Below are 72,089 nucleotides of genomic sequence, written 5' to 3' on the forward strand. Positions count from 1 at the left end.
AAAATGAAAGAAGCGATCCGATTGGTTGCTATGGGCAACTGCACTGCTTTTCCTCTACACAGGTTTGGATAAATCTCCCCTAATATTCGCAGTTCATTCTTGAAAACGATGCGTCTTTTAGGCGGTGCCATCTTGTCGCAAAAGATCTCGAAAGGGAAGTTTGTCACCTTTCTTTTTCAAGATGGAAAGGAATTATACCATCGGTGACGGAGAGCCGCTGGTCATCAAGATGGCCGTAGAAGAATGGAGATACCTTTTTAAAGGGGTACTCCGTCCCTAGATATCTTATCCCCTATCCAAAAGATAGGGGATAAGATGTCTGATCATGGGGGTCCGGCCGCTGGGGACCTCCACGATCTCCCCACTGCACCCGGCGTTCAGCACTGGAGGCTTGTGATGTCACGGCCACGCCCCCTCAATGCAGCCACGCCCCCTCCCATAGACTTATATTGAGGGGGTGTGGCCGTGACGTCATGAGCTTCCACCCCACATTGCCAATCGTCAGTCAAAGTTCGCTCCGTGCACCGGATGTCTGTGGTGCCGCAGCCAAGATCGCAGAAGTCCCCAGCGGCAGGACCCCCGCGATCAGACATCTTATCCCCTATCCTTTGGTGGAGTACCCCTAAACATCACGCCCCCCCCTCCCATAGATTTGCATTGAGGGGGCGTGGCCGTGACATCACGAGCGGGGCGTGACCGTCACGGTCACGCCCCACTCGTGATGTCACGGCCACGCCCTGCTCATGATGTCATGGCCACGCCCCCTCAATGCAAATCTATGGGAGGGGAATTTGCGAAATTCCTTTCTGCAAAAGAGCTTGAAAAAGAAACCACAGGTGACAAACTTTCCTTTCGAGTGCCTAGCCTCCGCCCCGCATCGCCAGGCATCCGGCACGGAGCGAAGTTGGCTCCATGCACCGGATGTCTGGGGTGCCGCAGCAGAGATCGCGGAGGGCCCCAGAGGTGGGACCCCCGCTGTCACAGATAAGATGTCAAGGGGCAGCGAATGTGAAGGCAGATGCACCCTCTTGTTCCTTTGACCAGGTGGACCAGATAGAACCTCCAAAACATCGTCAACCCTTAAAATCAACTGGTGTCGGAACGTTAAACAGATTTGTAAATTACTTCTTTTTAAAAAAAAATCTTAATCCTTCCAGTACTTCTTAGCTGCTGAAATTCTTATCTTTTTGGAACACAGAGCTCTCTGCTGACATCATGACCACAGTGCTCTCTGCTGACATCTCTGTCCATTTTAAGAACTGTCCAGACCACCATATGTTTTCTATGGGGATTTCCTTTTACTCTGGACAGTTCCTAAAATGGACAGAGATGTCAGCAGAGAGCACTGTGGTCATGATGTCAGCAGAGAGCTCTGTGTTCCAAAAAGAAAAGTATTTCCTCTGTAGTATTCAGCAGGGGTCACTTACTTAAATATGTCCAGTAGTTCCTGAGATATGTCCCCCCCCCCCCCCCCAAAAGATCCACTGCTGAATTCAGTGAATCGCACAGTAGGGGTGGGGCTTCGCAGAGGGCGTGGCTTCATCATTTCAATTTACATATTCATTGTCTGTGGCTTTACATCCTAGTGAAGTGGAGTCACTAAGCTCCGCCCTCTGCATAGCCCCACCCCCACTGGGCGATTCACTGAATTCAGCAGTGGATCTTCTGGGGAACATATCTCAGGAACTACTGGATGTATTTAAGTAAGTGACCCCTCATTGGACTCCTGTTCACCAACACTATAACAGAGTGTATAAGGTGTAGTGTGGGGGAATAGGCTGACAGTTTTCCTTTAAAGGGGTACTCCAGTGGAACACAATTTTTTTTAAATCAACTGGTGCAAGAAAGTTAAACAGATTTGTAAATTACTTCTATTAAAAAAATTAATTCTTCCAGTACTTATCAGCTGCTGTATACTACAGAGGAATTTGAGTTGTTCTTTTCTGTCTGACCACAGTGCTCTCTGCTGACACCTCTGTCCATGTCAGGAACTGTCCAGAGCAGGAGAAAATCCCCATAGCAAACTTCTCCTGTTCTGAACAGTTCCTGACATGGACAGAGGTGTCAGCAGAGAGCACTGTGGTCAGACTGGAAGAACTACACAACTATACAGCAGCTGATAAGTACTGGAAGGATTAAGATTTTTTAATAGAAGTAATTTACAAATTTGTTTAACTTTCTGGCACCAGTTGATTTGAAAATTTTCTTTTTTTTCCTACCGGAGTACACCTTTAACCCCTTAAGGACTGAGGGTTTTTCCGTTTTTGCATTTTCATTTTCTCCTCGTCACCTTCTAAAAAATCATAACTCTTTAAATTTTGCACATAAAATTCCATATTATGGCTTATTTTTTTCGCCACCAATACTACTTTGCAGTGACGTCAGTCATTTTACCCAAAAATCCACGGCGAAATGGAAAGAAAAATTGTGCGAAAAAAATTTAAGAAAAAATTAGTAATTTTGTAACTTTTGGGGGCTTCCGTTTCTACGTAGTACATTTTTTGGTAAAAATGACACCTTATCTTTATTCTGTAGGTCCATACGATTAAAATGATACCCTACTTATATAGGTTGGATATTGTCCTACTTCGGAAAAAAATCATAACTACATGCAGGAAAATTTATACGTGAAAAATTGTCCTATTCTGACCCTATTTTTTAAACCGGGTGCCAGAAAGTTAAACAGATTTGTAAATTACGTCTATTAAAAATTATTAATCCTTCCAGTATTTATTAGCGGCTTTATACTACAGAGGAAATTCTTTTCTTTTTGGATTTCTTTTCTGTCTGACCACAGTGCTCTCTGCTGACATCTCTGGCTATTTTCGGAACTGTCCAGAGCAGCGTATGTTTCCTATGGGGATTTTCTCCTGCTCTGGACAGTTCCTGACATGGACAGAGGTGTCAGAGAGCACTGTGCTCGTGGCAGAAAAGAAATCCAAAAAGAAAAGAATTTCCTCTGTACTATACAGCCACTAATAAGTACTGGAAGGATTAAGATTTTTTTTTAATAGACATAATTTGCAAATCTGTTTAACTTTCTGGCACCAGTTGATTTAAAAAAAAAATAAAATGGAAAAAAAGGTTTCCACCCTTTAAAGGCATAAGAACCGTAAAAGAGAATGCAATACAGACATAATTTTCTTATGTCTTATCACCAGATTCAGCATGTCATACACAGAGAATGTGTCATGTCACCTAGACGCAGCACAGTCACAATGTTCTTCCTATTATCAGTGACCACGTTGCCCAATGTCAGGTTACCAGGAGACAGCCAACATATCTCCTCTTGTATTGGCACTGGCCATAGCTACTTCTACCGTTGCATGCAGTGTGCTGCACACTGACAACTCCATGGGGGGGCTCCTCCCTTCTCTTTTCATATCAACTGGCCACAGAAAGTTAAACAGATTTGTAAATTACTTCTATATAAAATCCTTCCAGTACTTATTAGCTGTTGTATGCTCCAGAGGAAGTTGTGTAGTTCTTTCCAGTCTGACCACAGTGCTCTCTGCTGCCACCTCTGTCCATGTCAAGAACTGTCCAGAGTAGGAGCAAATCCCCATAGCAAACCTCTCCTGCTCTGGACAGTTCCTGACATGGACAGAGCTGTCAGCAGAGAGCACTGTGGTCAGACTAGAAAGAACTACATAAATGCAAAAAGCAACCAGCTCACCGCCTTGAAGATCTCATCTTAACACGAGGATCAGGAAAAGTCTGGGAGCAGGGAGCGGCAGTCCAAGCCGCATCTTGGTGTGAATAATGAAGAAAAGGTGCAGATGCTCCAGCTCCCAAATAGAAATAACGTTTAAAAGTCCAAAATTTTATTAATCCATATTAAAAATAGGGAACATGACTAAGAACCGCACGGTTCGAAACGCGTCGGCGTTTCAGCTTTGTTTTTAACCTCACATGGATTTTGTTGTTCCCTATTTTTAATATGGATTAATAAAATTTTGGACTTTTAAACATTATTTCTATTTGGGAGCTGGAGCACCTAGAAAGAACTACACAACTTCCTGTGGAGCATACAGCAGCTCATAAGTACTGGTAGGATTCAGATTTTTTACTTTCTGGCACCAGTTAATTTGAAATTTTTTTGTTTTCCACTGGAGTACCACTTTAAAGAACAGGCCAGCTTATTTTTAGATCTAGTGGTCAGAATGAAAGCTGCAGGATTTCAGGATTATTTTAAAATATAAATAGTAAAATGAAAAATTAGAAAAAAAAAAAAATCACCAAAAAATTCTTTAAAACTATGTTACAAACTTTAAAGGGGTACTCCACTGCTCAGCGTTTGGAACAAACTGTTCCGAATGCTGGAGCAGGCGCCGGGAGCTTGTGACGTCATAACCCTGCCTCCTCATGATGTCACACTCCGCCCCCTCAATGCAAGTCTATGGGAGGGGGCGTGACGACTGTCACGCCCCCTCCCATAGACTTGCATTGAGGGGGTGTGACATCATGAGGGGGAAGGGCTATGATGTAATCAGCTCCCGTCGCCTGCTCCAGTGTTCGGAACAGTTTGTTCCAAATGCTGAGTAGCGGAGTACCCCTTTAAATGTATGTAAGATATTCTAAGCACACACATGATACATAAGTTTATCTAGATTGCATCTGTTTTATGGATAACAGATTTTATATATATATATATATATATATATATATATATATATATATATATATATATATATATATATGTAAGTGCTCACATTTGTTCCTGTTCAATTTTTTGACAAAACAAGTGAAAAAAAAAACTACTTTGCCGAGTTGTGGTAGGTCCTTTGATGTAAAACAAGCGATGACTTGTGGGTAAAACATTTCCCACATTCTGAGCATGAAAATGGCTTCTCTCCTGTGTGGATTTTCTGATGTTCAACAAGATTTGATTTCCGTCCGAAACATTTCCCACATTCCGCACATGAATACGGCCTCTCTCCTGTGTGAATCCTCTGATGTTCAACAACATGGGATTTGTTGCGATATTGTTTCCCACATACCGAACATGAATATGGCTTCTCTCCTGTGTGAATTCTCAGATGTCTAACAAGTTTCGATTTTGCAGGAAAATGTTTCCCACATTCTGAACATGAAAAAGTCTTTTTCTCTTCTCTTCCATACTTAACACTTTTTCTGGGACTTTTATTTTGTTTAGTAGTCCGTGATGAATGAGAAGACAGGACCTGTATATAAGGATGAGATGACAGATCTTGGCTGTGAAGGGCTGAGGGTGTATCTGGGATAATGGAATGTTCTTCATATGTATCTTGTGTTATATCATGATTTTCTTCATAATATGCAGATATTGGATGTTCCTCTGATCTCCTGGTACAAGAATCTGCCAGGAATAAAACAGATTTAATTTTTTTTTTATTTTTTAAATCAAGTAATCAAAGAATTTATCAATTATTTTAATCCCTTTAAAGGGGTACCACCGTGGAAAACTTTTTTTTTTTTTTTAAATCAACTGGTGCCAGAAAGTTAAACAGATTTGTAAATTACTTCTATTCAAAAATCTTAATCCTTCCAGTACTTTTTAGGGGCTGTATACTACAGAGGAAATGCTTATCTTTTTAGATTTCTCTGATGTCATGACCACAGTGCTCTCTGCTGACCTCTGAACTGCCCAGAACAGGAGAAAATCCTCAAATCAAACATATGCTCCTCCTGACAGTACCTAAAATAGACAGCAGAGGTCAGCAGCAGAGCACTGTGGTCATGACATCAGAGAAATCTAAAAAGATAAGCATTTCCTCTGTAGTATACAGCCCCTAAAAAGTACTGGAAGGATTAAGATTTTTAAATAGAAGTAATTTACAAATCTGTTTAACTTTCTGGCACCAGTTGATTTAAAAAAAAAAAAAAAAAAAAGTTTTCCACGGTAGTACACCTTTAATGACCAAGCCCATTTTAACCTTAAAGGGGTAGTCCAGTGGTGAAAAACTTATCCCCTATCCTAAGGATAGGGGACAAGTTTGAGATCACGGGGGGTCCGACCGCTGGGGCCCCCTGCGATCTCTCTGTACGGGGCCCCGGCTCTCCGCCGAGATAGCGGGTGTCGACCCCCGCACGAGGCGGCGGCGGCCGACACGCCCCCTCAATACATCTCTATGGCAGAGCCGGAGATTGCCGAAGGCTTCGGCTCTGCCATAGAGTTGTATTGAGGGGGTGTGTCGGCCGCCGCCTCGTGCGGAGGTCGACACGCCCCCTTCCAGCGGGCTGTCGGGGCTCCGTACAGGAGATCGCAGGGGGCCCCAGCGGTCGGATCCCCCGCGATCTGCAACTTATCCCCTTATCCTTAGGATAGGGGATAAGTTGCTCACCACTGAATCACCACTGGACTACTCCTTTAAGGACCAGGCCAATTTTATTTTAGCGTTTTTTTCCTCCTCGCCTTCTAAAATCCATAACTCTCGATCTACAGACCCATATAAGGGCTTGTTTTTTGCATGAACAATTGTACTTAGAAATGAAAGCTCTCATTTTACCATAAAATGTACGGCGAACCCAAAAAAATTTTATATTAGGGAGGAAATTTGAATGAAAACCCAAATTTTGCACATTTTGGAGGGTTTTGTTTTCACACTGTACACTTTACGATAAAAATGACATTTGTTCTTTATTCTGTGGGTCAATATGATTAAAATGATACCCATGGCTAGATACTTTATATTTTTGTACCGCTTAAAAAAATCTAAAACTTTTTGTACAAAATCAGTAATATAAAATCTCCCTATTTTGACCACCTATAACTTTTTTCATTTTTCCGTATATAGGGCGGTATGAGGGCTCATTTTTTGCGCCGTCATCTGTAATTTTTATCGATACCACATTTGCATATATAAAACTTTTAGATAATTTCTTATACATTTTTTTTTTAGGAATAAAATGTGACAAAAAAAAAGCAGCATTTTTGGACTTTTTAATTTTTTACGTTTACGCCATTCACCGTACGCGATCATTAAAGGGGAACTCCGGTGGAAAGAAGTAGAAAACAAATGTTTTCAAATCAACTGGTGCCTGAAAGTTAAACAGATTTGTAAATTACTTCTATTAAAAATTCTTAATCCTTCCAGTACTTATTAGCTGCTGTATAAAACAGAGAAATGTGTGAATTTCTTTCCAGTCTGACAACAGTGCTCTCTGCTGACACCTCTGTCCGTGTCAGAACTGTCCAGATTACGGTAGAATCATATCCCCATAGAAAACCTCTCCTACTGGGCAGTTCCTGACACGGACAGAGGTGTCAGTAGAGAGCACTGTTGTCAGGCTGGAAAGAACTTCACAAATTTCTCTGTAGTATATATAAGCTGATAAGTACTAGAAGGATTAAGATTTTTAAATAAAAGTGATCTACAAACCTGTTTAACTTTCTTGCACCAGTTGATTTGAAAAAACTTTTTTTCCACCGGAACATTATATATATGTATACATTAAATATATATATTTTTTCCCCTTTAACATTATATTTTGATAGTTCGGACATTTACGCACGCAGAGATACCAAATATGTTTATTAAAAAAAGTTTTTACGCTTTTTGGGGGTAAAATGGGAAAAACGGACAATTTTCATTTTTAATGGGGGAGGTTTTTTTTTACTTTTATTTTTTTTTTTACACTTTTTATGTCCCATAGGGGACTATCTATAGCAATAATTTGATTGCTAATACTGTTCAGTGCTATGTATAGGGCATAGCACTGATCAGTATTATCGGTCATCTTCTGCTCGATCTTAGACCAGAGCAGGAGACGCCGGGAGACTGACCTCAGCAGGTGAGGGGACCTCCGTCCGCCATTACAGATGATCGGATCCCCGCGGCAGTGCTGTGGGCGATCCGATCATCTATTTTAACATGCGCATTGCCGCAGATGTTGTGATCTGTTCTGATCACGGCATCTGAGGGGTTAATGGCGGACATCCGCACGATCGCGGATGTCGGCCATTACCGGCGGGTCCCTTGCTGCTGCTAACAGCCGGAACCTGCCGTGTATGACACGAGCATACACAGGACGTAAATGTACGTCCTGGTGCGCTAAGTACCTCCGCACCAGGACGTACATTTATGTCCATGGTTGTTGAGGGGTTAAACAAATAGCGAAAGTCAATCATTAATGACAGTATAGAGAGAAGTGGTATGGAGGTGTATTACACCATGCACTTTATATCTGGGCATATAAAGATATTGGGGGAGATTTATCAAAACCTGTGCAGAGAAAAAGTTACCCAGTTGCCCATAGCAACCAATCAGATCGCTACTTTCATTTTTCAAAAGGCCTCTGCAAAATGAAAGAAGCGATCTGATTGGTTGCTATGGGCAACTGGTCAGCTTTTCCTCTGCCCAGGTTTTGATAAATCTCCCCCATTGATTTATCAAAACCAGTGTAGAGGAAATGTTCACCTATTGCCCATAGCAACCAATCACATTACTACATCCATTTTTGAGAGGACCTTTTAAATAATGAAAGAAGAAATCTGGTTGCTATGGGCAACTGCTCAACTTTTCCTATGCACAGGTTTTGATTAATCTCCCCCATCGACTGGTGACCGGTTTATGCAACTTCCTATTCTTTACTTTTTACTCCTTGTGTCTTCTTTTTCCTCGTAGATTGGGAGTAAAGTTCAGATCTTTCCCTGTAAGAATGTTCTCCTTATACTGCTCATCACTGCTCACATCTGTCTCTTCTTTCACTATTATGTTTATAGCATTAATATTGTTCAGGTCTTTCCCAGTAGAAATGTCCTCTATACATTGCTTGTCTCCCCACATATCTGTCTCTCCTCCTTCTTCTTCTTCTTTTACCATTTATGTCTGGAGAAGCAATGTTGTTTAGATCTTTAGATTGTGAGCTCTTGTGAGCAGGGCCCTGGTTAACTGCTCCACACAAGATGAAGTACAGTGACCCCTCGACCTACGATGGCCCCGCATAAACGGCCATCCGGTAGCGCAGACTGCTTCAGCTGCCATTTACGGTGCCCCGTGTGGTCCGCTGACGGTCACTTACCTGTCCTCGGGGCTCCGGCGCGTCCTCTTCGGGATCCCCTGCATCGTCGGCGCTCTCCATCGTCGTCATCACGTCGCTGCGCACGCCGTCCCGTCATCCAATAGGAGCAGCGTGCGTAACGACGTGATGGCGGCGACGGAGAGCGAGGATGCCGGGGAAGCAGAGGCCTTGCCGGAGTGTCGGGGACACCCCGGGGACGCGGCAACAGCGATGGACGGTGACATCCTGGGCAGCGGCGACGGTCCGGAGCGGCGGGACAGGTGAGTACAACTTCCTCTAACAGTGGTCTACAACCTGCGGACCTCCAGATGTTGCAAAACTACAACACCCAGCATGCTGGGTGTTGTAGTTTTGCAACATCTGGAGGTCCGCAGGTTGTAGACCACTGTCCTATACTTTACATTGCACGGATCCCTCAACATACGATGGTTTCAACAAACGATGGTCCATTTGGAACAGACTACCATCGTATGTTGAGGGGCCGCTGTACATTATTTTACTGTGAAGCTTGTATCTAGAGGGCTTGTGATTCGGTGGCTGTCAGCTGCATTCAGCAGCTGACATCCGCCACTTATAGCTGACACACAGCCATATTTCAGTATATTCAGGAGAACCTGGGAACATTCACGAGTTCTCCCCTTATTGTGTATTTGGTTTTCCTTTGATGCTTCATTTTTTTGAGCGGTATAATTTGGCTGAAAAAAAGAATGTACGGAAGAGTAAAACTTACAGATCCCAGAACTTTATAAAGTTCACTATAAAATTAATTCAATGCTGGTGACTAGAGAGAGTAGAATTTGTGGTTACTACTCACCTAGGCAGTAACCTGTAGGAATGTCCTCCTTATACTGCTCATCACCGCTCCCATCTGTCTCTTCTTCTTCCCTTATGTCTGTAGCATTAATATAGATCAGATCTTTCCCTGTAGGAATGTCCTCCTTATACTGCTCATCGCTGCTCCCATCTGTCTCTTCTTCTTCCCTTATGTCTGGAGCGTTAATATAGATCAGATCTTTCCCTGTAGGAATGTCCTCCTTATACTGCTCATCGCTGCTCCCATCTGTCTCTTCTTCTTCCCTTATGTCTGGAGCGTTAATATAGATCAGATCTTTACCTGTAGGAATGTCCTCCTTATACTGGTCATCTTCCCACACATCTGTCTCTTCTTTTACCCTTATGTCTGTAGCATAAGTAAAGTTCAGATCTCTTCCTGTAAGAATGTCCTCCTTATACTGCTCATCACTGCTCCCATCTGTCTCTTCTTCATCCCTTGTGTCTGTAGCGTTAATATAGATCAGATCTTTCCCTGTATGAATGTCCTCCTTATACTGCTCATCACTGCTCCCATCTGTCTCTTCTTTTACTATTATGTTAATAGCATTAATATTGTTCAAGTCTTTCCCAGTAAAAATATCCTCTATACATTGCTTGTCTCCCCACATATCTGTCTCTCCTCCTTCTTCTTCTTCTTCTTCTTTTACCATTATGTCTGGAGAATTAATATTGTTTAGATCTTCACCTTCGTTCATAAGCTGTAAAAGAAATATAGTAATAGTCATCAGACAGTAGGAGAAGTCACCTGGAACAAAATCATCAGTATCATAAGGACCATAACATGACAGGAGGAGTTATCTGAGCCACATAGCTGCAGGTCTCCTAGAAGATGGACATGGATATTAAATGATGAATCAAGGACAACCTTAGGACTAGAGATGAGCGAACTTACAGTAAATTCGATTCGTCACGAACTTCTCAGCTCGGCGGTTGCTGACTTTTCCTGCATAAATTAGTTCAGCTTTCCGGTGCTCCGGTGGGCTGGAAAAGGACTGTATCCACCTTTTCCAGCCCACAGGAGCACCGGAAAGCTGAACTAATTTATGCAGGATAAGTCATCAACTGCCGAGCCGAGAAGTTCGTGATGAATCGAATTTACTGTAAGTTCGCTCATCTCTACTTAGGACCCTCATACACATGTATATCCGGTTAGACAGGTCTCAGGTTGTGTCAGCGGAGGAGATCAGCCCCTGCCAGACACCTCTGGGGTTTGTCTCAGGAGGAATAAAGGATCAGATTGGTATTACCAACCTTTTGGTTCCTTATTCTAACTAGCAGTCTCCTGCTTTCTCATTCCACAAGTATAAAACGTACAGTTCTGTGCAAAAGTTTTAGGCAGGTGTGGAAAAAATGGACACAAAAAGAAGCTTTAAAAAATAAATAGAGGTGTTAATATAGTTTATTTATTTTTCTCAATAACAAAATACAAAAATACAACGTGAATGAACACAGGGGAAATCTAAATCCAATCAGCATTTGATGTGACCGCCCTTAAAGGGGTACTCCAGCGCTAAGACATCTTATCCCCTATCCAAAGGATAGGGGATAAGATGCCTGAACGCAGGGGTCCCGCCGCTGGGGAGCCCCGTGATCTTTCACGCAGCACCTTGTTACCATCAGCCCCCGGAACATATGACGTCACGCTCCGCCCCCTCAATGCAAGCCTATGGGAGGGGGCGTGGCAGCTGCCACGCCCCCTCCCATAGGCTTGCATTGAGGGGGCGGAGCGTGACGTCACACGGGAGCGGAGCCGTGACGTCACAATACTCCGGCCCCGTGATCGGCAGTCATCAGACCTGGAGCGAACACGCTCCGGGGACTGATGGTAACCCCCGCGATCAGGCATCTTATCCCCTATCCTTTTGGATAGGGGATAAGATGTCTTAGCGCCGGAGTACCCCTTTAACCTTCGCAACAGCTAACGTTCTTCTAGGTACTTCCACAGTTCCAATCTTTGTGGAGAACAAACCCCAGATCTTCTGTGGGACGAAGCCACAGATGAAAACGTCTATTTGCCATGGTATAGGTCATCTTTATTATACCTGTTCATTCACCAGGACAATAGGTCGTTATCCTTAACCCCTTAAGGACCCGGGCTTTTTCCGTTTTTTCATTTTCAATTTTTCCTCCTTAACTTTAAAAAATCATAACTCTTAAAAATTTTCACCTAAAATTATATGTAATGGCTTAATTTTTGCGTCACTAATTCTACTTTGTAATGACATTAGTCATTTTACCCAAAAATCTACGGTGAAACGGGAAAAAAAATCAATGTGCGACAAAATTGATGAAAAAACACTATTTTGTAAGTTTTGGGGGCTTCTATTTTTACGCTGTACATTTTTTGTCAAAAATGATACCTTATCTTTATTCTGTAGGTCCATACGGTTAAAATGATACCCTACTTGTATAGGTTTGAATTTGTATCACTTCCGAAAAAAATCATGAATACATGCAGGAAAATTTATACGTTTAAAATGGTCATCTTTTGACCCCTATAACTTTTTTATTTTTCTGTGTTCAGGGCGCTTTGAGGACTCATTTTTTGCGCCGTCATCTGAAGTTTTTAGCGGTACCATTTTTGTTCTGATCAGACTTTTTGATCACTTTTTATTCACTTTTTTGTGGTATAAAAAGTGATCAAAAATGCGCTATTTTGGACTTTGGAATTTTTTTGCGCGTACGCCATTGAACGAGCGGTTTAAAAAGCGGTATATTTTTATAAATCGGACATTTCCGCACGCGACGATACCACATATGTTTATTTTTATTATTATTTACATAATGTTTTTTTTATTTTTGGAAATGCCGGGTGATTTAAACTTTTATTAGGGGAAGGGATAATTGAAAGGGTTAATGATTTTTTTACACTTTTCTTATGCAACATTATAGCTCCCATAAGGGGCTATAACATTGCATTTACTGATCTTTTACACTGATTGATCCATCTCCATAGGAATGGATCAATCAGTGTTTTAGGCGATTGAATGCTCAAGCCTGGATCTCAGGCTTGAAGCATTCATTCGGCGATCGGACTGCAGGAAGGAAGGTAAGAGACCTTCCTCCTGTGCTACAGCTGTTCGGGATGCCGCGATTATACCGCGGCGATCCCGAACAGCTCCCTGAGCTAGCCGGGCACTTTTACTTTCGTTTTTAGCCGCGCGGCTCAGCTTTGAGCGCGCGGCTAAAGGGTTAATAGCGCGCGGCACAGCGATCAGTGCCGCGCGCTATTAGAGGCGGGTCCCGGCTTCACTATGACGCCGGGCCCGCCGCGATATGATGCGGGGTCACCGTGTGACCCCGCGTTATATCGCAGGACCGGGACCCATGACGTATGCATACATCATGGGTCCTTAAGAGGTTAAAAGGGTACTCCGGCGAAAAACTTTTTTTAAATTTTTTTATTTTTTTAAATCAACTGGTGGCAGAAAGTTAAACAGATTTGTAAATTACTTCTATTAAAAAATCTTAATCCTTCCTGTACTTATTAGCTTTTGAATACTACAGTGGAAATTCTTTTCTTTTTGAACACAGAGCTCTCTGCTGACATCACTCACCTGAATTGTACTCACCTGAATCATATGGATTTTTAGGTGCAAAATTGAAAGAGTTATGATTTTTTAAAGGCAAGGAGCAAAAAAACGAAAATGCAAAAACAGAAAAACCCCCGGTCCTTAAGGGGTTAATCCATATATCTGACACATTTCGGATTGGACAGAATATCAGCTGCTTTTTGTGATATACTCACCTTTTTTTTTATCAGTATGTGTACTCTGTTTACCTGTTCATGTCTAGCGATTTTATGTATGTTCTTTACATTTTTCCATTTAATAAAGATTAATACATGTATTTGATGCCATATATGGCCTCATTTTTTTGGGGTGAGAGTATTGCATAGTGGCCTATGGCGATTCATATTGGGGGAAATTTATCAAAACCTTTGCAAAGGAAAAGTTGCCCAGTTTCCCGTAGCAACCAATCAGATTGCTTCTTTCAGTTTGCAGAGGCCTTGTTAAAAATGAAAGAAGCGATCTGATTGGTTGCTATGGGCAACTGGGCAACTTTTCCTCTGGACAGGTTTTGATAAATCTCCCCCATTGTGCCCACTAGTTTGCTAACTAATTCCAGACATACTGGATGTTGTGGGGGACCAGGTCCCTGTTGGGACTTATCATCACTTCCCAGACTTCTTGTCCTTCCTTCTGATGAAGATCGTTTTTAGTGACATTTGCTATATATTTGGGGTCATTGGGGGAGATTTATCAAAACCTGTGTAAAGGAATGGTGCAGTTGCCCATAGCAACCAATCAGATTGCTTCTTTCATTTTTAGAGGCCTGTGAAAAATGAAAGAAGAGATCTGATTGGTTGCTATGGGCAACTGCACCACTCTTCATCTACACAGGTTTTGATAAATCTCCCCCATTGTGGCTTTTTTGTCATTTTTAGTGACATTTGCTATATATTTGGGGTCATTGGGGGAGATTTATCAAAACCTGTGTAAAGGAAGAGCGGTGCAGTTGCCCATAGCAACCAATCAGATCGCTTCTTTCATTTTTAGAGGCCTGTGAGAAATGAAAGAAGCAATCTGATTGGTTGCTATGGGCAACTGCACCACTCTTCCTCTGCACAGGTTTTGATAAATCTCCCCCATTGTGGCTTTTTTTTAGCAACAATTTTTCCATAAAGAACACTTCTGGCAAGACCTCGCCAAACAATAAATGGGGCTACCTGGGTGATTCTGCTTCCTGACAGTTTGGGAGAAGAGAGGTATCTGCCATATCCAAACTGTGTAGGAAGGATCTTGGTGGATCGATTGACAAATACACCCCAAAAAAACGACAGTAGGTGAGCCATTGCCTTACCCCCGTGTGCGATTTGTCTCTTTCCTCTGAAACTCTTCTCTGGATCGGGTATGTTGCCTGCTATAATTTAAAGTGTACCCGTCAGATCCAACAAAAAATTTTTTTATTTAAATATATCACTCCGTACCTAATCCTGACCATGTACATCTAATTTTTATGTGTCTAGCACCTTTATTTATTTTTTTATTACACTTTTAATTTCGCTCACTAGTCTGAATTCCTCTCAAAGGGAGGGGGCGTGGCTTCACTGTGCAGTTCTCCGCCCCCCTCCCTCAGTATGCTGTCTGCTCACATCTCCCCTAGCATTAGCAAAACTACAACTCCCAGCATGTCCTCACTGACAGTAGCGGGACACAAGCTGACAGTGGGAGGATTTTTCCTGTCAATCAAGGAAGTGTGTCCATGATGCACGGACACAGCAGGACTAGTATGAGTCCAAGCAGGCAGGGGGGAGGCAGTTGTTTGTCTGGCTTTTTCAGAATGAAATACTGAAAATTTTCTAATGAAAGCAACTGCAAAACCTATTGGTTATACATGCTTTACAACATATCACAAGTTTTTGTACCTGACAGTGCCCCTTTAAGGAATTTTTTAGATGGAAGTCACTTTGCAGCAGCAGATGGTAGATTTTATGCCGACTATTCAGTGATCCAATTATACAGGATATTCAAATACAGTGACACCCCCCCCCCCCCCATAAGCTACGATGGCCCCGACATACGATCATTTCAACATACGATGGCTCAGAGGCAGCATCAACATACGATGCTTTTGTATGTCGGGGCCATCGCATAAACGGCTATCCGGCAGCGCAGACTGCTTCAGCTGCCACCGGATAGCTGTTTACGGCTCCGCATACAATCACTTACCTGTCCTCGGGGCTCCGGCGCGTCCTCTTCGGGATCCCCTGCATCGTCGGCGCTCTCCATCATCGTCATCACGTCAAGCGCACGCCGTACCGTCATCCAATAGGAGTGGCGTGCGTAGCGACGTGATGGCAGCGACGGAGAGCGAGGATGGCGGGGAAGCAGAGGCCTTACCGGAGCGTCGGGGGACACCACGGGGACGCGGCGACAGCGATGGAAGGCGACATCCCGGGCAGCAGTGACGAGCGGTGACGGTCCGGAGCGGCGGGGACAGGTGAGTACAACTTCCTCTACCAGTGGTCTTCAACCTGCGGACCTCCAGATGTTGCAAAACTACAACTCCCAGCATGCCCGGACAGCCGTTGGCTGTCCGGGCATGCTGGGTGTTGTAGTTTTGCACCACTGTCCTATACTTTACATTGCACGGATCCCTCAACATACGATGGTTTCAACAAACGATGGTCCATTTGGAACGGATTACCATCCTATGTTAAGGAACCACTGTACAGTGCTATGCACGTAAAGTGGCAAAAGGTAAGAGAGACATCTAAACTGACTCCAGGTATGCGTTTGGGATCGCACATGACTTTGGTCCCATCTGGAGGGCTAGATCTGTCCTCCCCTTGGCAGGCAAACCAATAAAAAAATGCAGAAGCAGTCAAGGAGCTGATGGAGGCGCTGATGCTGCCAACCGAGGTAAAAGCCCACACAAATCCTGAGCAGAAGCTGCCAAGAGGCCTAGGGCACTATGACTAGTCTGTTTTTTCTGTTACAGGAGACACAAGGACTAGGAGGAAAAAGACAAGAGGATAAAGCAAGGAGCTGCCTTGTATGAGACTGGTCTGTATGAAAACAAGGATAAAGTTTCTCTACCAAGAGTCTGTACCCAATTATGGCCCAGGTTACTCATAGAGTCACCCACAATTCAAAAATGCCTATGATATCACTGGTGAATGAGCACAGGATGGCCACCAGGTATATACGCAGGCCCGCATAACCCCAAGACATAATGTAGGGTAAGTGGTACAAGTGCCTTCTAAACATACTCCTAAGCCAATTTACCCGTTTCAGCGACTGTAAATAGAAGATATTCAGCTCCCCAAGTCAGGAGAGTATGAATAAGTTTTTGGCGTGTGTGGATCGCTATTCATGTCGACCTTAGGCCTATGTGATTTGGAATGCAAAGACGACAGACGTTCTGGAGGTCATTAAAAGTGATAGAGGTACGCACCTTACTGGAGAAATCATGATGCATGTAATGGACGCACCTTACTGGAGAAATCATGGTGCATATAATGGACGCACCTTACTGGAGAAATCATGATGCACGTAATGGACGCACCTTACTGGAGAAATCATGGTGCATGTAATGGACGCACCTTACTGGAGAAATCATGATGCACGTAATGGACGCACCTTACTGGAGAAATCATGATGCACGTAATGGACGCACCTTACTGGAGTAATCATGATGCACGTAATGGAAGCACCTTACTGGAGAAATCATGATGCACGTAATGGACGCACCTTACTGGAGAAATCATGATGCACGTAATGGAAGCACCTTACTGGAGAAATCATGATGCATGTAATGGACGCACCTTACTGGAGAAATCATGATGCACGTAATGGATGCACCTTACTGGAGAAATCATGATGCATGTAATGGACGCACCTTACTGGAGAAATCATGATGCATGTAATGGACGCACCTTACTGGAGAAATCATGATGCACGTAATGGAAGCACCTTACTGGAGAAATCATGATGCACGTAATGGACGCACCTTACTGGAGAAATCATGATGCACGTAATGGACGCACCTTACTGGAGAAATCATGATGCATGTAATGGACGCACCTTACTGGAGAAATCATGATGTACATAATGGACGCACCTTACTGGAGAAATTATGATGCATGTAATGGACGCACCTTACTGGAGAAATCATGATGCACGTAATGGACGCACCTTACTGGAGAAATCATGATGCACGTAATGGACGCACCTTACTGGAGAAATCATGATGCACGTAATGGAAGCACCTTACTGGAGAAATCATGATGCATGTAATGGACGCACCTTACTGGAGAAATCATGATGCATGTAATGGACGCACCTTACTGGAGAAATCATGATGCATGTAATGGATGCACCTTACTGGAGAAATCATGATGCATGTAATGGACGCACCTTACTGGAGAAATCATGATGCACGTAATGGACGCACCTTACTGGAGAAATCATGATGCATGTAATGGACGCACCTTACTGGAGTAATCATGATGCACGTAATGGAAGCACCTTACTGGAGAAATCATGATGCATGTAATGGACGCACCTTACTGGAGAAATCATGATGCATGTAATGGACGCACCTTACTGGAGAAATCATGATGCATGTAATGGACGCACCTTACTGGAGAAATCATGATGCACGTAATGGACGCACCTTACTGGAGAAATCATGATGCATGTAATGGACGCACCTTACTGGAGAAATCATGATGCACGTAATGGACGCACCTTACTGGAGAAATCATGATGCACGTAATGGACGCACCTTACTGGAGAAATCATGATGCACGTAATGGACGCACCTTACTGGAGAAATCATGATGCACGTAATGGACGCACCTTACTGGAGAAATCATGATGCATGTAATGGACGCACCTTACTGGAGTAATCATGATGCACGTAATGGAAGCACCTTACTGGAGAAATCATGATGCATGTAATGGACGCACCTTACTGGAGAAATCATGATGCATGTAATGGACGCACCTTACTGGAGAAATCATGATGCACGTAATGGACGCACCTTACTGGAGAAATCATGATGCACGTAATGGACGCACCTTACTGGAGAAATCATGATGCATGTAATGGAAGCACCTTACTGGAGAAATCATGATGCATGTAATGGACGCACCTTACTGGAGAAATCATGATGCATGTAATGGACGCACCTTACTGGAGAAATCATGATGCATGTAATGGACGCACCTTACTGGAGAAATCATGATGCATGTAATGGACGCACTTTACTGGAGAAATCATGATGCACGTAATGGACGCACCTTACTGGAGAAATCATGATGCATGTAATGGACGCACCTTACTGGAGTAATCATGATGCACGTAATGGAAGCACCTTACTGGAGAAATCATGATGCATGTAATGGACGCACCTTACTGGAGAAATCATGATGCATGTAATGGACGCACCTTACTGGAGAAATCATGATGCATGTAATGGACGCACCTTACTGGAGAAATCATGATGCACGTAATGGACGCACCTTACTGGAGAAATCATGATGCATGTAATGGACGCACCTTACTGGAGAAATCATGATGCACGTAATGGACGCACCTTACTGGAGAAATCATGATGCATGTAATGGACGCACCTTACTGGAGAAATCATGATGCACGTAATGGACGCACCTTACTGGAGAAATCATGATGCACGTAATGGACGCACCTTACTGGAGAAATCATGATGCATGTAATGGACGCACCTTACTGGAGTAATCATGATGCACGTAATGGAAGCACCTTACTGGAGAAATCGTGATGCATGTAATGGACGCACCTTACTGGAGAAATCGTGATGCACGTAATGGACGCACCTTACTGGAGAAATCATGATGCATGTAATGGACGCACCTTACTGGAGAAATCATGATGCACGTAATGGACGCACCTTACTGGAGAAATCATGATGCATGTAATGGACGCACCTTACTGGAGAAATCATGATGCATGTAATGGACGCACCTTACTGGAGAAATCATGATGCATGTACTGGACGCACCTTACTGGAGAAATCATGATGCACGTAATGGACGCACCTTACTGGAGTAATCATGATGCACGTAATGGAAGCACCTTACTGGAGAAATCATGATGCATGTACTGGACGCACCTTACTGGAGAAATCATGATGCATGTAATGGACGCACCTTACTGGAGAAATCATGATGCATGTAATGGACGCACCTTACTGGAGAAATCATGATGCACGTAATGGACGCACCTTACTGGAGAAATCATGATGCACGTAATGGACGCACCTTACTGGAGAAATCATGATGCACGTAATGGACGCACCTTACTGGAGAAATCATGATGCATGTAATGGAAGCCCTGAGTATGCAACAAGTGTTTAACACCGCCCACAAAGTAGAGAGAAAGTGGAGAGATTAAAGGGGTACTCCTGTGGAAAACTTTTTTTTTTTTTTTTTTTAAATCAACTGGTGCCAGAAAAGTTAAACAGATTTGTAAATCACTTCTATTAAAAAAATCTTAATCCTTCCAGTACTTATTAGCTGCTGAATACTACAGAGGAAATTCTTTTCTTTTTGGTACACAGAGCTCTCTGCTGACATCACGAGCACAGTGCTCTCTGCTGACATCTCTGTCCATTTTAAGAACTGTCCAGAGCAGGAGAAAATCCCCATAGCAAACATATGCTGCTCTGGACAGTTCCTAAAATGGACAGAGATGTAAGCAGAGAGCACTGTGTTCGTGATGTCAGCGGAGAGCTCCGTGTTCCAAAAAGAAAAGAATTTCCTCTGTAGTATTCAGCAGCTAATAAGTACTGGAAGGATTAAGATTTTTTAATAGAAGTAATTTACAAATCTGTTTAACTTTCTGGCACCAGTTGATTTAAAAAAAAAAAGTTTTCCAGTTTACCCCTTTAACCTCTTAAGGACCCAGGACGTATGGGTACGTCCTGGGTCCCGATCCTGCAATATAAAGCAGGGTCAAACGGTGACCCCGCATCATATCGCGGTGGGCCCGGCGTCATAGTGAAGCTGGGACCTGCCTCTAATAGCGCGCGGCACTGATGGCGGTGCCGCACGCTATTAACCCTTTAGTTGCGCGCTCAAAGCTGAGCCACGAGGCTAAAAACTAAAGTAAAAATGCCCGGCTAGCTCAGGGAGCTGTTCAGGATCGCCACGGCATCACGAACAGCTGTAGCACAGGAGGGGGTCTTCTTACCTTCTCCTGTGCTGTCCGATCGCCGAATGAATGCTTCAAGCCTGAGATCCAGGCTTGAGCATTCAATCGCCGAAAACACTGATTGATCTATTCCTATGGAGATGCATCAATCAGTGGTAAAGATCAGTACATGCAATGTTATAGCCCCCCCTATAGGAGCTATAATACTGCATAAGAAAAGTGTAAAAAAATCATTAACCCTTTCAATGATCCCATCCCTTAATAAAAGTTTCACTCCCCCGGCATTTCAGAGAATAAAAAAAAAAATAGTGTAAATAAAAATAAACATATGTGGTATCGCCGCGTGAGAAAATTTCTGAATTATAAAAATATACCACTTTTTAAACCACACGTTCAATGGCGTACGCGCAAAAAAATTCCAAAGTCCAAAATAGCGTATTTTTGATCACTTTTTATACCACAAAAAAGTGAATAAAAAGTTATCAAAAAGTCTGATCAGAACAAAAATCATACGGCTAAAAACTTCAGATCACGGCGCAAAAAATGAGCCCTCATAGTGCCCTGAACACAGAAAAATAAAAAAGTTATAGGGGTCAGAAGAGGACCATTTTAAACATATAAATTTTCCTGCATGTATTCATGATTTTTTTCTGAAGTGATACAAAATCAAACCTATATAAGTAGGGGATCATTTTAACCGTATGGACCTACAGAATAAAGATAAGGTGCCATTTTTGCCGAAAAATGTACTGCGTAAAAACAGAAGCCCCCCAAAACTTACAAAACAGTGTTTTTTCAACAATTTTGTCGCACATTGATTTTTTTTTTTACATTTCACCGTAGATTTTTGGGTAAAATGCCTGATGTCATTACAAAGTAGAATTAGTGACGCAAAAAATAAGCCATCATATAGAATTTTAGGTGAAAATTTTAAAGAGTTATGATTTTTTTAAATTAAGGAGGAAAAATTGAAAATGAAAAAACGGAAAAAGCCCGGGTCCTTAAGGGGTTAAAATGCTACTTTGTAAAACAGGATGCTCAAGCAGAAGAATTCAGAGAACCATAACTGAGACAGGGAAAACATGAATAGAGTACCTAGTCAATTACTTTATACTCTGTCCATAGAAAAACTAAGTTGACGCTAAATGAGGCGCTTTTAGTCTGTTCACCAAAAAGTATGTGGCAAGCATACAGCAGCAGCTAACTGAGAGTCATAGATATAGAAATACAATATATTTGGTTTTAATGATTGTTTCTTTAAAGGGGTTATCCAGGAAAAACTTTTTCTTTATATATATATATATATATATATATATATATATATATATATATCTACTGGCTCCAGAAAGTTAAACAGATTTGTAAATTACTTCTATTAAAAAATCTTAATCCTTTCAGTACTTATGAGCTTCTGAAGTTAAGGTTGTTCTTTTCTGTCTAAATCCTCTCTGATGACACCTGTCTCTGGAAACGCCCAGTTTAGAAGAGGTTTGCTAAGGGGATTTTCTTCTAAACTGGGCGTTTCCCGAGACAGGTGTCATCAGAGAGCACTTAGACAGAAAAGAACAACCTTAACTTCAGATGCTCATAAGTACTGAAAGGATTACGATTTTTTAATAGAAGTAATTTACAAATCTGTTTAACTTTCTGGAGCCCAAAAAAAAAAAAAAAAAAGATTTCTTCCTGGAAAACCCCTTTAACCTTAATGGGGTACTCCGCTGCTCAGCGTTTGGAACAAACTGTTGCAAACGCTGAAGCTGACAGATCATGACGTCATAGCCCCGCCCCCTCGATGCAAGTCTGTGGGAGGGGGCGTAATGGCTGTCACGCCCCCTCCCATGGACTTGCATTGAGGGGGGTGGGGCGTGATGTCATGAGGGGGCGGGGCTATGACGTCACAAGCTCTCGGCGCCGGCTCCAGTGTTCGGAACAGTTTGTTCCAAACGCTGAGCAGCGAAGTGCCCCATTAAGGTTAAAGGGGTATTCCAGGAAGAAATCTTTTTATTTTTGGCTCCAGAAAGTTAAACAGATTTGTAAATTATATCTATTAAAACATCTTAATCCTTTCAATAATTATCAGCTGCTGAAGTTGAGTTGTTCTTTTCTGTCTGGCAACAGTGCTCTCTGCTGACATCTCTGCTTGTCTCAGGAACTGCACAAAGTAGAAGAGGTTTGCTATGGGGATTTTCTTCTAAAATGGGCGGTTCCCGAGACACGTGTCATCAGAGAGGACTTAGACAGAAAAGAACAACTCAACTTCAGCAGCTCATAAGTACTGTAAGGATTGAGATTTTTTTTTTTTTTTTAGAAGTCATTTACAAATCTGTTTAACTTTCTGAAGCCAATTGATATATGTAAAAACGTTTTTTTCCCTGGAAAACCCCTTTAATGATGTTCCTAATTCTTCTAAGTGCTACTATTGCAGATGTTGCTCCTGGTGGAGATGCTAAATGATTTACCGGAAGAGGACTGGGACGGTAAATTCATAAACACATCATCTTCCTATGGCACTAAGCTTGGCAAGACTATAAAAGAGTTTGGCTGTTCCTCGCCCAGTGTTAGGCCTCCTACACCACTGTTTAGGTGTAAGTAAATGCCTGTATTTCAACTTGCATATATAAATGATGATCTTTACCTCCTGTTTGGAGTAATTGGTTAATCATACACCTCTCTCTAATCCTACAAAATCCACGACTTTGTGAACGTGTACCTAGGAAAATGCAATCGCACCAAATATGGATTTGATTCATATTTCTTTTTTGTTCATTCACTTTGCATTTCATTAAAGATAAACTATTAAAATTTGTATTTTTTAAAGCTTTTTTACCCTGCCGCATTTTTTCCACACCTGCCTAAAACGTTTGCACAACACTGTAGAATATTGTAGAATAAAACAAGACTGAACACTTCACAGCCCTTCTACAGATCATAGGGAATATCTCCATCTACCTGATCCTGATCCTGTGGAAGAAGAGGACGGGGACACCTCTCTGGTGCTGTTCTCTTACTGGATCTGACTGTAGGGAACACATACAGAGACTGAATTCATTCTTTACATACAAATAATGAGAGGACGTGTGTATATAGTCATGTCTATTACCTGCTGATGTGAGGGGCTGCTGATCCTCCATCATGACCTGATCCTTGTACTGATCCTTGTGTCCTTCTACATACTCCCACTCCTCCATGGAGAAATAGACCGCCACGTCCTGACACCTTATAGGAACCTGACACATAATGATACAGTCATCACCCCGACCCCTCCAGTGGTGTTACTGTATAATGTCCCAGCATTCCCAGCAGTGTCACCTCTCCAGTCATCACCAGACCCCTCCATTACTGTATAATGTCCCAGCATTCCCAGCAGTGTCACCTCTCCAGTCATCACCAGACCCCTCCATTACTGTATAATGTCCCAGCATTCCCAGCAGTGTCACCTCTCCAGTCATCACCAGACCCCTCCATTACTGTATAATGTCCCAGCATTCCCAGCAGTGTCCCCTCTCCAGTCATCACCAGACCCCTCCATTACTGTATAATGTCCCAGCAGTGTCACCTCTCCAGTCGTCACCAGAACCCTCCATTACTGTATAATGTCCCAGCAGTGTCACCTCTCCAGTCATCACCAGACCCCTCCATTACTGTATAATGTCCCAGCAGTGTCACCTCTCCAGTCATCACCAGACCCCTCCATTACTGTATAATGTCCCAGCAGTGTCACCTCTCCAGTCATCACCAGACCCCTCCATTACTGTATAATGTCCCAGCATTCCCAGCAGTGTCACCTCTCCAGTCATCACCAGACCCCTCCATTACTGTATAATGTCCCAGCAGTGTCACCTCTCCAGTCATCACCAGACCCCTCCATTACTGTATAATGTCCCAGCAGTGTCACCTCTCCAGTCATCACCAGACCCCTCCATTACTGTATAATGTCCCAGCAGTGTCACCTCTCCAGTCATCACCAGACCCCTCCATTACTGTATAATGTCCCAGCATTCCCAGCAGTGTCACCTCTCCAGTCATCACCAGACCCCTCCATTACTGTATAATGTCCCAGCAGTGTCACCTCTCCAGTCATCACCAGACCCCTCCATTACTGTATAATGTCCCAGCAGTGTCACCTCTCCAGTCATCACCAGACCCCTTCATTACTGTATAATGTCCCAGCAGTGTCACCTCTCCAGTCATCACCAGACCCCTCCATTACTGTATAATGTCCCAGCAGTGTCACCTCTCCAGTCATCACCAGACTCCTCCATTACTGTATAATGTCCCAGCATTCCCAGCAGTGTCACCTCTCCAGTCATCCCCAGACCCCTCCATTACTGTATAATGTCCCAGCATTGTCACCTCTCCAGTCATCACCAGACCCCTCCATTACTGTATAATGTTCCAGCAGGGTCACCTCTCCAGTCATCACCAGACCCCTCCATTACTGTATAATGTCCCAGCAGTGTCACCTCTCCAGTCATCACCAGACCCCTCCATTACTGTATAATGTCACAGCATTCCCAGCAGGGTCACCTCTCCAGTCATCACCAGACCCCCCCATTACTGTATAATGTCCCAGCAGTGTCACCTCTCCAGTCATCACCAGACCCCTCCATTACTGTATATTGTCCCAGCAGTGTCACCTCTCCAGTCATCACCAGACCCCTCCATTACTGTATAATGTCCCAGCATTCCCAGCAGTGTCACCTCTCCAGTCATCACCAGACCCCTTCATTACTGTATAATGTCCCAGCATTCCCAGCAGTGTCACCTCTCCAGTCATCACCAGACCCCTCCATTACTGTATAATGTCCCAGCATTCCCAGCAGTGTCACCTCTCCAGTCATCACCAGACCCCTCCATTACCGTATAATGTCCCAGCAGTGTCACCTCTCCAGTCATCACCAGACCCCTCCATTACTGTATAATGTCCCAGCAGGGTCACCTCTCCAGTCATCACCAGACCCCTCCATTACCGTATAATGTCCCAGCAGTGTCACCTCTCCAGTCATCACCAGACCCCTCCATTACTATATAATGTCCCAGCAGTGTCACCTCTCCAGTCATCACCAGACCCCTCCATTACTATATAATGTCCCAGCAGTGTCACCTCTCCAGTCATCACCAGACCCCTCCATTACTGTATAATGTCCCAGCATTCCCAGCAGTGTCACCTCTCCAGTCATCACCAGACCCCTCCATTACTGTATAATGTCCCAGCAGTGTCACCTCTCCAGTCATCACCAGACCCCTCCATTACTGTATAATGTCCCAGCAGTGTCACCTCTCCAGTCATCACCAGACCCCTCCATTACTGTATAATGTCCCAGCAGTGTCACCTCTCTAGTCATCACCAGATCCCTCCATTACTGTATAATGTCCCAGCAGTGTCACCTCTCCAGTCATCACCAGACCCCTCCATTACTGTATAATGACCCAGCAGTGTCACCTCTCCAGTCATCACCAGACCCCTCCATTACTGTATAATGTCCCAGCATTCCCAGCAGGGTCACCTCTCCAGTCATCACCAGACCCCTCCATTACCGTATAATGTCCCAGCAGTGTCACCTCTCCAGTCATCACCAGACCCCTCCATTACCGTATAATGTCCCAGCAGTGTCACCTCTCCAGTCATCACCAGGCCCCTACATTACTGTATAATGTCACAGCATTCCCAGCAGGGTCACCTCTCCAGTCATCACCAGACCCCTCCATTACCGTATAATGTCCCAGCAGTGTCACCTCTCCAGTCATCACCAGACCCCTCCATTACTATATAATGTCCCAGCAGTGTCACCTCTCCAGTCATCACCAGACCCCTCCATTACTGTATAATGTCCCAGCATTCCCAGCAGTGTCACCTCTCCAGTCATCACCAGACCCCTCCATTACTGTATAATGTCCCAGCATTCCCAGCAGTGTCACCTCTCCAGTCATCACCAGACCCCTCCATTACTGTATAATGTCCCAGCAGTGTCACCTCTCCAGTCATCACCAGACCCCTCCATTACTGTATAATGTCCCAGCATTCCCAGCAGTGTCACCTCTCCAGTCATCACCAGACCCCTCCATTACTGTATAATGTCCCAGCAGTGTCACCTCTCCAGTCATCACCAGACCCCTCCATTACTGTATAATGTCCCAGCATTCCCAGCAGTGTCACCTCTCCAGTCATCACCAGACCCCTCCATTACTGTATAATGTCCCAGCAGTGTCACCTCTCCAGTCAGCACCAGACCCCTCCATTATTGTATAATGTCCCAGCAGTGTCACCTCTCCAGTCATCACCAGACCCCTCCATTACTGTATAATGTCCCAGCATTCCCAGCAGTGTCACCTCTCTAGTCATCACCAGACCCCTCCATTACTGTATAATGTCCCAGCAGTGTCACCTCTCCAGTCATCACCAGACCCCTCCATTACTGTATAATGTCCCAGCAATCCCAGCAGTGTCACCTCTCCAGTCATCACCAGACCCCTCCATTACTGTATAATGTCCCAGCATTCCCAGCAGTGTCATCTCTCTAGTCATCACCAGACCCCTCCATTACTGTATAATGTCCCAGCATTCCCAGCAGTGTCACCTCTCCAGTCATCACCAGACCCCTCCATTACTGTATAATGTCCCTGCAGTGTCACCTCTCCAGTCATCACCAGACCCCTCCATTACTGTATAATGTCCCAGCATTCCCAGCAGTGTCACCTCTCCAGTCATCACCAGACCCCTCCATTACTGTATAATGTCCCAGCAGTGTCACCTCTCCAGTCATCACCAGACCCCTCCATTACTGTATAATGTCCCAGCATTCCCAGCAGTGTCACCTCTCCAGTCATCACCAGACCCCTCCATTACTGTATAATGTCCCAGCAGTGTCACCTCTCCAGTCATCACCAGACTCCTCCATTACTGTATAATGTCCCATCATTCCCAGCAGTGTCACCTCTCCAGTCATCACCAGACCCCTCCATTACTGTATAATGTCCCAGCAGTGTCACCTCTCCAGTCATCACCAGACCCCTCCATTAATGTATAATGTCCCAGCAGTGTCACCTCTCCAGTCATCACCAGACCCCTCCATTACTGTATAATGTCCCAGCAGTGTCACCTCTCCAGTCATCACCAGACCCCTCCATTACTGTATAATGTCCCAGCAGTGTCACCTCTCCAGTCATCACCAGACCCCTCCATTACTATATAATGTCCCAGCAGTGTCACCTCTCCAGTCATCACCAGACCCCTCCATTACTGTATAATGTCCCAGCATTCCCAGCAGTGTCACCTCTCCAGTCATCACCAGACCCCTCCATTACTGTATAATGTCCCAGCATTCCCAGCAGTGTCACCTCTCCAGTCATCATCAGACCCCTCCATTACTGTATAATGTCCCAGCATTCCCAGCAGTGTCACCTCTCCAGTCATCATCAGACCCCTCCACTACTGTATAATGTCCCAGCAGTGTCACCTCTCCAGTCATCACCAGACCCCTCCATTACTGTATAATGTCCCAGCAGGGTCACCTCTCCAGTCATCACCAGACCCCTCCATTACTGTATAATGTCCCAGCAGTGTCACCTCTCCAGTCATTACCAGACCCCTCCATTACTGTATAATGTCCCAGCATTCCCAGCAGTGTCACCTCTCCAGTCATCACCAGATCCCTCCATTACTGTATAATGTCCCAGCAGTGTCACCTCTCCAGTCATCACCAGATCCCTCCATTACTGTATAATGTCCCAGCAGTGTCACCTCTCCAGTCATCACCAGACCCCTCCATTACCGTATAATGTCCCAGCAGTGTCACCTCTCCAGTCATCACCAGACCCCTCCATTACTGTATAATGTCACAGCATTCCCAGCAGTGTCACCTCTCCAGTCATCACCAGACCCCTCCATTACTGTATAATGTCCCAGCATTCCCAGCAGGGTCACCTCTCCAGTCATCACCAGACCCCTCCATTACTGTATAATGTCCCAGCAGGGTCACCTCTCCAGTCATCACCAGACCCCTCCATTACTGTATAATGTCCCAGCAGTGTCACCTCTCCAGTCATCACCAGACCCCTCCATTACTATATAATGTCCCAGCAGTGTCACCTGTCCAGTCATCACCAGACCCCTCCATTACTGTATAATGTCCCAGCAGTGTCACCTCTCCAGTCATCACCAGACCCCTCCATTACTGTATAATGTCCTGTCATCACCAGACCCCTCCATTACTGTATAATGTCCCAGCATTCCCGGCAGGGTCACCTCTCCAGTCATCACCAGACCCCTCCATTACTGTATAATGTCCCAGCATTCCCGGCAGGGTCACCTCTCTAGTCATCACCAGACCCCTCCATTACTGTATAATGTCCCAGCAGTGTCACCTCTCCAGTCATCACCAGACCCCTCCATTACTGTATAATGTCCCAGCATTCCCAGCAGTGTCATCTCTCTAGTCATCACCAGACCCCTCCATTACTGTATAATGTCCCAGCATTCCCAGCAGTGTCACCTCTCCAGTCATCACCAGACCCCTCCATTACTGTATAATGTCCCAGCATTCCCAGCAGTGTCACCTCTCCAGTCATCACCAGACCCCTCCATTACTGTATAATGTCCCAGCATTCCCAGCAGTGTCACCTCTCCAGTCATCACCAGACCCCTCCATTACTGTATAATGTCCCAGCATTCCCAGCAGTGTCACCTCTCCAGTCATCACCAGACCCCTCCATTACTGTATAATGTCCCAGCAGGGTCACCTCTCCAGTCATCACCAGACCCCTCCATTACTGTATAATGTCCCAGCAGTGTCACCTCTCCAGTCATCACCAGACCCCTCCATTACTGTATAATGTCCCAGCAGTGTCACCTCTCCAGTCATCACCAGACCCCTCCATTACTGTATAATGTCCCAGCATTCCCAGCAGTGTCACCTCTCCAGTCATCACCAGACCCCTCCATTACTGTATAATATCCCAGCAGTGTCACCTCTCCAGTCATCACCAGACCCCTCCATTACTGTATAATGTCCCAGCAGTGTCACCTCTCCAGTCATCACCAGACCCCTCCATTACTGTATAATGTCCCAGCATTCCCTGCAGTGTCACCTCTCCAGTCATCACCAGACCCCTCCATTACTGTATAATGTCCCAGCAGTGTCACCTCTCCAGTCATCACCAGACCCCTCCATTACTGTATAATGTCCCAGCATTCCCTGCAGTGTCACCTCTCCAGTCATCACCAGACCCCTCCATTACTGTATAATGTCCCAGCAGTGTCACCTCTCCAGTCATCACCAGACCCCTCCATTACTGTATAATGTCCCAGCATTCCCAGCAGTGTCACCTCTCCAGTCCTAACCAGACCCCTCCATTACTGTATAATGTCCCAGCAGTGTCACCTCTCCAGTCATCACCAGACCCCTCCATTACTGTATAATGTCCCAGCATTCCCAGCAGTGTCACCTCTCCAGTCATCACCAGACCCCTCCATTACTGTATAATGTCCCAGCAGTGTCACCTCTCCAGTCATCACCAGACCCCTCCATTACTGTATAATGTCCCATCATTCCCAGCAGTGTCACCTCTCCAGTCATCACCAGACCCCTCCATTACTGTATAATGTCCCAGCAGTGTCACCTCTCCAGTCATCACCAGACCCCTCCATTACTGTATAATGTCCCATCATTCCCAGCAGTGTCACCTCTCCTGTCATCACCAGACCCCTCCATTACTGTATAATGTCCCAGCAGTGTCACCTCTCCAGTCAGCACCAGACCCCTCCATTATTGTATAATGTCCCAGCAGTGTCACCTCTCCAGTCATCACCAGACCCCTCCATTACTGTATAATGTCCCAGCATTCCCAGCAGTGTCACCTCTCTAGTCATCACCAGACCCCTCCATTACTGTATAATGTCCCAGCAGTGTCACCTCTCCAGTCATCACCAGACCCCTCCATTACTGTATAATGTCCCTGCAGTGTCACCTCTCCAGTCATCACCAGACCCCTCCATTACTGTATAATGTCCCAGCAGTGTCACCTCTCCAGTCATCACCAGACCCCTCCATTACTGTATAATGTCCCAGCATTCCCAGCAGTGTCACCTCTCCAGTCATCACCAGACCCCTCCATTACTGTATAATGTCCCAGCAGTGTCACCTCTCCAGTCATCACCAGACCCCTCCATTACTGTATAATGTCCCAGCATTCCCAGCAGTGTCACCTCTCCAGTCATCACCAGACCCCTCCATTACTGTATAATGTCCCATCATTCCCAGCAGTGTCACCTCTCCAGTCATCACCAGACCCCTCCATTACTGTATAATGTCCCAGCAGTGTCACCTCTCCAGTCATCACCAGACCCCTCCATTAATGTATAATGTCCCAGCAGTGTCACCTCTCCAGTCATCACCAGACCCCTCCATTACTGTATAATGTCCCAGCAGTGTCACCTCTCCAGTCATCACCAGACCCCTCCATTACTGTATAATGTCCCAGCAGTGTCACCTCTCCAGTCATCACCAGACCCCTCCATTACTGTATAATGTCCCAGCATTCCCAGCAGTGTCACCTCTCCAGTCATCACCAGACCCCTCCATTACTGTATAATGTCCCAGCATTCCCAGCAGTGTCACCTCTCCAGTCATCATCAGACCCCTCCATTACTGTATAATGTCCCAGCATTCCCAGCAGTGTCACCTCTCCAGTCATCATCAGACCCCTCCACTACTGTATAATGTCCCAGCAGTGTCACCTCTCCAGTCATCACCAGACCCCTCCATTACTGTATAATGTCCCAGCAGGGTCACCTCTCCAGTCATCACCAGACCCCTCCATTACTGTATAATGTCCCAGCAGTGTCACCTCTACAGTCATCACCAGACCCCTCCATTACTGTATAATGTCCCAGCAGTGTCACCTCTCCAGTCATCACCAGACCCCTCCATTACTGTATAATGTCCCAGCAGTGTCACCTCTCCAGTCATCACCAGACCCCTCCATTACTGTATAATGTCCCAGCAGTGTCACCTCTCCAGTCATTACCAGACCCCTCCATTACTGTATAATGTCCCAGCATTCCCAGCAGTGTCACCTCTCCAGTCATCACCAGATCCCTCCATTACTGTATAATGTCCCAGCAGTGTCACCTCTCCAGTCATCACCAGATCCCTCCATTACTGTATAATGTCCCAGCAGTGTCACCTCTCCAGTCATCACCAGACCCCTCCATTACCGTATAATGTCCCAGCAGTGTCACCTCTCCAGTCATCACCAGACCCCTCCATTACTGTATAATGTCACAGCATTCCCAGCAGTGTCACCTCTCCAGTCATCACCAGACCCCTCCATTACTGTATAATGTCCCAGCATTCCCAGCAGGGTCACCTCTCCAGTCATCACCAGACCCCTCCATTACTGTATAATGTCCCAGCAGGGTCACCTCTCCAGTCATCACCAGACCCCTCCATTACTGTATAATGTCCCAGCAGTGTCACCTCTCCAGTCATCACCAGACCCCTCCATTACTGTATAATGTCCCAGCAGTGTCACCTCTCCAGTCATCACCAGACCCCTCCATTACTATATAATGTCCCAGCAGTGTCACCTGTCCAGTCATCACCAGACCCCTCCATTACTGTATAATGTCCCAGCAGTGTCACCTCTCCAGTCATCACCAGACCCCTCCATTACTGTATAATGTCCCAGCAGTGTCACCTCTCCAGTCATCACCAGACCCCTCCATTACTGTATAATGTCCCAGCATTCCCGGCAGGGTCACCTCTCCAGTCATCACCAGACCCCTCCATTACTGTATAATGTCCCAGCATTCCCGGCAGGGTCACCTCTCTAGTCATCACCAGACCCCTCCATTACTGTATAATGTCCCAGCAGTGTCACCTCTCCAGTCATCACTAGACCCCTCCATTACTGTATAATGTCCCAGCATTCCCAGCAGTGTCATCTCTCTAGTCATCACCAGACCCCTCCATTACTGTATAATGTCCCAGCAGTGTCACCTCTCCAGTCATCACCAGACCCCTCCATTACTGTATAATGTCCCAGCAATCCCAGCAGTGTCATCTCTCTAGTCATCACCAGACCCCTCCATTACTGTATAATGTCCCAGCATTCCCAGCAGTGTCACCTCTCCAGTCATCACCAGACCCCTCCATTACTGTATAATGTCCCAGCATTCCCAGCAGTGTCACCTCTCCAGTCATCACCAGACCCCTCCATTACTGTATAATGTCCCAGCATTCCCAGCAGTGTCACCTCTCCAGTCATCACCAGACCCCTCCATTACTGTATAATGTCCCAGCATTCCCAGCAGTGTCACCTCTCCAGTCATCACCAGACCCCTCCATTACTGTATAATGTCCCAGCAGTGTCACCTCTCCAGTCATCACCAGACCCCTCCATTACTGTATAATGTCCCAGCAGTGTCACCTCTCCAGTCATCACCAGACCCCTCCATTACTGTATAATGTCCCAGCATTCCCAGCAGTGTCACCTCTCCAGTCATCACCAGACCCCTCCATTACTGTATAATATCCCAGCAGTGTCACCTCTCCAGTCATCACCAGACCCCTCCATTACTGTATAATGTCCCAGCAGTGTCACCTCTCCAGTCATCACCAGACCCCTCCATTACTGTATAATGTCCCAGCATTCCCAGCAGTGTCACCTCTCCAGTCATCACCAGACCCCTCCATTACTGTATAATGTCCCAGCAGTGTCACCTCTCCAGTCATCACCAGACCCCTCCATTACTGTATAATGTCCCAGCATTCCCTGCAGTGTCACCTCTCCAGTCATCACCAGACCCCTCCATTACTGTATAATGTCCCAGCAGTGTCACCTCTCCAGTCATCACCAGACCCCTCCATTACTGTATAATGTCCCAGCATTCCCAGCAGTGTCACCTCTCCAGTCCTAACCAGACCCCTCCATTACTGTATAATGTCCCAGCAGTGTCACCTCTCCAGTCATCACCAGACCCCTCCATTACTGTATAATGTCCCAGCATTCCCAGCAGTGTCACCTCTCCAGTCATCACCAGACCCCTCCATTACTGTATAATGTCCCAGCAGTGTCACCTCTCCAGTCATCACCAGACCCCTCCATTACTGTATAATGTCCCATCATTCCCAGCAGTGTCACCTCTCCAGTCATCACCAGACCCCTCCATTACTGTATAATGTCCCAGCAGTGTCACCTCTCCAGTCATCACCAGACCCCTCCATTACTGTATAATGTCCCAGCAGTGTCACCTCTCCAGTCATCACCAGACCCCTCCATTACTGTATAATGTCCCATCATTCCCAGCAGTGTCACCTCTCCTGTCATCACCAGACCCCTCCATTACTGTATAATGTCCCAGCAGTGTCACCTCTCCAGTCATCACCAGACCCCTCCATTACTGTATAATCTCCCAGCAGTGTCACCTCTCCAGTCATCACCAGACCCCTCCATTACTGTATAATGTCCCAGCATTCCCAGCAGTGTCACCTCTCCAGTCATCACCAGACCCCTCCATTACAGTATAATGTCCCAGCAGTGTCACCTCTCCAGTCATCACCAGACCCCTCCATTACTATATAATGTCCCAGCAGTGTCACCTCTCCAGTCATCACCAGACCCCTCCATTACTGTATAATGTCCCAGCAGTGTCACCTCTCCAGTCATCACCAGACCCCTCCATTACTGTATAATGTCCCAGCAGTGTCACCTCTCCAGTCATCACCAGACCCCTCCATTACTGTATAATGTCCCAGCAGTTTCACCTCTCCAGTCATCACCAGACCCCTCCATTACTGTATAATGTCCCAGCAGTGTCACCTCTCCAGTCATCACCAGACCCCTCCATTACTGTATAATGTCCCAGCAGTGTCACCTCTCCAGTCATCACCAGACCCCTCCATTACTGTATAATGTCCCAGCATTCCCAGCAGTGTCACCTCTCCAGTCATCACCAGACCCCTCCATTACAGTATAATGTCCCAGCAGTTTCACCTCTCCAGTCATCACCAGACCCCTCCATTACTGTATAATGTCCCAGCAGGGTCACCTCTCCAGTCAGCAGCTCCATCATCTTGTTGATGAGTTCTAGGATCTTCTGTTCATCCATTTCCTCATGTATCGGGGAGTGAGGTGGGGGCCCCGGGAGTGGGCTCAGGGTTCTTCCACATCCTTCACACACAGGGGCCCGACAGCGCCCACTAGAGGACTTCTTCACTACTGTGTAATCCTGTGTATGGAGAGACACATTAATATCACTACATACATTCCCAGAATCCCTCACCTCTCCAGTCATATCCATCTGTTATTACATAGATATGAATGAGGTCATGTGACGTCACTCCCAGAATCCCTCACCTCTTCAGTCATATCCATCTTTTATTACATATATAAGAATGAGGTCATGTGACATCACTCCCAGAATCCCTCACCTCTCCAGTCATATCCATCTGTTATTACATAGATAAGAATGAGGTCATGTGACATCACTCCCAGAATCCCTCACCTCTCCAGTCATATCCATCTGTTATTACATAGATAAGAATGAGGTCATGTGACATCACTCCCAGAATCCCTCACCTCTCCAGTCATATCCATCTGTTATTACATAGATAAGAATGAGGTAATGTGACATCACTCCCAGAATCCCTCACCTCTCCAGTCATATCCATCTGTTATTCCAAAGATAACAATGAGGTCATGTGACATCACTCCAAGAAGCCCTCACCTCTCCAGTCATATCCATCTGTTATTACAAAGATAAGAATGAGGTCATGTGACATCACTCCCAGAATCCTTCACCTCTCCAGTCATATCCATCTGTTATTACATAGATAAGAATGAGGTCATGTGACATCACTCCCAGAATCCCTCACCTCTCCAGTCATATCCATCTGTTATTACATAGATAAGAATGAGGTCATGTGACATCACTCCCAGAATCCCTCACCTCTCCAGTCATATCCATCTGTTCTTACATAGATAAGAATGAGGTCATGTGACATCACTCCCAGAATCCCTCACCTCTCCAGTCATATCCATCTGTTATTCCAAAGATAAGAATGAGGTCATGTGACATCACTCCCAGAATCCCTCACCTCTCCAGTCATATACATGTGTTAGATAAGAATGAGGTCATGTGACATCACTCCCAGAATCCCTCACCTCTCCAGTCATATCCATCTGTTATTACATAGATAAGAATGAGGTCATGTGACATCACTCCCAGAATCCCTCACCTCTCCAGTAAGCTGGAACAGTATCTGTAGGGTGAGGTTTATTAGACTTTCTACCATCTTTTTCCTGTTTCTATTCATCCTTGAATGGAAGAATTTACTTTTTTGGAATATTCCACAGGAGGATTCTATATCACAGGAACCTGAATGGAAAGAGGAGGAGCAAATGTCAAAAAAAATTACAGGACAAAAGGACACAAGTAGGGGAAACATCTGAGGAGAGATTGAGAGATATAAGTTTAGATGATGTATTCACCCTCTTTCTCTTTTGGACAGAGAACCAATGACTATTATATGGAGGCACAGAGGAGGCCTGTCTACTATATGGGGGTATATAGGGGGTCCTGTCTACTATATGGGGGTATATAGGGGGTCCTGTCTACTATATGGGGGTATATAGGGGGTCCTGTCTACTATATGTGGGAATAGAGGGGGGTCCTGTCTACTATATGTGGGTATAGAGGGGTCCTGTCTACTATATGTGGGTATAGAGGGGGTCCTGTCTACTATATGGGGGTATAGAGGAGGTCCTGTCTACTATATGGGGGTATAGAGGGGGTCCTGTCTACTATATGTGGGTATAGAGGGGGTCCTGTCTACTATATGTGGGTATAGAGGGGGTCCTGTCTATTATATGAGGGTATAGAGGGGGTCCTGTCTACTATATGTGGGTATAGAGGGGGTCCTGTCTACTATATGTGGGTATAGAGGGGATCCTGTCTACTATATGTGGGTATAGAGGGGGTTCTGTCTACTATATGGAGGCACAGGGGAGGCCTGTCTACTATATGTGGCTATAGAGGGGGTCCTGTCTACTATATGTGGGTATAGAGGGGATCCTGTCTAGTATATGTAGCTATAGAGGGGGTCACGTCTACTATATGTGGGAATAGAGGGGGTCCTGTCTGTGTACTATATGGGGGTATAGAGGGGGTCCTGTCTACTATATGGGGGTATAGAGGGGGGTCCTGTCTACTACATGTGGGTATAGAGGGGGTCCTGTCTACTATATGTGGGTATAGAGGGGGTCCTGTCTACTATATGGGGGTATAGAGGGGGTCCTGTCTAGTATATGTGGCTATAGAGGGGGTCCTGTCTACTATATGGGGGTATAGAGGGGGTCCTGTCTACTATATTGAGGCACAGGGGAGGCCTGTCTACTATATGTGGGTATAGAGGGGGTCCTGTCTACTATATGGGGGTATAGAGGGGGTCCTGTCTACTATATGGGGGTATAGAGGGGGTCCTGTCTACTATATGGGGGTATAGAGGGGGTCCTGTCTAGTATATGTAGCTATAGAGGGGGTCATGTCTACTATATGTGGGAATAGAGGGGGTCCTGTCTGTGTACTATATGGGGGTATAGAGGGGGTCCTGTCTACTATATGGGGGTATAGAGGGGGGTCCTGTCTACTACATGTGGGTATAGAGGGGGTCCTGTCTACTATATGTGGGTATAGAGGGGGTCCTGTCTACTATATGGGGGTATAGAGGGGGTCCTGTCTAGTATATGTGGCTATAGAGGGGATCCTGTCTACTATATGGGGTATAGAGGGGGTCCTGTCTACTATATGTGGCTATAGAGGGGGTCCTGTCTACTATATGGGGGTATAGAGGGGGTCCTGTCTACTATATGGAGGTATAGAGGGGGTCCTGTCTACTATATGGAGGTATAGAGGGGGCCCTGTCTACTATATGGGGGTATAGAGGGGGTCCTGTCTACTATATGTGGCTATAGAGGGGGCCCTGTCTACTATATGGGGTATAGAGGGGGTCCTGTCTACTATATGTGGCTATAGAGGGGGTCCTGTCTACTATATGGGAGTATAGAGGGGGTCCTGTCTACTATATGGAGGTATAGAGGGGGTCCTGTCTACTATATGGAGGTATAGAGGGGGTCCTGTCTACTATATGGGGGTATAGAGGGGGTCCTGTCTACTATATGTAGCTATAGAGGGGGTCCTGTCTACTATATGTGGGAATAGAGGGGGGTCCTGTCTACTATATGTGGGTATAGAGGGGGTCCTGTCTACTATATGTGGGTATACAGGGGGTCCTGTCTACTATATGTGGGAATAGAGGGGGTCCTGTCTACTATATGTGGGTATAGAGGGGGTCCTATCTACTATATGTGGGAATAGAGGGTGTCCTGTCTACTATATAGAGGGGGTCCTGTCTACTATATGTGGGTATAGAGGGGGTCCTGTCTAATATATGTGGTATATAGGGGGTCCTGTCTACTATATGTGGGAATAGAGGGGTCCTGTCTACTATATGTGGGTATAGAGGGGTCCTGTCTAGTATATGTGGGTATAGAGGGGATCCTGTCTACTCTATGTGGGAATAGAGGGGGTCCTGTCTACTATATGGGGGTATAGAGGGGGTCCTTTCTACTATATGGGGGTATAGAGGGGGTCCTGTCTACTATATGGGGGTATAGAGGGGGTCCTGTCTACTATATGAGGGAATAGAGGGGGTCCTGTCTACTATATGTAGGTCTAGAGGGGGTCCTGTCTACTATATGGGGGTATATAGGGGGTCCTGTCTACTATATGGGGGTATATAGGGGGTCCTGTCTACTATATGTGGGAATAGAGGGGGTCCTGTCTACTATATGGGGGTATAGAGGGGGTCCTGTCTACTATATAGAGGGGGTCCTGTCTACTATATGTGGTATATAGGGGGTCCTATCTACTATATGTGGGAATAGAGGGGTCCTGTCTACTATATGTGGGTATAGAGGGGATCCTGTCTACTCTATGTGGGAATAGAGGGGGTCCTGTCTACTATATGTGGGAATAGAGGGGGTCCTGTCTACTATATGTGGGTATAGAGGGGGTCCTGTCTACTATATGTGGGTATAGAGGGGGTCCTGTCTACTCTATGTGGGAATAGAGGGGGTCCTGTCTACTATATGGGGGTATAGAGGGGGTTCTGTCTACTATATGGGGGTATAGAGGGGGTCCTGTCTACTATATGGTGGTATAGAGGGGCTCCTGTCTACTATATGTGGGTATAGAGGGGTCCTGTCTACTATATGTGGGTATAGAGGGGGTCCTGTCTACTATATGGGGGTATAGAGGGGGTCCTGTCTACTATATGGGGGTATAGAGGGGGTCCTGTCTAGTATATGTGGCTATAGAGGGGGTCCTGTCTACTATATGTGGGTATAGAGGGGGTCCTGTCTATTATATGGGGGTATAGAGGGGGTCCTGTCTACTATATGTAGCTATAGAGGGGGTCCTGTATACTATATGTGGGAATAGAGGGGGGTCCTGTCTACTATATGTGGGTATAGAGGGGGTCCTGTCTACTATATGGGGGTATAGAGGGGGTCCTGTCTACTATATGTAGCTATAGAGGGGGTCCTGTATACTATATGTGGGTATAGAGGGGGTCCTGTCTACTATATGGGGGTATAGAGGGGGTCCTGTCTACTATATGGGGGTATAGAGGGGGTCCTGTCTAGTATATGTGGCTATAGAGGGGGTCCTGTCTACTATATGTGGGTATAGAGGGGGTCCTGTCTACTATATGGGGGTATAGAGGGGGTCCTGTCTACTATATGTAGCTATAGAGGGGGTCCTGTATACTATATGTGGGAATAGAGGGGGGTCCTGTCTACTATATGTGGGTATAGAGGGGGTCCTGTCTACTATATGTGGGTATACAGGGGGTCCTGTCTACTATATGTGGGAATAGAGGGGGTCCTGTCTACTATATGTGGGTATAGAGGGGGTCCTATCTACTATATGTGGGAATAGAGGGTGTCCTGTCTACTATATAGAGGGGGTCCTGTCTACTATATGTGGGTATAGAGGGGGTCCTGTCTACTATATGTGGTATATAGGGGGTCCTGTCTACTATATGTGGGAATAGAGGGGTCATGTCTACTATATGTGGGTATAGAGGGGTCCTGTCTAGTATATGTGGGTATAGAGGGGATCCTGTCTACTCTATGTGGGAATAGAGGGGGTCCTGTCTACTATATGGGGGTATAGAGGGGGTCCTTTCTACTATATGGGGGTATAGAGGGGGTCCTGTCTACTATATGGGGGTATAGAGGGGGTCCTGTCTACTATATGAGGGAATAGAGGGGGTCCTGTCTACTATATGTAGGTCTAGAGGGGGTCCTGTCTACTATATGGGGGTATATAGGGGGTCCTGTCTACTATATGGGGGTATATAGGGGGTCCTGTCTACTATATGTGGGAATAGAGGGGGTCCTGTCTACTATATGTGGGAATAGAGGGGGTCCTGTCTACTATATGGGGGTATAGAGGGGGTCCTGTCTACTATATAGAGGGGGTCCTGTCTACTATATGTGGGTATAGAGGGGGTCCTGTCTACTATATGTGGTATATAGGGGGTCCTATCTACTATATGTGGGAATAGAGGGGTCCTGTCTACTATATGTGGGTATAGAGGGGATCCTGTCTACTCTATGTGGGAATAGAGGGGGTCCTGTCTACTATATGTGGGTATAGAGGGGATCCTGTCTACTCTATGTGGGAATAGAGGGGGTCCTGTCTACTATATGGGGGTATAGAGGGGGTCCTGTCTACTATATGGAGGTATAGAGGGGGTCCTGTCTAGTATATGTGGCTATAGAGGGGGTCCTGTCTACTATATGTGGGTATAGAGGGGGTCCTGTCTACTATATGGGGGTATAGAGGGGGTCCTGTCTACTATATGTAGCTATAGAGGGGGTCCTGTATACTATATGTGGGAATAGAGGGGGGTCCTGTCTACTATATGTGGGTATAGAGGGGGTCCTGTCTACTATATGTGGGTATACAGGGGGTCCTGTCTACTATATGTGGGAATAGAGGGGGTCCTGTCTACTATATGTGGGAATAGAGGGTGTCCTGTCTACTATATAGAGGGGGTCCTGTCTACTATATGTGGGTATAGAGGGGGTCCTGTCTACTATATGTGGTATATAGGGGGTCCTGTCTACTATATGTGGGAATAGAGGGGTCCTGTCTACTATATGTGGGTATAGAGGGGTCCTGTCTAGTATATGTGGGTATAGAGGGGATCCTGTCTACTCTATGTGGGAATAGAGGGGGTCCTGTCTACTATATGGGGGTATAGAGGGGGTCCTTTCTACTATATGGGGGTATAGAGGGGGTCCTGTCTACTATATGGGGGTATAGAGGGGGTCCTGTCTACTATATGAGGGAATAGAGGGGGTCCTGTCTACTATATGTAGGTCTAGAGGGGGTCCTGTCTACTATATGGGGGTATATAGGGGGTCCTGTCTACTATATGGGGGTATATAGGGGGTCCTGTCTACTATATGTGGGAATAGAGGGGGTCCTGTCTACTATATGTGGGAATAGAGGGGGTCCTGTCTACTATATGGGGGTATAGAGGGGGTCCTGTCTACTATATAGAGGGGGTCCTGTCTACTATATGTGGGTATAGAGGGGGTCCTGTCTACTATATGTGGTATATAGGGGGTCCTATCTACTATATGTGGGAATAGAGGGGTCCTGTCTACTATATGTGGGTATAGAGGGGATCCTGTCTACTCTATGTGGGAATAGAGGGGGTCCTGTCTACTATATGGGGGTATAGAGGGGGTCCTGTCTACTATATGGGGGTATAGAGGGGGTCCTGTCTACTATATGGAGGTATAGAGGGGGTCCTGTCTAGTATATGTGGCTATAGAGGGGGTCCTGTCTACTATATGTGGGTATAGAGGGGGTCCTGTCTACTATATGGGGGTATAGAGGGGGTCCTGTCTACTATATGGAGGTATAGAGGGGGTCCTGTCTAGTATATGTGGCTATAGAGGGGGTCCTGTCTACTATATGTGGGTATAGAGGGGGTCCTGTCTACTATATGGGGGTATAGAGGGGGTCTTGTCTACTATATGTGGGTATAGAGGGGGTCCTGTCTACTATATGGGGGTATAGAGGGGGCCCTTTCTACTACAGTCATGGCCGTAAATGTTGGCACCCCTGAAATTTTTTAAGAAAATGAAGTATTTCTCACAGAAAAGGATTGCAGTAACACATGTTTTGCTATACACACGTTTATTCCCTTTGTGTGTTTTGGAACTAAACCAAAAAAGGGAGGAAAAAAAGCAAATTGGACATAATGTCAGCAAACTCCAAAAATGGGCTGGACAAAATTATTGGCACCCTTAACTTAATATTTGGTTTCAGACCCTTTGGAAAAAATAACTGAAATCAGTCGCTTCCTATAACTATCAATAAGCTTCTTACACCTCTCAGCCGGAATGTTGGACTCTTCCTTTACAAACTGCTCCAGGTCTCTTATTGGACGGCGCCTTTTCCCAACAGTAATTATAAGATCTCTCCACAGGTGATCAATGGGATTTAGATCTGGACTCATTGCTGACACTTCAGAACTCTCCAGCGCTTTGTTGTCATCCATTTCTGGGGGCTTTTTGACGTATGTTTGGGGTCATTGTCCTGCTGGAAGACCCAAGATCTCGGAGGCAAACCCAGCTTTCTGACACTGGGCTGTACAGTGCGACCCAAAATCCATTGGTAATCCTCAGATTTCATGATGTCTTGTACACATTCAAGGCCCCCAGTGCCAGAGGCAGCAAAACAACCCAAAACATCACTGACCTCCACCATATTTCACTGTAGGTACTGTGTTCTTTTCTTTGTAGGCCTTATTCTGTTTTCAGTAAACAGTAGAATGATTTGCTTTACCAAAAAGCTCTATCTCGGTCTCATCTGTCCACAAGATGTTTTCCCAGAAGGATTTTGGTTACTCAAGTTCATTTTGGCAAAATGTGGTCTTGCTTTTTTTTGTTTCTGTGTCAGCAGTGGGGTCCTCCTGGGTCTCCTCCATAGTGGGGTCCTCCTGGGTCTCCTCCATAGTGGGGTCCTCCTGGGTCTCCTGCTATAGTGGGGTCCTCCTGGGTCTCCTCCATAGTGGGGTCCTCCTGGGTCTCCTCCATAGCGTTTCATTTAAATGTCGACGGATAGTTAGCGCTGACACTGATGCTTCCTGAGCCTGCAGGACAGCTTGAATATCTTTGGAACTTGTTTGGGGCTGCTTATCCACCATCCAGACTATCCTGCGTTGACACCTTTCTTCAATTTTTCTCTTCCGCCCACGCCCAGGGAGATTAGCTACAGTGCCATGGGTTGTAAACTTCTTGATAATGTTGCGCACTGTGGACAAAGGTAAATCTAGATCTCTGGAGATGGACTTGTAACCTTGAGATTGTTGATATTTTTCCACAATTTTGGTTCTTAAGTCCTCAGACAGTTCTCTTCTCCTCTTTCTGTTGTCCAAGCTTAGTGTGGCACACACAGACACACAATGCAAAGACTAAATGAACTTCTCTCCTTTTTATCTGCTTTCAGGTGTGATTTTTATATTGCCCACACCTGTTACTTGCCCCAGATGAGTTTAAAGGAGCATCACATGCTTGAAACAATCTTATTTTTCCTCATTTTTGGAGTTTGGTGACATTATGTCCAATTTGCTTTTTTTCCTCCCTTTTTTGGTTTAGTTCCAATACACACAAAGGGAATAAACATGTGTATAGCAAAACATGTGTTACTGCAATCCTTTTCTGTGAGAAATACTTCATATACTAGAAAAATTGAAGGGGTGCCAACATTTACGGCCATGACTGTATATGGAGGCACAGAGAAGGCCTGCCTACTATATGGGGGTATAGGGGGGGCCTGTCTACTATATGGGGTATAGAGAGGGTCCTGTCTACTATATGGAGACACAGAGGAGGCTTGTCTACTATATGGGGGTATATAGGGGGCCTGTCTACTAGGGGTGTGAATCGCCAAGAATTTGGCGATACGATTCGAATCGCGATACCAGTGTGGCGATTCTATATATCCCGATATATCGCGATACCGTCTAGGTGACGATACATCCCGATACATCGCCCACCTGGGAGCATTCATAGATCCCAATAGACGCCACTGTCAGCTTTGACAGCGGCGATCTAGTACTCCGGCGCAAACTTTTTCATTTTATCCCGTCCGGGCTGCAAAATAAAAGAAAACACACTTTCTCTTACCTGCCAACGAGCCCCGGAGCTCCGGTACAGGTGTTCGGTCCCCGGGCTGTATTCTTCTTACTTCCTGTTAGCCCGGCACGTCACACGGAGCTTCAGCCTATCACCGGCCGAGGCGGGACATCGCTGCGGCCGGTGATAGGCTGAAGCTCCATGTGACGTGCCGGGCTAACAGGAAGTAAGAAGAATACAGCCCGGGGACCAAACAACTGTACCGGAGTGTACCGGAGCTCCGGGGGCTCGTTGGCAGGTAAGAGAAAGTGCGTTTTCTTTTATTTTGCAGCCCGGACGGGATAAAACGAGAAAAGTGCGCGCCGGACTACTCCTTTAATAGCCAGCATGCTGGCTATTAGCGGCAGCCCCCGGCTACTGAGAACAGCCGGGGGCAGCAGAGTATGGAGCGGGCACGAGTCCGGAGCCCGCTCCGTACACCCAGAGCGCCGCCGCGTCAGATCCGGCCTGCCCGGCTACACAAATGTGGAACTCGTATCTCCTGATGCCTGGGACATGCTGTTCCGGGTGTGAGGAGATACAAATTCTACATTCCTAAAAGAATCGATTCAAAAATATTCAGTATCGCCAAATGTATATTCAGTATCGCCAAATGAAAAAATCGCGATAATCGCGCAAATCGATTTTTTCTTACATCCCTACTGTCTACTATATGGAGGCACAGAGGAGGCCTGTTTACTATATGGAGGCACAAAGGAGGCTTGTCTACTATATGGGGTATAGAGGGTGTCCTGTCTACTATATGTGGGAATAGAGGGGGTCCTGTCTACTATATGGGGGTATAGAGGGGGTCCTGTCTACTATATGGGGTATAGAGGGGTCCTGTCTACTATATGTGGGAATAGAGGGGGGTCCTGTCTACTATATGTGGGTATAGAGGGGGTCCTGTCTACTATATGTGGGTATAGAGGGGGTCCTGTCTACTATATGGGGGTATAGAGGGGGTCCTGTCTACTATATGTGGGTATAGAGGGGGTCCTGTCTACTATATGTGGGAATAGAGGGGGTACTGCCTTGTATATGGGGGTATAGAGGGGGTCCTGTCTACTATATGTGGGAATAGAGGGGGTACTGCCTTGTATATGGGGGTATAGAGGGGGTCCTGTCTACTATATGTGGGTATAGAGGGGGTCCTGTCTACTATATGGGGGTATAGAGGAGGTCCTGTCTACTATATGGGGTATAGAGGGTGTCCTGTCTACTATATGTGGGAATAGAGGGGGTACTGCCTTGTATATGGGGGTATAGAGGGGGTACTGTCTACTATATGTGGGTATAGAGGGGGTCCTGTCTACTATAAGGGGGAATAGAGGGGTCCTGTCTACTATATGTGGGAATAGAGGGGGTCCTGTCTACTATATGTGGGTATAGAGGGGGTCCTGTCTACTATATGTGGGAATAGAGGGGGTTCTGTCTACTATATGTGGGTATAGAGGGGGTCCTGTCTACTATTTGTGGGTATAGAGGGGGTCCTGTCTACTATATGTGGGTATAGAGGAGGTCCTGTCTACTATATGTGGGTATAGAGGGGGTCTTGTCTACTATATGTGGGAATAGAGGGGTTCTGTCTACTATATGTGGGAATGGAGGGGTCCGGTCTACTATATGAGGGTATAAAGGGGGTACTGCCTATTATATGTGGGAATAGAGGGGGTCCTGTCTACTATATGTGGGAAGAGGGGGTCCTGTCTACTATATGTGGGAATAGAGGGGGTTGTGTCTACTATATGGGGTATATAGGGGGTCCTGTCTACAATATGTGGGAATAGAGGGGGTCCTGTCTACAATATGTGGGAATAGAGGGGGGTCCTGTCTACTATATGGGGGTATAGCGGGGGTCCTGTCTACTATATGTGGGAATAGAGGGGGGTCCTGTCTACTATATGGGGGTGTAGAGGGGTCCTGTCTACTTTATAATGGAATAGAGGGGGTCCTGTCTACTATATGTGGGAATAGAGGGGGTCCTGTCTACTATATAGGGGTATAGAGGGGATCCTGTCTACTATATGCGGGTGTAGAGGGGGTCCTGTCTACTATATGGGGGTATAGAGGGGGTCCTGTCTACTATATGTGGATATAGAGGGGGTCCTGTCTACTATATGTGGGTATAGAGGGGTCCTGTCTACTATAAGTGGGTATAGAGGGGGTCCTGTCTACCATATGGGGCTATAGAGGGGGTCCTGTCTACTATATGGGGGTATAGAGGGGGTCCTGTCTACTATATGTGGGTATAGAGGGGGTCCTGTCTACTATATGTGGGAATAGAGGGGGTCCTGTCTACTATATGTGAGAATAGAGGTGGTCCTGTCTACTATATGTGAGAATAGAGGTGGTCCTGTCTACTATATGTGGGAATAGAGGGGGTCCTGTCTACTATATGTGAGAATAGAGGGGGTCCTGTCTACTATATGTGAGAATAGAGGGGGTCCTGTCTACTATATGTGAGAATAGAGGGGGTCCTATCTACTATATGTGAGAATAGAGGGGGTCCTGTCTACTATATGTGGGTATAGAGGGGGTCCTGTCTACTATATGTGGGAATAGAGGGGGTCCTGTCTATTATATGTGGGAATAGAGGGGGTCCTGTCTACTATATGTGAGAATAGAGGTGGTCCTGTCTACTATATGTGAGAATAGAGGGGGTCCTGTCTACTATATGTGGGAATAGAGGGGGTCCTGTCTACTATATGTGGGTATAGAGGGGATCCTGTCTAGTATATGTGGGTATAGAGGGGGTCCTGTCTAGTATATGTGGGTATAGAGGGGGTCCTGTCTAGTATATGTGGGTATAGAGGGGGTCCTGTCTAGTATATGTGGGTATAGAGGGGGTCCTGTCTACTATATGTGGGTATAGAGGGGTCTTGTCTACTATATGTGGGTATAGAGGGGGTCCTGTCTAGTATATGTGGGTATAGAGGGGGTCCTGTCTAGTATATGTGGGTATAGAGGGGGTCCTGTCTACTATATGTGGGTATAGAGGGGGTCCTGTCTACTATATGTGGGAATAGAGGGGGTCCTGTCTACTATATGTGGGTATAGAGGGGGTCCTGTCTACTATATGTGGGTATAGAGGGGGATCCTGTCTACTATATAGAGGGGGTCCTGTCTACTATATGTGGGTATAGAGGGGGTCCTGTCTACTATATGTGGGTATAGAGGGGGTCCTGTCTATTATATGTGGGGATAGAGGGGATCATGTCTAGTATATGTGGGTATAGAGGGGGTCCTGTCTACTATATGTGGGTATAGAGGGGGTCCTGTCTACTATATGTGGGTATAGAGGGGGATCCTGTCTACTATATAGAGGGGGTCCTGTCTACTATATGTGGGTATAGAGGGGGTCCTGTCTACTATATGTGGGTATAGAGGGGGTCCTGTCTATTATATGTGGGGATAGAGGGGATCATGTCTAGTATATGTGGGTATAGAGGGGGTCCTGTCTACTATATGTGGGTATAGAGGGGGTCCTGTCTACTATATGTGGGTATAGAGGGGGTCCTGTCTACTATATGTGGGTATAGAGGGGGATCCTGTCTACTATATAGAGGGGGTCCTGTCTACTATATGTGGGTATAGAGGGGGTCCTGTCTACTATATGTGGGTATAGAGGGGGTCCTGTCTATTATATGTGGGTATAGAGGGGGTCCTGTCTACTATATGTGGGTATAGAGGGGGGTCCTGTCTACTATATGTGGGTATAGAGGGGGGTCCTGTCTACTATATAGAGGGGGTCCTGTCTACTATATGTGGGTATAGAGGGGGTCCTGTCTACTATATAGAGGGGGTCCTGTCTACTATATGTGGGTATAGAGGGGATCCTGTCTACTATATGTGGGTATAGAGGGGGTCCTGTCTACTATATGTGGGTATAGAGGGGGTCCTGTCTACTATATAGAGGGGGTCCTGTCTACTATATGTGGGTATAGAGGGGGTCCTGTCTACTATATGTGGGTATAGAGGGGGTCCTGTCTACTATATGTGGGTATAGAGGGGGTCCTGTCTACTATATAGAGGGGGTCCTGTCTACTATATGTGGGTATAGAGGGGGTCCTGTCTACTATATGTGGGTATAGAGGGGGTCCTGTCTACTATATGGGGGTATAGAGGGGGTCCTGTCTACTATATGTGGGTATAGAGGGGGTCCTGTCTACTATATGTGGATATAGAGGGGGTCCTGTCTACTATATGTGGGAATAGAAGGGGGTCCTGTCTACTGTATGGGGGTATAGAGGGGGTCCTGTCTACTATATGTGGGAATAGAGGGGGGTCCTGTCTACTATATGGGGGTATAGAGGGGGTCCTGTCTACTATATGTGGGTATAGAGGGGGTCCTGTCTACTATATGTGGGTATAGAGGGGGTCCTGTCTACTATATGTGGGTATAGAGGGGGTCCTGTCTACTATATGTGGATATAGAGGGGGTCCTGTCTACTATAAGTGGGTATAGAGGGGGTCCTGTCTACCATATGGGGCTATAGAGGGGGTCCTGTCTACTATATGTGGGTATAGAGGGGGTCCTGTCTACTATATGTGGGAATAGAGGGGGTCCTGTCTACTATATTGGAGAATAGAGGTGGTCCTGTCTACTATATGTGAGAATAGAGGTGGTCCTGTCTACTATATGTGGGAATAGAGGGGGTCCTGTCTACTATATGTGAGAATAGAGGGGGTCCTGTCTACTATATGTGAGAATAGAGGGGGTCCTGTCTACTATATGTGAGAATAGAGGGGGTCCTATCTACTATATGTGAGAATAGAGGGGGTCCTGTCTACTATATGTGGGTATAGAGGGGGTCCTGTCTACTATATGTGGGAATAGAGGGGGTCCTGTCTACTATATGTGGGAATAGAGGGGGTCCTGTCTACTATATGTGAGAATAGAGGTGGTCCTGTCTACTATATGTGAGAATAGAGGGGGTCCTGTCTACTATATGTGGGAATAGAGGGGGTCCTGTCTACTATATGTGGGTATAGAGGGGATCCTGTCTAGTATATGTGGGTATAGAGGGGGTCCTGTCTAGTATATGTGGGTATAGAGGGGGTCCTGTCTAGTATATGTGGGTATAGAGGGGGTCCTGTCTAGTATATGTGGGTATAGAGGGGGTCCTGTCTAGTATATGTCGGTATAGAGTGGGTCCTGTCTAGTATATGTGGGTATAGAGGGGGTCCTGTCTACTATATGTGGGTATAGAGGGGGTCCTGTCTACTATATGTGGGGATAGAGGGGATCATGTCTAGTATATGTGGGTATAGAGGGGGTCCTGTCTACTATATGTGGGTATAGAGGGGGTCCTGTCTACTATATGTGGGTATAGAGGGGGGTCCTGTCTACTATATAGAGGGGGTCCTGTCTACTATATGTGGGTATAGAGGGGGTCCTGTCTACTATATGTGGGTATAGAGGGGGTCCTGTCTATTATATGTGGGTATAGAGGGGGTCCTGTCTACTATATGTGGGTATAGAGGGGGGTCCTGTCTACTATATGTGGGTATAGAGGGGGGTCCTGTCTACTATATAGAGGGGGTCCTGTCTACTATATGTGGGTATAGAGGGGGTCCTGTCTACTATATAGAGGGGGTCCTGTCTACTATATGTGGGTATAGAGGGGGTCCTGTCTACTATATAGAGGGGGTCCTGTCTACTATATGTGGGTATAGAGGGGGTCCTGTCTACTATATGTGGGTATAGAGGGGGTCCTGTCTACTATATGTGGGTATAGAGGGGGTCCTGTCTACTATATAGAGGGGGTCCTGTCTACTATATGTGGGTATAGAGGGGGTCCTGTCTACTATATGTGGGGATAGAGGGGGTCCTGTCTACTATATAGAGGGGGTACTGTCTACTATATGTGGGTATAGAGGGGGTCCTGTCTACTATATGTGGGTATAGAGGGGGTCCTGTCTACTATATGTGGGTATAGAGGGGGTCCTGTCTACTATATAGAGGGGGTCCTGTCTACTATATGTGGGTATAGAGGGGGTCCTGTCTACTATATGTGGGGATAGAGGGGGTCCTGTCTACTATATGTGGGTATAGAGGGGGTCCTGTCTACTATATGTGGGTATAGAGGGGGTCCTGTCTACTATATGGGGGTATAGAGGGGGTCCTGTCTACTATATGTGGGTATAGAGGGGGTCCTGTCTACTATATGTGGATATAGAGGGGGTCCTGTCTACTATATGTGGGAATAGAGGGGGTCTTGTCTACTATATGTGGGTATAGAGGGGGTCCTGTCTACTATATAGAGGGGGTCCTGTCTACTATATGTGGGTATAGAGGGGGTCCTGTCTACTATATGTGGGTATAGAGGGGGTCCTGTCTACTATATGTGGGTATAGAGGGGGTCCTGTCTACTATATAGAGGGGGTCCTGTCTACTATATGTGGGTATAGAGGGGGTCCTGTCTACTATATGTGGGTATAGAGGGGGTCCTGTCTACTATATGTGGGTATAGAGGGGGTCCTGTCTACTATATAGAGGGGGTCCTGTCTACTATATGTGGGTATAGAGGGGGTCCTGTCTACTATATGGGGGTATAGAGGGGGTCCTATCTACTATATGTGGGTATAGAGGGGGTCCTGTCTACTATATGTGGATATAGAGGGGGTCCTGTCTACTATATGTGGGTATAGAGGGGGTCCTGTCTACTATATGTGGGTATAGAGGGGGTCCTGTCTACTATATGTGGGTATAGAGGGGGTCCTGTCTACTATATGTGGGTATAGAGGGGGTCCTGTCTACTATATGTGGGTATAGAGGGGGTCCTGTCTACTATATAGAGGGGGTCCTGTCTACTATATGTGGGTATAGAGGGGGTCCTGTCTACTATATGTGGGAATAGAGGGGGTCCTGTCTACTATATGTGGGTATAGAGGGGGTCCTATCTACTATATGTGGGTATAGAGGGGGGTCCTGTCTACTATATGTGGGAATAGAGGGGGTCCTGTCTACTATATGTGGGAATAGAAAGTGAGATTTCTCATCTGAGTCTGAAGTTATTTCCGCTCAAACTAATTCACAGAACAAAATCTGAGGACAAAATAATCCAATGTGTATTATCCCCAATAATCCTGATCTGACAGTGAGAATACAAACCTGTATCTGTACAGGAGCCATCGGGTTTCCTTGTTCTTACAGGACCTGCGATGATGTCACCGTCATGTGATCAGTCACATGGAGGAGGAGGAGTCACATGATCAGGGGCTGCTGCTCTAGGCTCATCTGCTCAGTGTATGCAGGACTCTGCTGTGCTGGTTGTGATCGCTGCTGGATGAGCTGAAGTTATGTGTATGCAGCAGAGCTGTGTGTGTGTGATGTGCGTGGTGCAGAGCTGTGTATGTGTGTGTTATATATGTCTGCAGCAGAGCTGTGTGTAATGTGCATGTAGCTGCGCTGTATGTGTACACAGTAGAGCTGTATATGTGTAATGTACATGTAGCTGAGCTGTATGTGTACACAGTAGAGCTGTATATGTGTAATGTGCATGTAGCTGAGCTGTATGTGTACACAGTAGAGCTGTATATGTGTAATGTACATGTAGCTGAGCTGTATGTGTACACAGTAGAGCTGTATATGTGTAATGTGCATGTAGCTGAGCTGTATGTGTACACAGTAGAGCTGTATATGTGTAATGGACATGTAGCTGAGCTGTATGTGTACACAGTAGAGCTGTATATGTGTAATGGACATGTAGCTGAGCTGTATGGGTACACAGTAGAGCTGTATATGTGTAATGGACATGTAGCTGAGCTGTATGTGTACACAGTAGAGCTGTATATGTGTAATGTACATGTAGCTGAGCTGTATGTGTACACAGTAGAGCTGTATATGTGTAATGTACATGTAGCTGAGCTGTATGTGTACACAGTAGAGCTGTATATGTGTAATGTGCATGTAGCTGAGCTGTATGTGTACACAGTAGAGCTGTATATGTGTAATGTACATGTAGCTGAGCTGTATGTGTACACAGTAGAGCTGTATATGTGTAATGTACATGTAGCTGAGCTGTATGTGTACACAGTAGAGCTGTATATGTGTAATGTACATGTAGCTGAGCTGTATGTGTACACAGTATAGCTGTATATGTGTAATGTACATGTAGCTGAGCTGTATGTGTACACAGTAGAGCTGTATATGTGTAATATACATGTAGCTGAGCTGTATGTGTACACAGTAGTGCTGTATATATGTAATGTACATGTAGCTGAGCTGTATGTGTACACAGTAGAGCTGTATATATGTAATGTACATGTAGCTGAGCTGTATGTGTACACAGTAGAGCTGTATATGTGTAATGTTCATGTAGCTGAGCTGTATGTGTACACAGTAGATCTGTATATGTGTAATGTACATGTAGCTGAGCTGTATGTGTACACAGTAGAACTGTATATGTGTAATGTGCATGTAGCTGAGCTGTATGTGTGCACAGTAGAGCTGTATATGTGTAATGTGCATGTAGCTGAGCTGTATGTGTACACAGTAGAGCTGTATATGTGTAATGTACATGTAGCTGAGCTGTATGTGTACACAGTAGAGCTGTATATGTGTAATGTGCATGTAGCTGAGCTGTATGTGTACACAGTAGAGCTGTATGTGTAATGTACATGTAGCTGAGCTGTATGTGTACACAGTAGTGCTGTATATGTGTAGTGTACATGTAGCTGAGCTGTATGTGTACACAGTAGAGCTGTATATGTGTAATGTGCATGTAGCTGAGCTGTATGTGTACACAGTAGTGCTGTATATGTGCAATGTGCATGTAGCTGAGCTGTATGTGTACACAGTAGTGCTGTATATGTGTAATGTGCATGTAGCTGAGCTGTATGTGTACACAGTAGTGCTGTATATGTGCAATGTACTTGTAGCTGAGCTGTATGTGTACACAGTAGAGCTGTATATGTGTAATGTGCATGTAGCTGAGCTGTATGTGTACACAGTAGAGCTGTATATGTGTAATGTGCATGTAGCTGAGCTGTATGTGTACACAGTAGAGCTGTATATGTGTAATATACATGTAGCTGAGCTGTATGTGTACACAGTAGTGCTGTATATGTTATGTACATGTAGCTGAGCTGTATGTGTACACAGTAGAGCTGTATATGTGTAATGTACATGTAGCTGAGCTGTATGTGTACACAGTAGAGCTGTATATGTGTAATGTACATGTAGCTGAGCTGTATGTGTACAGTAGAGCTGTATATATGTAATGTACATGTAGCTGAGCTGTATGTGTACACAGTAGAGCTGTATATGTGTAATGGACATGTAGCTGAGCTGTATGTGTACACAGTAGAGCTGTATATGTGTAATGTACATGTAGCTGAGCTGTATGTGTACACAGTAGAGCTGTATATGTGTAATGTACATGTAGCTGAGCTGTATGTGTACACAGTAGAGCTGTATATGTGTAATGTACATGTAGCTGAGCTGTATGTGTACACAGTAGATCTGTATATGTGTAATGTACATGTAGCTGAGCTGTATGTGTACACAGTAGATCTGTATATGTGTAATGTACATGTAGCTGAGCTGTATGTGTACACAGTAGAGCTGTATATGTGTAATGTACATGTAGCTGAGCTGTATGTGTACACAGTAGAGCTGTATATGTGTAATGTACATGTAGCTGAGCTGTATGTGTACACAGTAGAGCTGTATATGTGTAATGTACATGTAGCTGAGCTGTATGTGTGCACAGTAGAGCTGTATATGTGTAATGTACATGTAGCTGAGCTGTATGTGTACACAGTAGATCTGTATATGTGTAATGTACATGTAGCTGAGCTGTATGTGTACACAGTAGAGCTGTATATGTGTAATGTGCATGTAGCTGAGCTGTATGTGTACACAGTAGAGCTGTATATGTGTAATGTACATGCAGCTGAGCTGTATGTGTACACAGTAGAGCTGTATATGTGTAATGTACATGTAGCTGAGCTGTATGTGTACACAGTAGAGCTGTATATGTGTAATGTACATGTAGCTGAGCTGTATGTGTACACAGTATAGCTGTATATGTGTAATGTACATGTAGCTGAGCTGTATGTGTACACAGTAGAGCTGTATATGTGTAATATACATGTAGCTGAGCTGTATGTGTACACAGTAGAGCTGTATATGTGTAATGTACATGTAGCTGAGCTGTATGTGTACACAGTAGAGCTGTATATGTGTAATGTACATGTAGCTGAGCTGTATGTGTACACAGTAGAGCTGTATATGTGTAATGTACATGTAGCTGAGCTGTATGTGTACACAGTAGAGCTGTATATATGTAATGTACATGTAGCTGAGCTGTATGTGTACACAGTAGAGCTGTATATATGTAATGTACATGTAGCTGAGCTGTATGTGTACACAGTAGAGCTGTATATGTGTAATGTTCATGTAGCTGAGCTGTATGTGTACACAGTAGATCTGTATATGTGTAATGTACATGTAGCTGAGCTGTATGTGTACACAGTAGAGCTGTATATGTGTAATGTGCATGTAGCTGAGCTGTATGTGTGCACAGTAGAGCTGTATATGTGTAATGTGCATGTAGCTGAGCTGTATGTGTACACAGTAGAGCTGTATATGTGTAATGTGCATGTAGCTGAGCTGTATGTGTACACAGTAGAGCTGTATATGTGTAATGTGCATGTAGCTGAGCTGTATGTGTACACAGTAGAGCTGTATGTGTAATGTACATGTAGCTGAGCTGTATGTGTACACAGTAGTGCTGTATATGTGCAATGTGCATGTAGCTGAGCTGTATGTGTACACAGTAGTGCTGTATATGTGTAATGTGCATGTAGCTGAGCTGTATGTGTACACAGTAGTGCTGTATATGTGCAATGTACTTGTAGCTGAGCTGTATGTGTACACAGTAGAGCTGTATATGTGTAATGTACATGTAGCTGAGCTGTATGTGTACACAGTAGAGCTGTATATGTGTAATGTGCATGTAGCTGAGCTGTATGTGTACACAGTAGAGCTGTATATGTGTAATGTGCATGTAGCTGAGCTGTATGTGTACACAGTAGAGCTGTATATGTGTAATATACATGTAGCTGAGCTGTATGTGTACACAGTAGTGCTGTATATGTTATGTACATGTAGCTGAGCTGTATGTGTACACAGTAGAGCTGTATATGTGTAATGTACATGTAGCTGAGCTGTATGTGTACACAGTAGAGCTGTATATGTGTAATGTACATGTAGCTGAGCTGTATGTGTACACAGTAGATCTGTATATGTGTAATGTACATGTAGCTGAGCTGTATGTGTACACAGTAGATCTGTATATGTGTAATGTGCATGTAGCTGAGCTGTATGTGTACACAGTAGAGCTGTATATGTGTAATGTACATGTAGCTGAGCTGTATGTGTACACAGTAGAGCTGTATATGTGTAATGTACATGTAGCTGAGCTGTATGTGTACACAGTAGAGCTGTATATGTGTAATGTACATGTAGCTGAGCTGTATGTGTACACAGTAGAGCTGTATATGTGTAATGTACATGTAGCTGAGCTGTATGTGTGCACAGTAGAGCTGTATATGTGTAATGTACATGTAGCTGAGCTGTATGTGTACACAGTAGATCTGTATATGTGTAATGTACATGTAGCTGAGCTGTATGTGTACACAGTAGAGCTGTATATGTGTAATGTGCATGTAGCTGAGCTGTATGTGTACACAGTAGAGCTGTATATGTGTAATGTACATGCAGCTGAGCTGTATGTGTACACAGTAGAGCTGTATATGTGTAATGTACATGTAGCTGAGCTGTATGTGTACACAGTAGAGCTGTATATGTGTAATGTACATGTAGCTGAGCTGTATGTGTACACAGTATAGCTGTATATGTGTAATGTACATGTAGCTGAGCTGTATGTGTACACAGTAGAGCTGTATATGTGTAATATACATGTAGCTGAGCTGTATGTGTACACAGTAGTGCTGTATATATGTAATGTACATGTAGCTGAGCTGTATGTGTACACAGTAGAGCTGTATATATGTAATGTACATGTAGCTGAGCTGTATGTGTACACAGTAGAGCTGTATATGTGTAATGTTCATGTAGCTGAGCTGTATGTGTACACAGTAGATCTGTATATGTGTAATGTATGTGTACACAGTAGAGCTGTATATGTGTAATGTACATGTAGCTGAGCTGTATGTGTACACAGTAGAGCTGTATATGTGTAATGTAGCTGAGCTGTATGTGTACACAGTAGAGCTGTATATTTGTAATGTACATGTAGCTGAGCTGTATGTGTACACAGTAGAGCTGTATATGTGTAATGTGCATGTAGCTGAGCTGTATGTGTACACAGTAGAGCTGTATATGTGTAATGTGCATGTAGCTGAGCTGTATGTGTACACAGTAGTGCTGTATATGTGTAATGTGCATGTAGCTGAGCTGTATGTGTACACAGTAGAGCTGTATATGTGTAATGTGCATGTAGCTGAGCTGTATGTGTGTAATGTACATGTAGCTGAGCTGTATGTGTACACAGTAGAGCTGTATATGTGTAATGTGCATGTAGCTGAGCTGTATGTGTACACAGTAGAGCTGTATATGTGTAATGTACATGTAGCTGAGCTGTATGTGTACACAGTAGAGCTGTATATGTGTAATGTGCATGTAGCTGAGCTGTATGTGTGTAATGTACATGTAGCTGAGCTGTATGTGTACACAGTAGTGCTGTATATGTGTAATGTACATGTAGCTGAGCTGTATGTGTACACAGTAGAGCTGTATATGTGTAATGTACATGTAGCTGAGCTGTATGTGTACACAGTAGAGCTGTATATGTGTAATGTACATGTAGCTGAGCTGTATGTGTACACAGAGCTGTATATGTGTAATGTGCATGTAGCTGAGCTGTATTTGTACACAGTAGAGCTGTATATGTGTAATGTGCATGTAGCTGAGCTGTATGTGTACACAGTAGAGCTGTATATGTGTAATGTGCATGTAGCTGAGCTGTATGTGTACACAGTAGAGCTGTATATGTGTAATGTGCATGTAGCTGAGCTGTATGTGTACACAGTAGAGCTGTATATGTGTAATGTACATGTAGCTGAGCTGTATGTGTACACAGTAGAGCTGTATATGTGTAATGTGCATGTAGCTGAGCTGTATGTGTACACAGTAGAGCTGTATATGTGTCATGTACATGTAGCTGAGCTGTATGTGTACACAGTAGAGCTGTATATGTGTAATGTACATGTAGCTGAGCTGTATGTGTACACAGTAGAGCTGTATATGTGTAATGTACATGTAGCTGAGCTGTATGTGTACACAGTAGAGCTGTATATGTGTAATGTATATGTAGCTGAGCTGTATGTGTACACAGTAGAGCTGTATATGTGTAATGTACATGTAGCTGAGCTGTATGTGTACACAGTAGAGCTGTATATGTGTAATGTACATGTAGCTGAGCTGTATGTGTACACAGTAGAGCTGTATATGTGTAATGTGCATGTAGCTGAGCTGTATGTGTACACAGTAGTGCTGTATATGTGTAATGTACATGTAGCTGAGCTGTATGTGTACACAGTAGAGCTGTATATGTGTAATGTACATGTAGCTGAGCTGTATGTGTACACAGTAGAGCTGTATATGTGTAATGTAGCTGAGCTGTATGTGTACACAGTAGAGCTGTATATTTGTAATGTACATGTAGCTGAGCTGTATGTGTACACAGTAGAGCTGTATGTGTGTAATGTACATGTAGCTGAGCGGTATGTGTACACAGTAGAGCTGTATATGTGTAATGTACATGTAGCTGAGCTGTATGTGTACACAGTAGAGCTGTATATGTGCAATGTACATGTAGCTGAGCTGTATGTGTACACAGTAGAGCTGTATATGTGTAATGTACATGTAGCTGAGCTGTATGTGTACACAGTAGAGCTGTATATGTGTAATGTGCATGTAGCTGAGCTGTATGTGTACACAGTAGAGCTGTATATGTGTAATGTACATGTAGCTGAGCTGTATGTGTACACAGTAGAGCTGTATATGTGTAATGTACATGTAGCTGAGCTGTATGTGTACACAGTAGAGCTGTATATGTGTAATGTACATGTAGCTGAGCTGTATGTGTACACAGTAGAGCTGTATATGTGTAATGTGCATGTAGCTGAGCTGTATGTGTACACAGTAGTGCTGTATATGTGTAATGTACATGTAGCTGAGCTGTATGTGTACACAGTAGAGCTGTATATGTGTAATGTACATGTAGCTGAGCTGTATGTGTACACAGTAGAGCTGTATATGTGTAATGTAGCTGAGCTGTATGTGTACACAGTAGAGCTGTATATTTGTAATGTACATGTAGCTGAGCTGTATGTGTACACAGTAGAGCTGTATATGTGTAATGTACATGTAGCTGAGCTGTATGTGTACACAGTAGAGCTGTATATGTGTAATGTACATGTAGCTGAGCTGTATGTGTACACAGTAGAGCTGTATATGTGTAATGTACATGTAGCTGAGCTGTATGTGTACACAGTAGAGCTGTATATGTGTAATGTACATGTAGCTGAGCTGTATGTGTACACAGTAGAGCTGTATATGTGTAATGTACATGTAGCTGAGCTGTATGTGTACACAGTAGAGCTGTATATGTGTAATGTACATGTAGCTGAGCTGTATGTGTACACAGTAGAGCTGTATATGTGTAATGTACATGTAGCTGAGCTGTATGTGTACACAGTAGAGCTGTATATGTGTAATGTACATGTAGCTGAGCTGTATGTGTACACAGTAGAGCTGTATATGTGTAATGTACATGTAGCTGAGCTGTATGTGTACACAGTAGAGCTGTATATGTGTAATGTGCATGTAGCTGAGCTGTATGTGTACACAGTAGAGCTGTATATGTGTAATGTGCATGTAGCTGAGCTGTATGTGTACACAGTAGAGCTGTATATGTGTAATGTACATGTAGCTGAGCTGTATGTGTACACAGTAGAGCTGTATATGTGTAATGTACATGTAGCTGAGCTGTATGTGTACACAGTAGAGCTGTATATGTGTAATGTACATGTAGCTGAGCTGTATGTGTACACAGTAGAGCTGTATATGTGTAATGTGCATGTAGCTGAGCTGTATGTGTACACAGTAGAGCTGTATATGTGTAATGTGCATGTAGCTGAGCTGTATGTGTACACAGTAGAGCTGTATATGTGTAATGTACATGTAGCTGAGCTGTATGTGTACACAGTAGAGCTGTATATGTGTAATGTACATGTAGCTGAGCTGTATGTGTACACAGTAGAGCTGTATATGTGTAATGTACATGTAGCTGAGCTGTATGTGTACACAGTAGAGCTGTATATGTGTAATGTACATGTAGCTGAGCTGTATGTGTACACAGTAGAGCTGTATATGTCTCGATCTCTGCTGCAGGAACCCGGCATTTGTTTAGAACGCTGTGTGCTGCGGGATATCCCGGGGCGCCCCAGCAGCAGGACCCCCGCGATCAGACATCTTATCCCCTTTCCTTTTGGATAGGGGATAAGCAGTCTAGCAGCGGAGTACCCCTTTTATCCAATGGATGCTTCACCTCTGGGCGATGGGCTTTTTGAGCATTAGGCCATGTTCACACCTCATAATTTCTGTGCCGGAGATTCCGCAGCAGCAGAGCCTCATTTGATTCAATGGGATTCTGCTGCGCTGTGCACACGATGGAATTTACGCGCCAGATGTTTTTGGCATGAAAATTCCGATTTCTGTGTCCGCTGAAAGAAAAAATATAATCTATTCTCTATACTGACTCCGCACAGAAAGCATAGCCTACTATGTGCCATGTCATGCCGGCACCCAATGTCTGCGTAATGTCCACACGGAAAATTTTCCATGCGGACATTCCGACGTGTGAACATAACATTATTGTTCAGAAAGCTGTGTACATATCATCCATCAGTCAGATTATACTTGATCAATGAGAAAAGCTCCTGACTAAAATATATACATTTATACCAAACATTATAGGGGAACTCCGTCCCTAGACATCATATCCCCTATCCAAATGATAGCAGATAAGATGTCTGATCACGGGGATCCCTCTGCTTGGGCCCCCGCAATCTACCGCAACACCCGACGTTCTAAACTAACGCTGGGTTCCTGCAACAGTGGTCGTGACGTCACAGACACACCCTCTTGTGACATCACACCACGCCCCTCCATTCATGTCTAATGGAGGGGGCGTGTCTACCAACACACCCCCTCCATAGACATGAATAGAGGGGTGTGGCGTGATGTTCAGAACGTTAAAGCACCCTTTGAAGGGGTACTCCGGCCCTAAGACATCTTATCCCCTGTCTGATCGCAGGGTTCTCTCATGCAGCACCCACCTGTGTGAGCTACACGCCAGCGCTGGAGGCTCCGAATCTGAAGCCTCACGACTACGGGGCCGGGGTATCGTGAAGTCAAGACTCCGCCTCTTTGGATCGGGGATAAGGTGTCTTAGGCCTGGAGTACCCCTTTAAAGCAAAATCTCAGATCAAGTGCTGACACGTAAATGAGAGAAATAACGTGGTGATAATAAAGAGAGTAATGCATAAGTCACATGTCTCCCAGATACATTTTCTTGCTGATTCGACAAGATGCCGTCCTACGTATATCACATCTATGATACTCGTGATTATCCCAGTCACCAGCCTTCCTGTACCATGTGTAGTCCTGTGTTCCTTCTCTTATTTGACCTCCTGTTCCCTTACCACTCTTTTGTCTGCTGATTTTGTACCGCTCTGCCCTCCTGGTCTGACCATTATTTTTCCTGTAGCTGGTTCTGACTTTGTACTTCACTCCCCTCTAGGTTTGACTCTTCTGGCTTGTTGCTGGGTAACACCTTGCTTACTATGTTTGTACCTATACTGTGTTGGTGCCTATTCTGAGTTTTGCTAACCTGGCCTGTCTGACGTCTTTGACACCCCTGTGCACTTAGTCTAGTAAAGGAATCGTTGCCCAGTTGGGTGCCGCTGTTTAGGGCCCGTAACTAAAAGTTTTGTGGCAACAGTTAACCTCTTTGACATCTAAAGAATAAAGAAAGGTAGGCAGGGATACCAGTTTTTTAAGTAAATGTTTTATTTTTAATGATTGGAGACAAGTTTTGACGTCCAGGCTGCTCGTACACATACGTAGCATTAGACAAATACAACGATGATGTCCGATGAATGTATCCAAACACTCAACTAATTGTTCCTTAGCCAGGATGGGCTATAATAACATAGTGCCATTGCTGGTGACATCTTATTGTCAGAATAAAGGGATATTCCAGGATTCTTTTATTTCACCATGCTACAGGGGCTGTAAAGTTAGTGTAGTTCATAATATAGTGTCTGTACCTGTGTTTGATGGTGGTCTCGCAATTCTTATGCGATCTTTGCTTTGAAGCGAATTTTTAACAGCATACAAAATGAGTGTCATCTCAGCTTTTCCCTGGTTGCAGTGCGGCCCCGAGACATTACATCACTAGTCAGGTGCTCAAAGGGAGCCAGTCTGCTTCAATGGGTGGAGCGACCACAGGGCTGCAGCTGTATTGGAATGATTGCGGTGGTTGATGTGTGGGAGGGAGAAAATGACCTCACAGTTACAAACAAGGAATCCTGGGACTTGTGGTTGGAGAGAGGGAACTCCAACAGGAAATAGCCAGTTCACAAAAACAAGCCAGCAGCGTTATAGTGGATTCACAACGCAGCCATTTAGCACCAAGACAAGCACGGATCCTTCCTAAGCATGTCATTACTGTCTGACAGGTAAGTAGTAAAGTCGCCTTATGGTGGAGAACCCCTTTAATCTGGATTTCTGGCACAAGCAGCATGAACATATGAACTCTTCTTCTCAGATGTAAAGAGTTCAGGCTGGTAAAGGTTCTGTAATGGCGTGGGGGAACATTTTTTTACGGCACAATCCTGGGTCCTTTAACACCTGTGGATGGACATTTGGATGGCAGGGCTTATCTAAGCATTGTGGCACACCAATTTCTTCCCTTCATGGCAGCTGTTACACTATGGCAGAAGGATAGTCATCCTGCCTGCATAGGTCTTTAGTCCTGCAGACCCATTTTAACACCTAGAAGGCCAAAAGATGTCCGGGCAGTACTTTGCATACGTCTCTAATAAAGTGGCTATTCCGCGTATTGGTGTCTAGTCCATATGGAGAAAATTAGTTGGCACTGCAGCACCTTGATTGCAGTAAATGCTCAAAGAAAACCTCAATCAAAAATGCAAAAATGACGATTGGTGCCGCTCAACCGTACAAAGTCTGTCTATGATCCACTCTTGCCTGACTGTATTGGAACCCACATTTTTTCTGATATTTCTTTATATTTATCAGTGTATTGGTATGTTTCCTAGATTTGCCTTTTTGATAAAGATACCCATACACCTTATTGGACAAAACCTGGCATCTAAGGCAGTGGTCTCAAACTGTGGCCCTCCAGATGTTGCAAAACTTCAATTCCCAGCATGCCCAGACAGCCGTTGGCTGTCTGTGCATGCTGGGAGTTGAAGTTTTGCAACATCTGAAAGGCCACAGTTTGAGACCACTGGTCTAAGGTGTATGGCGGCCTACGCACTTTCTACCAACAGATAATTTGGTTGAGAGAAGGGTCGCACGTTTAGGATATTACTGCCCAGTGCTGTGGAGTCGGACAAAATTTTGGGTCAGAGGTGGCAAAGAATGCACCGACTCCTACTAAATTTAGATTGGAATAAAAAAAATAAATAAAAAAAAAGCAAGTTTAAATGTCCCAATTCACAAAAAGTTATAATTAATGACTTCTCTATTGTAAGAATAAAGACCAATGCATGCAGTGCCTCACGTAACCGCAAAACAAACACGTTAAGTGACTGTGAAGAAGCTTTTCATGTGCTTTACTATATGGCACGCAACGCACAATTAGGAGCGGCAATACTTATACTTTCCATAGTGTTGTGTTCTGCTGTTACAGGGAACCCATGGGTAACCGAGCCTCTCACTGATAAGGGATTAAGTAAATGTGTTTTTTGCAGGACTAGAGACACTTGTATAAGTGAAGGGAATGGAGGGTCAAAAGTTCAAGGCTGAAGCTGTAAACCATTGGAAAAACTGCTGTCATTCAGATAAGGCTATTGAAACTTGTAAACTCTGATTGCTAGCTTAAACTTTAATACATTCACATATTAATACAGAGGAGTCGGGGAGTCGGAACATTTATCTACCAACTCCACAGCCCTGTTACCGCCTGACCCTATTGTTTTGGGAGGGATAAACTGGCACCAAAGAAGTTTGGCTGCTGCTTACTCCAATCCTCTGCCATAGACAACACATGAATGTTTGGCTGTGCTGTATGGTCATTTGTATGGGGACGTCGAGAGGAATAACTATCGACCAAATGAACATTCATTTCTATGGGGACATCAGGTGAAACAACAGCTGAACGTACGTTAATATGTATGGGAAGGGTCGGTCGAAATAACTCTGCAAAAGGAGCGTGCACGTGTATGAGGGCGGTCAGGAGAAATAACTGTCGGCCAAAGAAGCGTTCACGGGTATGGGGGAGGTTGGGAGAAATAACTGTCGGCAAAAGGAGCATTCATGTGTATGGGGGGCAGTCAGTAGAAATAACGGTCAGCAAAAGGAGCGTTCACGTGTATGGGGGAGGTCAGTAGAAATAACTGTTGGCAAAAAGAGCGATGGCATGTATGGGGGGAGGTTGGAAGGAATAAATGGGCAAAAGAAGTGTTCACGTGTATGGGTAAGTTTGGAAGGAATAACTGTCAGCAAAAGGAGCGTTCACGTGTATGGGGGAGGTCAGTAAAAATAACTTGGCAAAAGGAGCGTTCACGTCTATGAGGGAGGTCGGGAGAAAGGACTATCGGCCAAAGAAGCGTTCACGTGTTTGGGGGCGGTCAGTAGAAATAACTGTCGGCAAAAGGAGCGTTCACGTGTATGGGGGAGGTTGGAAGGAATAACTGTCGGCAAAAGGAGCGTTCACGTGTATGGAGGCAGTCAGTATAAATAACTGTCGGCAAAAGGAGCGTTCACGTGTATGGGGGAGGTCAGTAGAAATAACTGTTGGCAAAAGGAGCGATGGCATGTATGGGGGGAGGTTGGAAGGAATAAATGGCCAAAAGAAGTGTTCACGTGTATGGGTAAGTTTGGGAGGAATAACTGTCGGCCAAAGGAACGTTCACATGTATGGGGGCGGTCCTTAGAAATAACTGTCAGCAAAAGGAGCGTTCACGTGTATGGGGGAGGTCAGTAAAAATAACTTGGCAAAAGGAGCGTTCACGTGTATGGGGGAGGTCAGTAGAACTAACTTGGCAAAAGGAGCGTTCACGTCTATGAGGGAGGTCGGGAGAAAGGACTATCGGCCAAAGAAGCGTTCACGTGTTTGGGGGCGGTCAGTAGAAATAACTGTCGGCAAAAGGAGCGATGGCATGTATGGGGGGAGGTTGGAAGGAATAACTGTCGGCAAAAGGAGCGTTCACGTGTATGGAGGCAGTCAGTATAAATAACTGTCGGCAAAAGGAGCGTTCATGTATATGGAGGCAGTCAGTAAAAATAACTGTTGGCCAAAAGAGCGTTCACGTGTATGGGGGAGGTCAGTAGAAATAACTGTCTGCTAAAGGAGCGTTCATGTATATGGGGGTGGTCAGTAGAAATAACTGTCTGCTAAAGGAGCGTTCATGTATATGGGGGTGGTCAGTAGAAATAACTGTTGGCCAAAGGAGCGTTCATGTATATGGGGGAGGTCAGTATAAATAACTGTCTGCTAAAGGAGCGTTCATGTATATGGGGGTGGTCAGTAGAAATAACTGTCTGCTAAAGGAGCGTTCATGTATATGGGAGTGGTCAGTAGAAATAACTGTCTGCTAAAGGAGCGTTCATGTATATGGGGGTGGTCAGTAGAAATAACTGTTGGCCAAAGGAGCGTTCATGTATATGGGGGTGGTCAGTAGAAATAACTGTCGGCTAAAGGAGCGTTCATGTATATGGGGGTGGTCAGTAGAAATAACTGTCTGCCAAAGGAGCGTTCATGTATATGGGGGCGGTCAGTAGAAATAACTGTCTGCCAAAGGAGCGTTCATGTATATGGGGGTGGTCAGTAGAAATAACTGTCGGCTAAAGGAGCGTTCATGTATATGGGGGTGGTCAGTAGAAATAACTGTCTGCCAAAGGATCGTTCATGTATATGGGGGTGGTCAGTAGAAATAACTGTCTGCCAAAGGAGCGTTCATGTATATGGGGGTGGTCAGTAGAAATAACTGTCTGCCAAAGGAGCGTTCATGTATATGGGGGTGGTCAGTAGAAATAACTGTCTGCCAAAGGAGCGTTCATGTATATGGGGGTGGTCAGTAGAAATAACTGTCTGCCAAAGGAGCGTTCATGTATATGGGGGTGGTCAGTAGAAATAACTGTCTGCTAAAGGAGCGTTCATGTATATGGGGGTGGTCAGTAGAAATAACTGTCTGCTAAAGGAGCGTTCATGTATATGGGGGTGGTCAGTAGAATAACTGTTGGCCAAAGGAGCGTTCATGTATATGGGGGTGGTCAGTAGAAATAACTGTTGGCCAAAGGAGCGTTCATGTATATGGGGGAGGTTGGGAGGAATAACTGACAAACTAACATTCATTTGTATGGGAGCAACAACCGTTATTGAAAGTATGGACAACTAAACAGACATTAACTGGTAATTAAATACATTTCTTCATTTCCAAATTGCTTTCACTTTCTCTTTTATGACACGCAACTCTAACGTCTGGATTTTTGCTATCTACTATTTTGTCAGGGAAACAATAAAAAAAAAAGTTTTCCTTCCCCACACTTTTAAAATGAAAATGGCCTCGCCACCCCGTGAATTCTCTGATGCCTGACCAGATTTGATTTTACATTAAAACATTTCCCACATACCAAACATGAAAATGGCTTCTCTCCCGTGTGAGTTTTTTGATGTTCAACAAGATTTGATTTCCGGGTAAAACATTTCCCACATAGTGGACAGGTAAAGGGCTTTTCCCCTGTGTGCATTCTCTGATGCTCCATAAGAGTTGACTTAACGCTATAACGTTTCCCACATTCTGAGCACGAAAACGGCTTCTCCCCTTTGCGAGGTTTTCGATGTTGGACCAGATTTGGTTTCACGCCATAATGGTTCCCATATTCTGAATACAGCATCTCTGCTGTGTGAACTCTCTGATGTCTATCAAGATCTGATTTCTGAGAACAACATTTCCCACATACTGAACATGAATATGGCCTCTCCATTGTGTGAGTTCTTATGTGTCTGAGAAGATTGGATTTCATAGTAAAACGTTTTCCACATTCTGAACATGAATATGGCTTCTTCCTTGTGGAAGAATCAGAAGATAGGACTGGTATGAAGGGATCAGGTGATGGATCTTCGCTTTGTAGGGCTGATGGTATATATGGGATATTGAAATGATCTTCATATGTATCTTGTGCGACACCATGACCATTTGCATTAAAATCTGAGGGTAGCAGATGTCCCTCTTTGCTCCTGGTACCATCATCTGCCAAGAATGATAGATTTTTATTATTTATGAATAATATATAACCATAATAGTGAAGAACATTTTCATGCGAGTGACAATGGTAGAAATACAGATCACAATCTAGCAGTAGACCTTGAAGTCAGCTGACCTCTCTCCTGTAACGTTTCGAACATACTGTACAGGCCATCGGCAACAGAGAGGACTTTGTTGTAGGACTGAAGGGTGTAACGTGTTAATGACCGCTATTACACCTTTTTATTGCACTCGGTGGTCCCTGAATATAGACTGTGCTCATAAGCTGTGCCTGCAGTATATGCGGTGGGTGTCAGCTGTATTTTACAGCTGACACCTACCTGCATCGGAGTTTAATCCAATCCTGGCAGTGAGACCATCTGCATGCTGTGATCAATAACAATCACGACATGATGACAATAAACTGACAGGTGCTTTAGCTTTTAGGGGTACAATTGGCACCCCTGGGACACAATTGCAGGGTGCTGATGACTTACCATGGCAGGCAAAGGCCTCCATGCCTGCCATAGAGAGATGTTCTTGTACAGTCTGCCTCTGGCGGCTGCAAAGTGTTAGGAGAATGCAAATGTGGGTATTAAAGGGTTACTCCGCCCCTAGAGATCTTATCCCCTATCCAAAGGATAGGGGATAAGATGTCTTATCACGGGGGGTCCCGCTGCAATTTCCCTGCTGCAGTGCCGAAGGCTCGTGATGTCATGGCCGCACCCTCTCAATGCAAGTCTTGCATTGAGGGGGCATGGCCATGACGTCACAAGCCTCCGCCCCGCATCGCTAGTGATCCGGGATGGAGCCAAGTTCGCTCTGTGCACCGAATATCTGGGGTGCCGCAGCCGAGATCCCCGGCGGGACCCCCGTGATCAGTCATCTTATCCCCTATCCTTTGGAAAGGGGATAAGATGTTTAGGGGCGGAGTTCCCCTTTAAGCTAGGCTTGGTGATGCAAGCCCACTCCATACACCCTTGATGGCACATGTACGTGATTAGTCATTAACAAGTTAATGTATTTGGAAATAGCTTCTGTTTCTGGAAGAATAGGGGATTTACTCTTTCCTAAGGAGGAGAAGTGCCAGGCAGCATGTTGATGGGACAGTCATAGAGGACTGTGTGGAGGTAACATATCAACCTACTATTTGCCTAATAATTTAAAGGGGTACTCCACTGCCTCCACGGTCATGATGTCACGGCTGGGCCCCCCTCTATATGGGAGTCTATGGGAGGGGGTGTGGCAGCAGCTCCCATAGACTCGCATTGAGGGGGGGTGACATGATGTCATGAGGGGGCGTGGCTATGATGTCACTTCTTACTAAAAGAAACAATGCTGCATCCTACGTAAGGCATGACCTAAAGTACCAGTGATCACCGGATTGTGGCCTTGTAACTAGGGAAGTCCCAGAAGCATCGGACTAGGGAGCTCTCGGGAATATAAAATGATTAGGTTTTCCTTTATGTAACGCTCCAGTCTGTAGTCAGTCGGGTTGTTATAAACTGGATCATCCAGGGTAAAATGTTTCTAAATGAAGTAACAGAAAGGACTTTCATCAACCACACAACCGGAACCCGATATGGGGTTGATGTCCATCGTAGATGACAAAACTAAAAGGGACCGGATGGGTCCCCTTGACTTTGAATGGGGTCCGCTGGGTTTATGTCTGGTGTCCGATCTACAGTATTTTAACTCCTGTCACTGGTACTCAAAGCTGATGAGAACTTAGCCTAAAAAGGTAGCAAACCAAAGTCCAAAAAGACTCCAAGTATTGGATCCCATGAGATGAAAGTTTTTTTTTCTCTTATATCACTAAGACACATTGATTGTTAAAGAGGTACTCCGATCCTAGACATCTTATCCCCTATCCAAAGCATAGGGGATAAGATGTCTGATTGTGTGGGTCCTGCTGCTGGGGACCCCTGTGATTTCGGCTGCGGCACCCCAGACATCCGGTGCACGGAGTGAACTTTGCTCCGTGCCGGATGACTGGCGATGCGGGGAGTCTCTGGCGCTGAACCCGACGCTCTAAACAAATGCTGGGTGCAGCAGGGAGATTGCGGGGGTCCCCAGCAGCGGGACCCCTGTGATCAGACATCTTATCCCCTATCCTTTGTATAGGGGATAAGATGTCTAGGGGTGGAGTACCCCTTTAAGCTCCTGAATTGTGAAGGGCTACAGAATATGCTGGTGCTTTTAAAGAGAACCTGTCATCAAACCATATACTTTTTTAACTAACTCAGATTATCTTCCCTAACTACTCTTAACACCCCGTCTGGCCTTCATTTTTATTCTAAGCTTTACAAACCTCTGTATCATACCTTTCCCTTTGCTCATATTGAGTGAGCTCCCGACAGGAGAAAGTGGGCGTTCCCTAGCAAGCGCGAGGTCACTGAAGCCTGCGAGAGCTGTGCCCTGCCATGCCCTGCCCGCATTTCCTGAGTCTGGTCTCCTGGCAGGCCAGAAGGAGACCAAACTAACTGTGTGACTTGTGCAAAGAACAGAACAGTGCCACCTAGTGGACGTTTCTTCAATCACATTAAAAACATACAAAGGTTGAGAATTTTAACAGCACGTAAATAGCAAATTGTCTCATATATATCTATATGTCTTATACATAAGGAACAAGATATTAAATGTTTAGTTTGGGGACGGGTACTCTTTAAAATAAATATTATTATAATTACTATCCATATTCCAGGTGGATTTTAACATCTATATTTGAAATAAATAGCACATGCTATGGTCTAAAACAGAGTCACAATGTCATCCATTTTTAAATGAATGGGAAAATATACATCTAAAAAAAAAACAACCTGGCTGATTACCTGTAGGAATGTCCTCCATATACTGCCCATTTTCCAACAAATAGGTCTCCTCTTTTACTATTGTGTCTGGATCATCAATATAGTTCAGATCTTTCCCTGTAGAGTTGCCCTCCGTATACTGCTCGTCTTCCCACATATAGGTCTCTTCTTTTACTATTATGTCTATTGCATTAATATCACTCGGATCTTCTCCCTGATTCATAAGATGTGGAGGAAATATTGTAAAAATCATCAGACAGTAGGAGAAGTCATGTGGGATGTTATAGATGAGCAGGAGATGAGGAGTCATGGAGGGTGAGGGGACTGACCACAAGAGCTTCACAGCCCTTCTACAGATCATAGGGAATATCTCCATCTACCTGATCATCCTGTGGAAGAAGAGGACGGGGACACCTCTCTGGTGCTGTTCTCTTCCTGGATCTGACTGTAGGGAACACATACAGAGACTGAATTCATTCTTTATATACAAATAATGAGAGGACGTGTGTATATAGTCATGTCTATTACCTGGTGATGTGAGGGGCTGCTGATCCTCCATCATGACCTGATCCTTGTACTGATCCTTGTGTCCTTCTACATACTCCCACTCCTCCATGGAGAAATAGACCGCCACGTCCTGACACCTTATAGGAACCTGACACATAATGATACAGTCATCACCCCGACCCCTCCAGTGGTGTTACTGTATAATGTCCCAGCATTCCCAGCAGTGTCACCTCTCCAGTCATCACCAGACCCCTCCATTACTGTATAATGTCCCAGCATTCCCAGCAGTGTCACCTCTCCAGTCATCACCAGACCCCTCCATTACTGTATAATGTCCCAGCATTCCCAGCAGTGTCACCTCTCCAGTCATCACCAGACCCCTCCATTACTGTATAATGTCCCAGCATTCCCAGCAGTGTCACCTCTCCAGTCATCACCAGACCCCTCCATTACTATATAATGTCCCAGCAGTGTCACCTCTCCAGTCATCACCAGACCCCTCCATTACTGTATTATGTCCCAGCAGTGTCACCTCTCCAGTCATCACCAGACCCCTCCATTACTGTATAATGTCCCAGCAGTGTCACCTCTCCAGTCATCACCAGACCCCTCCATTACTGTATAATGTCCCAGCAGTGTCACCTCTCCAGTCATCACCAGACCCCTCCATTACTGTATAATGTCCCAGCATTCCCAGCAGTGTCACCTCTCCAGTCATCACCAGACCCCTCCATTACTTTATAATGTCCCAGCAGTGTCACCTCTCCAGTCATCACCAGACCCCTCCATTACTGTATAATGTCCCAGCATTCCCAGCAGTGTCACCTCTCCAGTCATCACCAGACCCCTCCATTACTGTATAATGTCCCAGCAGTGTCATCTCTCCAGTCATCACCAGACCCCTCCATTACTGTATAATGTCCCAGCAGTGTCACCTCTCCAGTCATCACCAGACCCCTCCATTACTGTATAATGTCCCAGCAGTGTCACCTCTCCAGTCATCACCAGACCCCTCCATTACTGTATAATGTCCCAGCATTCCCAGCAGTGTCACCTCTCCAGTCATCACCAGACACCCTCCATTACTGTATAATGTCCCAGCAGTGTCACCTCTCCAGTCATCACCAGACCCCTCCATTACTGTATAATGTCCCAGCAGTGTCACCTCTCCAGTCATCACCAGACCCCTCCATTACTGTATAATGTCCCAGCAGTGTCACCTCTCCAGTCATCACCAGATCCCTCCATTACTGTATAATGTCCCAGCAGGGTCACCTCTCCAGTCATCACCAGACCCCTCCATTACTGTATAATGTCCCAGCATTCCCAGCAGTGTCACCTCTCCAGTCATCACCAGACCCCTCCATTACTGTATAATGTCCCAGCAGTGTCACCTCTCCAGTCATCACCAGACCCCTCCATTACTGTATAATGTCCCAGCAGTGTCACCTCTCCAGTCATCACCAGACCCCTCCATTACTGTATAATGTCCCAGCAGTGTCACCTCTCCAGTCATCACCAGACCCCTCCATTACTGTATAATGTCCCAGCAGTGTCACCTCTCCAGTCATCACCAGACCCCTCCATTACTGCATAATGTCCCAGCAGTGTCACCTCTCCAGTCATCACCAGACCCCTCCATTACTGTATAATGTCCCAGCAGTGTCACCTCTCCAGTCATCACCAGACCCCTCCATTACTGTATAATGTCCCAGCAGTGTCACCTCTCCAGTCATCACCAGACCCCTCCATTACTGTATAATGTCCCAGCAGGGTCACCTCTCCAGTCATCACCAGACCCCTCCATTACTGTATAATGTCCCAGCATTCCCAGCAGTGTCACCTCTCCAGTCATCACCAGACCTCTCCATTACTGTATAATGTCCCAGCAGTGTCACCTCTCCAGTCATCACCAGACCCCTCCATTACTGTATAATGTCCCAGAATTCCCAGCAGTGTCACCTCTCCAGTCATCACCAGACCCATCCATTACTGTATAATGTCCCAGCAGTGTCACCTCTCCAGACATCACCAGACCCCTCCATTACTGTATAATGTCCCAGCAGTGTCACCTCTCCAGTCATCACCAGACCCCTCCATTACTGTATAATGTCCCAGCAGTGTCACCTCTCCAGTCATCACCAGACCCCTCCATTACTGTATAATGTCCCAGCATTCCCAGCAGTGTCACCTCTCCAGTGATCACCAGACCCCTCCATTACTGTATAATGTCCCAGCATTCCCAGCAGTGTCACCTCTCCAGTCATCACCAGACCCCTCCATTACTGTATAATGTCCCAGCATTACCAGCAGTGTCACCTCTCCAGTCATCACCTGACCCCTCCATTACTGTATAATGTCCCAGCAGTGTCACCTCTCCAGTCATCACCAGACCCCTCCATTACTGTATAATGTCCCAGAGATGTCACCTCTCCA

The 72,089-nt window shown here is 45.2% G+C and overlaps 2 protein-coding genes across 2 annotated transcripts in view; both read right to left on the reverse strand.

The window, feature by feature from the left end:
- Positions 1–4,713: 4,713 nt before the first annotated feature.
- LOC130297803 (oocyte zinc finger protein XlCOF8.4-like) lies at positions 4,714–50,961 on the reverse strand. Its single transcript, XM_056550727.1, has 7 exons — positions 50,918–50,961; positions 35,778–35,917; positions 34,589–34,768; positions 23,639–23,765; positions 23,488–23,555; positions 9,818–10,535; positions 4,714–5,338 (listed from the first exon to the last, which is right to left on the reverse strand). Exons 2-7 carry the CDS (start codon positions 35,853–35,855, stop codon positions 4,758–4,760), a joined length of 1,752 nt encoding a protein of 583 aa, XP_056406702.1. The 5' UTR covers positions 35,856–35,917; positions 50,918–50,961; the 3' UTR covers positions 4,714–4,757.
- A 14,017-nt stretch (positions 50,962–64,978) lies between these two features.
- LOC130298218 (oocyte zinc finger protein XlCOF8.4-like) overlaps positions 64,979–72,089 on the reverse strand; it is a 33,452-nt gene continuing 26,341 nt past the window's right edge. The window contains exons 4-7 of the mRNA XM_056551136.1: positions 69,675–69,801; positions 69,527–69,591; positions 69,168–69,360; positions 64,979–66,342 (exon numbers count right to left, since the gene is read on the reverse strand). Of these exons, the coding sequence (XP_056407111.1) occupies positions 65,639–66,342; positions 69,168–69,360; positions 69,527–69,591; positions 69,675–69,801 (1,089 nt within the window). The 3' untranslated portion in view covers positions 64,979–65,638. The remainder of the gene's footprint in view (positions 66,343–69,167; positions 69,361–69,526; positions 69,592–69,674; positions 69,802–72,089) is intronic.

Source organism: Hyla sarda, chromosome 1, assembly GCF_029499605.1.
Source record: "Hyla sarda isolate aHylSar1 chromosome 1, aHylSar1.hap1, whole genome shotgun sequence".
Lineage (NCBI taxonomy): Eukaryota > Metazoa > Chordata > Amphibia > Anura > Hylidae > Hyla > Hyla sarda.

Bases quoted from the DNA above. Each gene is read 5' to 3' on its own strand.
- LOC130297803 (XM_056550727.1), bottom strand. From the start codon at position 35,855: ATGAATAGAAACAGGAAAAAGATGGTAGAAAGTCTAATAAACCTCACC. The intron at 23,556-23,638 runs GTAATAGACATG...TGTTCCCTACAG, and splicing joins GCAGCCCCTCACATCAGCAG to TCAGATCCAGTAAGAGAACA. The intron at 10,536-23,487 runs GTAGATGGAGAT...TTTCTTTTACAG, and splicing joins TTCCACAGGATCAGGATCAG to CTTATGAACGAAGGTGAAGA.